This window comes from Miscanthus floridulus, chromosome 10 (genome assembly GCF_019320115.1).
Source record: "Miscanthus floridulus cultivar M001 chromosome 10, ASM1932011v1, whole genome shotgun sequence".
NCBI lineage: Eukaryota > Viridiplantae > Streptophyta > Magnoliopsida > Poales > Poaceae > Miscanthus > Miscanthus floridulus.
The window spans coordinates 115056710-115128798 of NC_089589.1; the positions used below are offsets into that span (position 1 = coordinate 115056710).

At 43.3% G+C, this 72089-nt stretch overlaps 3 protein-coding genes, 1 long non-coding RNA gene and 2 pseudogenes across 4 annotated transcripts; 1 reads left to right on the top strand and 5 right to left on the bottom strand.

The window, feature by feature from the left end:
• Positions 1-9121: 9121 nt before the first annotated feature.
• On the bottom strand, positions 9122-9828 carry LOC136485403 (kafirin PSKR2-like; annotated as a pseudogene).
• Positions 9829-21341: 11513 nt separating this feature from the next.
• Positions 21342-22049, bottom strand: LOC136485404 (kafirin PSKR2-like). Its single transcript, XM_066482296.1, has one exon. It carries the CDS (start codon positions 22047-22049, stop codon positions 21342-21344), a length of 708 nt encoding a protein of 235 aa, XP_066338393.1.
• A 4875-nt stretch (positions 22050-26924) lies between these two features.
• On the bottom strand, positions 26925-37534 carry LOC136485406 (kafirin PSKR2-like). The gene is made up of 3 exons (XM_066482297.1): positions 37073-37534; positions 31394-31479; positions 26925-27336 (listed from the first exon to the last, which is right to left on the bottom strand). Exons 1-3 carry the CDS (start codon positions 37532-37534, stop codon positions 26925-26927), a joined length of 960 nt encoding a protein of 319 aa, XP_066338394.1.
• Positions 37535-51938: 14404 nt separating this feature from the next.
• On the bottom strand, positions 51939-52646 carry LOC136485407 (kafirin PSKR2-like). The gene has a single exon (XM_066482298.1). The coding sequence runs from the start codon at positions 52644-52646 to the stop codon at positions 51939-51941; it is 708 nt and encodes a 235-aa protein (XP_066338395.1).
• A 2812-nt stretch (positions 52647-55458) lies between these two features.
• Positions 55459-56459, top strand: LOC136485408 (uncharacterized). Its single transcript, XR_010766441.1, has 2 exons — positions 55459-56092; positions 56230-56459. It is a non-coding gene; the product is annotated as an uncharacterized lncRNA (long non-coding RNA).
• Positions 56460-70681: 14222 nt separating this feature from the next.
• LOC136485409 (kafirin PSKR2-like) lies at positions 70682-71391 on the bottom strand (annotated as a pseudogene).
• Between the last annotated feature and the right edge of the window lie 698 nt (positions 71392-72089).

Consider the following 72089-nt stretch of genomic DNA (forward strand, 5'->3'; position numbering starts at 1 on the left):
AGCTGTCCAAGGGTCCAGCTCATGCATGGAGCGGGCAAGCTGCAAGGTGCCAAAGCCTGCAGCAATCTCTGTACCAGCAATCTTCACCAACCCAAAGGCCCAGCACTCATACACGTGAAGGCCGCACTACATAAAAGCGCAGGCTGCCAGCGACCGCAACGACCAGGCACAAGTGTGAAAGTCCACTCGAAACGAAGGAAAAAGCCTCCGCCCATGAAGCCACTCTGCACCTGGACCACCCAGGCTGCGGAGGCCTACACAACAACAAAAAAAGAAGGCCTAAGATAAGTAATCCATATAGCATCATGTTATTTTTTTTAGCAAAGCTTTTATCTGCTCAGATTCAAAAAATCATTTAGCTTCATTTCTTTTGTGTGGCATGTTAATTAGTTGAGAAAGCTAAAGCCACTAAGTTTGACTCACAGAATTCTACAAGTTAAATAATTTCACACTTGAGCTTAGAACCTCCGCTGAGAGCACCTTCTTTACACACTGCATGCTAACCAAGAAGACCATGTAGTTTCTTGTACGTAATGTGTGCAGGTCATAAATTAATCCTGGAAAAGGCACTATCATATCTTTAGTTTCTCACATCTTCCGAAGGCTAGAGCTTCGGACTTGGATATTTGGATTCAATTTGGGTTTTTGGATTTCTGAACCTTGGGCAGCAGTGAAATGTCTATCTTCGCAAGAAAAGCTATGCAGCTAACTTATTCTCCTACTGCTCCCTCCGGTGTTTTGCCCAGGCGAAGGCTATAACCACGTGTTATTAACAAACGCACTAAGAAGCCCAGGTAACAAAGCTTTCTGTAGCTCCTACAACGGAAGTACATATATACAACTATAATCCAGCATGCATGCAAATTTAAATTAAATGATCATTCCATTTTTTATATTTGTTATAACCTCGTGGCGAAGGCCACAGAGTTTTTCAAATGCTCCACCTTCGTCCAAAGTGAATATTTCATCTATTTATAAGCTAACCTCCGACCATGGTTTAGGTTGCTTGACCTTTTGCAGTTTTCAATTCTTGATCTACCACACCAAAGGTATCAAACTAGCATAAGAGAATACTTTTCATCAGCTTATAATCCTAACAAAATTCGCCCTTGACATTTATTTTTACACATTCTTGGTCTAACATTTGCCCCTCGAGGCAAATTTCGTAAACCAACCTTCATTACAACTTGTCACCAATGTGACCAAAAAACTTGTTGTGGCCTTCACCGCATCGAAAGCATGGCCTGAGTGGCTATACATGCTTGGTCCTGACCCGGCTAAACTTAAAACAATTTTCAACTCTTGTCGAATCTCTTTTTCAATAACATGCAGGTCACTAGTACTGTAAGTATCTCTTATCCTCCCTTAGAATATATTTTCATTCGTTATATGCGTGTTTTCACCTCCTCAAGCCAAATCAGTCAATACTCTACAGCAGGCAATTCTTCTCGTTAAGTGATCAGCCTTCATCACATATCTGCCCAACAATTATATGAATCAGTCAATAACCTCCGCTAGTCAGTGGTTCTCATGGAATATTCAACACTTATCAGATAACTCAGTGATCCTCTATGAGTCAGTGAATATTCATCTACAAATGGCCTTCTCCAGTAAGTGGTATTCAACAGCCGACAACCTCCGCCCGTCTTAGGCGGAGGCCGGCCTCCGCCCATCTTAGGCGGAGACTAGTCTTCATTATATGTCAGTGCAGCCTCCGTCATCAGTCAGTGGGCAGCCTTCGATCAGTCAACAGCCTCCGTCATCAGTCAGTGGCTTTCATCAATCAAGGTTCTCTACAACTTTCAGCAGGGCATGTGTCAGTAAGGACCTTCGTCGATTATTCATCTGTCAACGGTCTTCGCCGGTCAGTGCCTTTGACACGTATTGGCATTCACCAGTCAATAACCTTTGTCAGTCTTTGGCCTTCGTCTTTTTGAGCTTTCGTCAGTCATGGTCTTCGTTCATCAATCAGTGGATTTCATCTATCATTGGTTTTCAGCAGCCTTCGTCACTGATTGGTCTTCGTCACTCATTGAACTTCATCAGTTGGTAGCTTTCGTCACTCTACAGCCTTCGCCTGTTAACAGCCTTCTAGTCGGAGACCTCCATCAAAAATTGACTTTCGACATCCAACCAACCTTCGAACCCACAAACACTAACATGTTTTCCACTTTTTTTTGCAGGCTATACTGACTAAATTCTTTGAAGATCTTCATAATATCTATATCAATCAAATATTTGAGCTAACCTTCACAGGGAACTAATCCTTACTATAGTCACTGCTATGAATCTTACCTGTGCTCATGCAGGCTATCAAGTGGCAGCCTTCGCTAGCCATCTAAAACTATTACCCTCTCATTTGAGGACATTATTTCTTATATGCATAGCTTGTCTTTCATTCAAACTTAACCAACATTCTTGCAGCATGCATAATAAGTTTACACCTTTTAAATATTTTTGCGCAAATGCTATCATTCTCATCATCGCATACATATATTGCGTAAATACATTGCAATGCATGGCCCGGGCCACCCGGAAGAAGTCCCGAGAATACACGGGCGCCATGACTCTATGCATCAAAATCCTGGAAGAAGTCCTGAAACAACACGGGCACCAGGTCACGAAGCTAAGGCTGTCGTGCTGAGACATCAAATCCTGGAAGAAGTCCTGAACCAACACGGGCACCAGGTCACGGAGCTAAGGCTCTCGTGCTACCTTCATGTATCATATAAATGACTAACCATCTTTTGCAGCTAGTGGGAAAGCTAGTGCCTTTCTGGGTGTCGAAAGACTTGCAAAGCAAGTCGATATTCGACGAAGCTATAATGCCCAACCTAAGTCCCTAAAAATGCAGGAGATCAGCTCAATTGCATTTTTACGACTTCTCCGGCCTTCGACACGCGGCGTCGGCGTCTATGTAGGCATCGCCTTCGCCAAGCTCTTCGGCATGAGGGGCTCCGCAACCATCTTCGGTAACTTCACCAACATCGCCTCCCCCAAAAACACCTTTTGGCCTTCGCCAAGTAGCTTTGCAGGAGGACCTTCGGCAAAACCATGACAACTAGCCTCCGCCAACACGATGGCATGAGGGGCTTCATCGACACCTTCATCGTGTACAACAACATCGCCTCTGTCAAACAACTTTTGCAATATGGCTCAAGAACCTCCGTCGACACCTTCGACACCAAGTTCTACAACACCTTCGTCGACGTCTACATCGGCAAACTTGGTTCTGAACACCTACTTCCACTACTACGACTACGTCGACTACACCAATCGTGGCTAAAAACTCGGCCACAAACACCAACCAAGAGGGGCTAGGGGAGTGCACCGGAGGACCAACCACTCAGGAGCGTGAGGCTTTTTGTCTGGCGCTCGTGAACGAAGATTTATTTGAAGACCTCCGCCTAAAGAAGGATCGGAGATGCAGACCTCCGCCCGAAGAAGGATCGGAGATGAAGACCTCCGCCCGAAGAAAAGTCGGAGACCTCCGCCTAAAGAAGGATCAGAGATGAAGACCTCCGCCTAAAGAAGGATCGGAGATGAAGACCTGGGAAGGCCTCGGAGGCGGAGACCCACACGCCGAGGTGATACCAGAGGCGGAAGACCCGAAGGCGGTTGAAGACCCCTGCACCGAGAAGACATGGAGACGAAGGCCCACACATCGGGCCTTGGAGACACACCTGCGCGCCAAAAAGACATCAGAAGCAAAAGCCTCAAGGATACAGGCCTACGCATCGTGAAGGTCCCAGAAATGAAGATCAGAGCACCGAGCGAAGCCGATGAACCATGCCATAGAAGCAGCAGAAGGAGCCGAAGGCCATAGATGATGAAATCTAGAAGATAAAGGCACCCAGAGCTGAAAGCCTAAGGAATTAGTGCATGTATAGGTTAGAGTCATGCGCGTGCTCTTTTCTCCATGCCCTTTTTTCCCACAGGGTTTTTGGGATGGAGTTTTTAGCGAGGTGTGCATGAACGGGTTGCGGAGGGCAATCCTCGCAACCAAGATCTGGGTTGTATGGTGCCTCTTCTTGTATGAACATCTACCAGGTCATGTAGTACCGTCCATAACCTAGTAGCTGAGGGGCTACTGTTGGGGAGCCCATACGGAGTATGGGTCAACTCCCCCTCAAAGAGGCCTGATGAAGGAATAATGGCGGAGGCCTAGCAGGCAGAGGCTCTCCCCAAGACGGCGGAGGCCCGGCCGGTGGAGGCTCTCCCCAAGACGGCGGAGGCTCGGCCGGCGGAGGCTCTCCCCAAGACGGCGGAGGCCTAGCAGGCGGAGGCTCTCCCCAAGATGGCGGAGGCCCGGCCGACGGAGGCTCTCCCCAAGACGGCGGAGGCCCGGTCGGCGGAGGCTCTCCCCAAGACGGCAGAGGCCCTGCCGGTGGAGGCTCTCCCCAAGACGGCGGAGGCCTAGCCGGTGGAGGCTCTCCCCAAGACGGCGGAGGCCCAGCCGACGGAGGCTCTCCCCAAGACGGCGGAGACTCTCCCCAAGATGGTGGAGGCCTAGCCGGCGGAGGCTCTCCCTAAGACGGCGGAGGCCTAGCCGGCGGAGGCTTCCCCCCAAGACGGCGGAGGCCTAGTACAAGAATGACGGTGGAGTTTCTCCCCGGGACGGTGGAGGCTCTCCCCGGGACAGCGGAGGCCAAGCGCAGTAATCATGGCGAAGGTGTTCCCTAGGGCGGCGGAGGCCCATCAAGGAACGATCAGGTCAGCAAGGCATACGTGAGGACAGTTGACGGGCCTCTAGTGGGCGTCAGCTTAGGCCCAAGATGAAGACATCGCGAGATGGTGTGATGAGAACACCCCTGAGGTTAGAAACTAGGGCTGGAATATTCCTGGAATGTACCGTAGTAGTTGAGGGGCACTGTTGTAAACTCTGTAAAGTGGTAGTTGAGCCCTATAAATAGGGAACACTTGTAACTGTGAGAGAGAGTTTGGTGAAGCAATTATGAAACTCTAGTTCTTGTGAGTCGGTAGTTGATCCTCACTCTCTCCTTCAGGCAGAGCCTGAGCCAAAGCCCGAGTCCGAAGCATCGGCCAAAGCCGAGGGCCTCCGCCCCTTTCTCTTACTCCTACTTGGCCAAAGCCTACTGAATCCCTCGTTTAGCGACCTTCTGTCTGGAGCCTCCGACAGGAGCGCGCTGCGTTCAGGGACCTCCGCCCGTCTTAGGCGGAGGCCGGCCTCCGCCCATCTCGGGCGGAGACCCCGACCTGAGACGAAGGCCTCCGCCCACTTCTCAACCTTGTTAGAAACCGATGTTTCAACACGCAGGAACCTGAACAGAATTGAATGTAAAAGAAATCATGAAGCTTGAACTTGAATATAAAAAACAAATTGCACATCCGGATCCACCGAAGCAGGAATTGAATTTAAAAGAACACTTGGAACTTGAATCATATAGCACACGAAACAACTGAATCAATTGAAAACTCAAACAAGAGGCATAAGCCCATACATAGGTTCGTCACGCACTTGCCTTAAGTTTGGCGAGAATCCGGCATGCGTGCCACCCTCGGCAACGGCGCTTCCCAAACCCGAGGAGCAAACTACCATAGGAACTAATCCACATCGATCATGAAGCTATTTTATAAAAAGCTCAATTAAACCTCTCAGTCGAACCCTAATATGTGGATTCTCATATTTTTAGAAGATCCAGTAAAATTTGAGTTCCTTGCTGTTTAGACCATAACTCTCAATTCTATTATCCAAATGCAGCAAATAAATACATCTCGGATATCTACAGAAAATTTCCTATAATTTGGTTTAGAAATCCAGGACCAATTCTGACTCTAAATACCTCTAAAATAGATAAAAGATTTATGCGCAGAGAATATGTCTAGCTAGAAAGCAGCACTGTTTTGGGCGATTTGAATGAAGTCAGCACCGTTGGGAAGATAAAAACGAGAGCTGTGACTTTTGTTTAACTCACCTGTTGAGATAATTTACAGATTATTCCCAGAAATTCGCCGATTCAATCTGCCTAATTAGAGCCTACTCCAAATTGATCTACCAGTTACAAATTGACTTGTACACGTACGTAACTGCTGCCTCTACGTCCTTCTTAAGACAGCTGCCACAACAGAAACCTTAATTTCGCAAAGAACTAAATAGATCCCCATAAGTCTAACCTTTTCTTTCCTCCTCTTTCTTGCCCCAATTCTCTTCCTGCTATTTCCCTTTGCCTTCACGACAGTGGCCTCGCAGGATCTATGCCCCAGCAGTAGCTAGCCTTGCTACTTCCCAGCAGATTCACGTAGGAGCACCAAGATTAGATGAAAGCAACTCATGGGAAAACAATAACTAGAGTAGTAACTGAGGTACAGAAGCGAGGATGCATGCAAGATGCGTGCTACTTCCAGCGAGGGAAGACGACCTGGCAAGGGGACCTCCTCAAACGTTGGCAGCTGGAACGAGACAGAGAGACAGGAGCGGTGCGAACAAAGGAAGAGCTCAGGCGAGAGGTGGAGGCGGAAACAGGACGATGCGTCTCTGAACAAAGCAGCGTGAGGAAGAGCCGGTGGCATAATGGGGCCTTTTTTTTCTTCTTATTAACTGGTCAGGAAACCAAACCCTAAATCAGATCCAATGGTCTAAATTTAACGGTTCCTCCTAAATTCATCCAACCTCCAAGCGAAACATGTTAGTACTCAAATGAATTCGTTTCGACGAGATCTGCACAACCACGGTGTCCGATCGCCCATATGACTCCCGGTTCAAATAGTCAAAATTTGCTCGTCTCATTAGTCCGTTCGGTCAACTTATTAATTTTGTTTTAAAAAAATTCGGGATATTACACAAAGCCTTTATCAACGGACTTTGTTGTAGCATCGTACTCATCATGGTTGAAGTATATACAGTAGTTATGTGAGAAGCTATCAAGCAGCGAATGAACAAATGCTGCTAGACCGTGACTAATTGAAGTCCCTGTATGTATAAAATGCATGCACACACATAGAATATACAAAACTGGAATGCTTATTACTATCTTGGCCACTGCCACACACTCCCTTTGTTCTGGATTACAATTCACTTTATTTTTGTGTAAAAGCAAGCTTGTCTAACTTTGAAAAAGTTTTAAATAAATTTTGACAAGAAAAATGCACTATCAAGACATACGCAACGAAGAATTCAATGAAACAAACTTGATGTTCAAGATTTTTGGTAATTTTTGTAAGAAATATGTCAAAGTTTGGTAAGATTACCTTAGGGTAAAGCTAGAGCAAGTAATAAACTGGAGCGGAGGGGCTATATTTTGAACTCTACCTCTTGATTCAAATAGAAGTACATCTAATTTTCACTAAACTCATGCTTAAATTATTTCCATATAGTAAGGAGAATGATAAGTTTGATGCCACTTTTGTTCCTTCCACCATCTATGATATGAATCTGCCCTTCGATATACAGATGAAGAGGATCATGGCCAACCTCCTAGCTGTTCGAAACAAAAGTCATTTGGGCTCAAAGGCATAGATCCATTCAAGAAAAAAAACAACATGATCATTAACATAAACCTTGCTCGGCTGTGCTGCAAAAACTCAAGATAAAGAAGACTAAGATGGGGCTTGCGTTGATTTTTAAGGCGAAAAACTACAACATCCAGACTTGAAGTTCCAATACAACACACTCCATCATATTCGTTTTCACTAGAATAGTGAGCGCATAGGTACACATATATTAATTCCATGGATTCGAATCAAAGATATTTCGGATTTCCCTACACACGATCCGAATCTCGTCCAAAAGAATCTCGGGAACATTCGGATAATAACCTTAATCTCTGGGACTAGACATTAATTTTATACTAAGGAAATCCAATATGGCTAAAAACATTTAAAAATAATAACTTCTGTTGACACATAATCAGAGCGAGACCAACAAAATCTTCATGGCTTCATTTACTATTCCTTGTTCATTTACAAAGGAATGTATTTCATGTTTCTATAATAATTTGCTTTATGGGTGCTCAAATAGATATGATGATATATCTTTTCTAGTTTTATATAAAATGTGAGTTAAGGTTACATTGGTTCTAGTGCTATGAGCTACCCCTAGTAAACCGTCGTGTCCGTAATAAACTTCTGGATTTGTTTAGTATTAAGATTTTAGAACATGAACTTTTTCACATTCTACACAGATGAAAACTACAATCCATTGGACTAGGCTAGGTGTTAGAATGGCACTCCAGGTGGGTTCTCTCTCTACAGAACAGTAGGATGGCGGTGGACGTTTAGTACTTTAATCTGGGGACGTTACTTTCGGGTTTTGATAGCCCCGCTCTAAATCATATTATAGTCGGTGCGGTGCCCATCGGCAAAGATCCCATCTTTGGTAATGCTAACTAGCAGAAAAGTGAGCTACCGTGTTGCGCAGCCAATTTGACGCAAGTTTGGTGTCCCTCTTTAAAATTTGGTCTAACATATTCGTGGGTAATTAAACTTCACGTTCATCATAAATTTTTTTGGCGGCCAGTTTTATACTTTGTTGTTATGTACTTCAAAATTGTTACTGATAGGGTCTAGTTGATTTAATGCCCTTGGCCTTGTCATGTTCATGGGCTTCAATTATTTCCTTATTTGTCTACAATATTATGGTGTCTTGCACAATTTTGCTCCAAGACAAAAACACACACACCAAATATTTACAAGAAAAAATAATTAAGAGGTGTGACTTTGCATACCAACTTTGCATGCACATATACGTTTACTCATGAACTTCTATTATGTTTTCCTTTGTATACGTGCACCTGTCTTGAAAGACAATGGTCAAAGCATATGTGCCCATGACTTTCTTAAAACAACATACCACATAGATGCAAGTACTCAACTACACGCACGTACAGTCGCATCTATTTTACAAAACACCCACGCACACAGCCAAATGAGAACATTCAAGAGGTCAGGCTGGCACATCTTGATATTGATGATGTAATGTGGTATTATCTACGTATTAATCAAGCACGTGGCTGGAGTTATGATTTGATATTTTTCAATTGATTATACAGAGAAAAAAATAAGGAATAGACTCAGATAAATCTCAATCAATGTATTGATTATTTCTGGGAAGTTGCACACGCCGACACAAGAACATTGTTATCAAGTACAACTCATTTGTGTTCTAGAAGATGGCACCTCCAACGTTGGGTTGCTGCCACGACAAGGCAGGGTTAATCAAAGACATCTGGTTGAATGGCAGCAATTGTTGCTGCTGCAGGAAGGCAGCAGCCAACGGGTTAGCTAGTGCCAATGGGTTAACTGGGAGCAGCTGCTGTTGCTGGTGGTAGGCAGCGGCGGTTGCAACAGCCGACTGGGTAATCGGAAGCGGCTGCTGCTGTTGCAGGTATGCAGCGGCGTTCGCCACAGCTAGTTGGTTGAATGGAAGCAGCTGTTGCTGTTGCAAGTAGGCGGCAGGGTTCGCCACGGCCAGTTGCCGGAGCGCTGGCAGGAATTGTTGTAACTGTTGTTGTTGCAGGTATTCAATGGCATTCACCGCAGCCAGTGGGTTTGTAGGAAGCAGCTGTTGCAGCTGCATGTAGGCGGCAGGGTTTGCCACAGCTAGTTGACTGAGCGTTGGCAGAACTGCTGCTGTTGCAGTTGCGCTACGATGGTCTGTACTAGTAGGTGAGCCGAGGATTGCTGTTGCAATTGGGCAATTGGTTGTTGTAAGATGCTCGCCGCGAGCACCTGTTGTAGCCTATAGGCCCGCAGAACTGGGTGTTCATAGCCCGCAGCAGCAACTGGTGAGCACTGCGGAATGATGAACGCAGTTGTAGCGCTGACCGAAAGAGCAAGGAGTGCAAGGAGGGCAAATATCTTGGCAGCCATTGTTGCTAAGATGTTGCTAGTGCGTTTCACTTGGGAAGTTTTTGATTGCTATCAATGATATGGGTGGTGGATTAGCTATTGATTTGGGGCCTATTTATACAAGTGAGAGCTCATGTATATCTGTTCAGATCTCGGATTTCGCCAAAAAATGGATGAGCTAGAGATGATATGGCACCTAGTCAACTTCGACGCTTAGTTATCAGTTTTGTTGGATTATATGGTATGTGTTGGCAAGATAGTGTCCACTACGTGCTATAAAAAGTGTCCTTTTCTATAGGAGTTCTCTAGATACATGAGGAATGACATACGTGACAACTTCACCTTTACACATGACAAAGCCTTCGCCACATCATATTTGTTCCACTTTATAAACATGATGGGTATGTAATGTTATGACTTGCTCATGTGAATCAAAGTGTAACGCCCCGGATAGGAACACCACCGGAGGCTACCAAACAACATCTAAATTTTATTATGTCTACGAATCATTAAAATTTTTGGCAGAGTTTCCCTAGTATTCTTGGCATCTAAAACAGGTAAATCACATTACAAAGGCGATATAATCACCAACAATAGTATCGAAGGAACCATCCCAATAGCAAACATCGTCTCATCCAAACCAACCATTAAGCAACCTCTAGTTAAGCAAAGCATATGTAAACTAGGTGTTCGTATCATGAAGGTGCTACTCCCGGTTCCCATGCATGCTGCTGTCATTTAGTACGTAAAAACCAAATAAACACAAGGGTGAGTAAAAACACTCAGCAAGTACAATTAGAACCGAAAGAAGAAAGTCAACGTTGTCCGTGAACGAAAAATCAGAACATCCATGAACAGTAGTTTTCGTCTGATACGGACAACACTTGAATCCTGGAAATAGTAGTTTCCATCTGAAATGGACGAACTTGCATCCTTAGCATTTACCGGTAAAGCCAAGCAAGTGGGGCTAGCACTTATTCGCAGGAACCTGAACAGAAGAACCAAATTGCACCTCCGGATAAACCAGCACTAGAATTGAATGTAAAAGAAATCATGAAGCTTGAACTTGAATATAAAAAACAAATTGCACATCCGGATCCACCGAAGCAGGAATTGAATTTAAAAGAACACTTGGAACTTGAATCATATAGCACACGAAACAATTGAATCAATTGAAAACTCAAACAAGAGGCATAAGCCCATACATAGGTTCGTCACGCACTTGCCTTAAGTTTGGCGAGAATCCGGCATGCGTGCCACCCTCGGCAACGGCGCTTCCCAAACCCGAGGAGCAAACTACCATAGGAACTAATCCACATCGATCATGAAGCTATTTTATAAAAAGCTCAATTAAACCTCTCAGTCGAACCCTAATATGTGGATTCTCATATTTTTAGAAGATCCAGTAAAATTTGAGTTCCTTGCTGTTTAGACCATAACTCTCAATTCTATTATCCAAATGCAGCAAATAAATACATCTCGGATATCTACAGAAAATTTCCTATAATTTGGTCTGGAAATCCAGGACCAATTCTGACTCTAAATACCTCTAAAATAGATAAAAGATTTATGCGCAGAGAATATGTCTAGCTAGAAAGCAGCACTGTTTTGGGCGATTTGAATGAAGTCAGCACCGTTGGGAAGATAAAAACGAGAGCTGTGACTTTTGTTTAACTCACCTGTTGAGATAATTTACAGATTATTCCCAGAAATGGTCTAAATTTAACGGTTCCTCCTAAATTCATCCAACCTCCAAGCGAAACATATTAGAACTCAAATGAATTCGTTTTGACGAGATCTGCACAACCACAGTGTCCGATCGCCCATATGACTCCCAGTTCAAATATTCAAAATTTGCTCGTCTCATTAGTCCGTTCGGTCGACTTATTAATTTTGTTTTAAAAAAATTCGGGATAATACACAAAGCCTTTATCAACGGACTTTGTTGTAGCATCGTACTCATCATGGTTGAAGTATATACAGTAGTTACGTGAGAAGCTATCAAGCAGCGAATGAACAAATGCTGCTAGACCGTGACTAATTGAAGTCCCAGTATGTATAAAATGCATGCACACGCATAGAATATACAAAACTAGAATGCTTATTACTATCTTGGCCACTGCCACACACACCCTTTGTTCTGGATTACAATTCACTTTATTTTTGTGTAAAAGCAAGCTTGTCTAACTTTGAAAAAGTTTTAAATAAATTTTGACAACAAAAATGCACTATCAAGACATACGCAACGAAGAATTCAATGAAACAAACTTGTTGTTCAAGATTTTTGGTAATTTTTCTAAGAAATATGTCAAAGTTAGGTAAGATTACCTTAGGGCGGTAAAGCTAGAGCAAGTAATAAACTGGAGCGGAGGGGCTATATTTTGAACTCTACGTCTTGATTCAAATAGAAGTACATCTAATTTTCACTAAACTCATGCTTAAATTATTTCCATATAGTAAGGAGAATGATAAGTTTGATGCCACTTTTGTTCCTTCCACCATCTATGATATGAATCTGCCCTTCAATATACAGATGAAGAGGATCATGGCCAACCTCCTAGCTGTTCGAAACAAAAGTCATTTGGGCTCAAAGGCATAGATCCATTCAAGAAAAAAACAACATGATCATTAACATAAACCTTGCTCAGCTATGCTGCAAAAACTCAAGATAAAGAAGACTAAGATGGGGCTTGCGTTGATTTTTTAGGCGAAAAACTACAACATCCAGACTTGAAGTTCCATGACAACACACTCCATCATATTCGTTTTCACTAGAATAGTGAGCACATAGGTACACATATATTAATTCCGTGGATTCGAATCAAAGATATTTCGGATTTCCCTACACACGGCCTGAATCTTGTCCAAAAGAATCTCGGGAACATTCGGATAATAACCTTAATCTCTAGGATTGGACATTAATTTTTGGCTTAGGAAATCCAATATGGCTAAGAACATTTAAAAATAATAACTTCTGTTGACACATAATCAGAGCGAGACCAACAAAATCTTCATGGCTTCATTTACTATTCCTTGTTCATTTACAAAGGAATGTATTTCATGATTCTATAATAATTTGCTTTATGGGTGCTCAAATAGATATGATAATATATCTGTTCTAGTTTTATATAACATGTGAGTTAAGGTTACATTGGTTCTAGTGCTATGAGCTACCCCAAGTAAACCGTCGTGTCAGAAATAAACTTCTGGATTTGTTTAGTTTTAAGATTTTAGAACATGAACTTTTTCACATTCTACACATAGATGAAAACTACAATCCATTGGACTAGGCTAGGTGTCAGAATGGCACTCTAGGTGGGTTCTCTCTCTACAGAACAGTAGGATGGCGGTGGACGTTTAGTACTTTAATCTGGGGATGTTACTTTTGGGTTTTGATAGCCCCACTCTAAATCATATTATAGTTGGTGCGGTGCCCATCAGCAAAGATCCCATCTTTGGTAATGCTACCTAGCAGAAAAGTGAGCTACCGTGTTGACCAGCCAATTTGACGCAAGTTTGGTGTCCCTCTTTGGGGGCGCGGTCATCCACACCCACTCTACCACAGAAGGAGGATGGGGGCTCCGAGATCATCCCGGTCAGCGAATTGCCCGCGGGAGGAGGGTGCTTGGCGCTGAAAGGGGCAGGGCCTACGCCCTCCCCCGGGTAGTCCACATCGACGACCCCAATCATCAACACCCTAAGCAGCTTCTCCAAGATGGGATAAGGGAACTCCATCATCGGGTTGGTGATCCCTTGGTGCTGCCATAGCGGATGCGCCCTCTCCATTAATGGGAGGATCTGGCGATTGATGAACATGCGCATGACCATCGGCCCAGTCAGCCCCTGCACCTTTAGGGCCTCAATGGCCCCAATGAGAGTAGGAACCTCTGTGGTCTCCTCCGCCAAGGGGAACAACCACCCAGCCTCTCCTCCTAGAAGGGAGGGAGCACCGGGACCATGTTGGGGAGGTAGAACTAGCACCTCCTCCACTACATCTCACCATTGGAGCCCAGCGGGCGAGCGAGGGCAAGGTAACGGCCAGCAACATGCAGACGCACCTGGATCCGGGCACCCCATCACCGGAAAGGCACTGCCGAGAAACGACAGGACCACCCAGAATAGACACCTCCATAACACAAAGTGGGGCTCGATCCCTAGGAAAGCCTCACATAGCGTGATGAAGGTGGCATTGTGGAGGATCCCCTCCGATGTTAGGTCATGGAAATGGAGGTTGTAGAAGTATAGGAGGCCGCGCGTGAAGCGGTGCAGGGGGAGGTCAAGCCCCAGACGGTGGAAGTCAGCGAACGAGATGACCTCCTGATCCCCAGGCACCAACGCTAACTCTTCGATGGTGGGGGAACGCCAACCGACCACCAGGACCTCCTCCAACGCCAGCTCATCCTCCTCCATCTTCCTGATGTCCACCTCAGTGACCTCCGACGGCCCCCATTCCACCATGGGGACGAAGGGAGAAGCAGCGGCAGCGAGCGAACGCACAAGAGCAGGGCGAAGCGACGGTTTCTTGGAAAGGGAAAGGTCTCGCTAGGAATAAGAAGGTAACTACCCCTCCCCACCTCCTTGACTTCGCTTTAGTAGTTCACGGGCGATGGCCGCCACGTTCCCATGATCCCACACGTGATCGTGTGATGCATCGGCTGTTGCCAGACCAAAGGGGAAGACAAGCCGCCGCCTCCCTATTGGCCCGACCCCTCGAAGCCAACCTAAGCCCACCACCCACTTCGCCCGTGCCCCCTCACAAGACTTGAGGGGATCCGAATCCCTCGGGCCCACCGACAGCCATCAATGTCCTAGATCCGCGTGCACCAAGTGCCATGGTTTCTCCTTCGCTGGGTGTAGCAGTACAAGCGCCATCAACCGCCTGCCTAGAGCGTCAGCGGAAGTGACATGCTAGGAGCCACCATGGCCTCTAACAAGGAGGCACCATGATGGCCTCGGGGGCTGCGCCGGCTCCCCAGACGAAGTAACCTGACCCCCCGATCGACGGGCGCTTGGGCATTCCAAAAGTCAAATTTACTAGAAAACGAAGAGAGGGCATGTGTCAGACTCTATACATCGTGTTACCACTTAGCAGAGTCCTAGCGAGGGATTCTTTCTCTTCTGTATCAATGTAAGGTGGACCCCAAAACCAACCAACTCCCTAGAGTTGGGTAGGGAGCCGCTGAGTAGTGGGCCCAGCGTGGGTCCCCTACCCAAGCTCAGTGCGCTCCCCGTGCGCTGACCTATGGCCGCAGAAGGTTGGCCTAAGAAGGCTAGCCCAAGAGCATTGGGGCCTGCTACCGAAGCCCCTAGAAGGGAGTGGCATGCCGGGTGATCAGGTGGCCCCAAGCCAGAGCCCAGATGCTCTTGATCACCTAACGCACGGCAGGCTCCGACCAAAAGGAAGGGTGCCCCCGGGCCCAAAGTCGGTAACTCCCAGACAAGTTCTTCGAACCCTCATTCGGGCCACGAACCTACATGACATAGGACCAGAGAAGGGGTTAGCACCACAACCGCTCAACCACGATAGCCAAGCACCCCCTTCACACTTGGGGAGAGAGCCCCACGCAGGGCATCGTACTCTCATCAGCAGAAGCCGTCCCTGCCATGGCAAGCTCGGTCACTAGAAGATCAATTTCAATCCTTCGTCGCCATCATGAACTAGTCCAAGTGAGGACACGAAGGGCTCTGGGGCTACAGACGAGATCCTAACATATGGGTATGTTAAACCGCAGGATCAATGTTTCCCGACTAAGGAGACCCCCCGGCCGACCCCTCTAGAGTCGCCCAGGGCTCAGGGGCTATACCCACCGGGTATGCTCACATGCACCCTTAGACCCAGAAACCTAGCCAAGCCTAAGCATGCCGCCATGTCTGCTCAGAGCTCGGGGGTTCATCCGAGCCTTAGGCTCTCGATCGATGGGAAACCTCAGCCCGGCCCTTGGCTCCTGCCTGGCCTACGACGCTAGCCAAGGCCTGGGCACTAGAAGATGTGCCCCGAGCCATCGAGTCTCGGGGGGGCCTCACGACTCAGCACTCTAGGCATGGCCCTACCGGCCGCTCCCCCGATAGGGTCACGCACGGGGCGTGACACAAGAGGACAAGCTCTCCTCGGCCTCCAGGTGCTTGGGGGCTTCTAGGCCCACACGTCAGCCTATCAAGCCAACCTCCCTCACCACCAAGAAGACTCTATAAGGTGTGCCTGGGGGAGGCCGGTCCCTGCCTACATAGCCTGACATTCAGTGTATCAGAACAGGCCAGTCAGACAATGCTCAGGGCTTCTTTGGCTCCACGATATCGCCATGGTCCATAGAGCACTGCTACAAGATCCTCCTGGACTCCAGCGCATGTAGACCATAGGCTCATCCCCCCTAAACCGCCATGTTCCTGACCTATCTTGGTATATAAGGGATAAGGTCAAACCCCTTACCAAATCTCAGGATTAGCACCGAGCTAACCCCTTACCAAATCTCTCTCTACCTCCAGTACACTCTGTTGTAACCCCTTGATTTTGGGTTCTCTTGAGTATAAGGATCATCTGTTGCTGGACGTAGAGCATCGATTGGCCCGAACCAAGATAAACCATTGCGTCCTCTCTATGATTCTTGTGTTGTTGAGTCCACCCGACCCACCAGAGAGACTACTCTGACACCGACTCAAATAACAATGCTTGCCGCGGTTCCGACCCCGGGACAGTGCCCATCAGCAAAGATCCCATCTTTGGTAATGCTACCTAGCAGAAAAGTGAGCTACCGCGTTGAGCAGCCAATTTGACGCAAGTTTGGTGTCCCTCTTTAAAATTTGCTCTAACATATTCATGGGATATTAAACTTCATGTTCCACAACAACACACTCCATCATATTCGTTTTCACTAGAATAGTGAGCACATAGGTACACATATTTAATTCCGTGGATTCGACTCAAAAATATTTCAGATTTCCCTACACACGACCTAAATCTCGTCCAAAAGAATCTCGGGAACATTTTGATAATATCCTTAATCTCTAGGATTGGACATTAATTTTAGGCTAAGGAAATCAAATATGGCTAAAAACATTTAAAAGCAATAACTTCTGTTGACACATAATCAGAGCGAGGCCAACAACATCTTATGCCTTCATTTACTATTCGTTGTTCATTTACAAAGGAATGTATTTCATGATTCTATAATAATTTGATTTATGGATGCTCAAATGGATATGTGCCCATGACTTTCCTAAAACAACATACCATAGATGCAAATACTCAACTACATGCACGTACAATCGAATCTATCTTACGAACACCCACGCACACAGCCAAATGAGAACATTCAAGAGGTCAGGCTGGCACATCTTGATATTGATGATGTAATGTGGTATTGTCTACGTATTAATCAAGCATGTGGCTGTACTTATGATTTGATATTTTTCAATTGATTATACAGAGAAAAAATTGAGGAATAGACTCAGATAAATCTCAATCAATGTATTGATTATTTCTGGGAAGTTGCACACGCCGACACAAGAACATTGTTATCAACTACAACTCATTTGTATTCTAGAAGATGGCACCTCTAACGATGGGTTGCTCCCATGACAAGGCAGGGTTCATCAAAGACATTTGGTTGAATGGCAGCAATTGCTGTTGCTGTTGCAAATAGGCGGCAGGGTTCACCACAGCTAGTTGCCTGAGCGCTGGCAGGAACTGTTGTTGTTGCAGGTATTCAACGGCATTCGCCGCAGCCAGTGGGTTTGTAGGAAGCAGCTATTGCAGCTGCAAGTAGATGGCAGGGTTTGCCACAGCTAGTTGACTGAGCACTGGCAGGAACTGCTGCTGTTGCAGTTGCGCTACGATGGTCTGTACTAGTAGGTGAGCCGAGGATTGCTGTTGCAATTGGGCAATTGGTTGTTGTAAGATGCTCGCCGCGAGCACCTGTTGTAGCCTATAGGCCCGTAGAACTGGGTGTTCGTACCCCGTAGCAGTAACTGGTGAGCACTGCAGAATGATGAACACAGTTGTAGCACTCACCAAAAGAGCAAGGAGTGCAAGGAGGGCAAATATCTTAGCAGCCACTGTTGCTAAGATGTTGCAGGTGCGTTTCACTTGGCAAGTTTTTGATTGCTGTCAATGATATGGGTGGTGGATTAGCTATTGATTTGGGGCCTATTTATACAAGTGAGAGCTCATGTATATCTGTTCAAATCTCGGATTTTGCAAAAAAAAAAACAGATGAGCTAGAGATGACATGGCACCTAGTTAACTTCCACGCTTAATTATCAGTTTTGTTGGATTATGTGGTATGTGTTGGCAAGATAGTGTCCACTACATGCTATAAAAAAGTGCCCTTTTCTGTAGGAGTTCTCCAGATACATGATGAATGCCATACATGATAACTTCACCTTTACACATTACAAAGCCTTAGCCACATCATATTTGTTCCACTTTATAGACATGATGAGTATGTGAAGTTATGACTTCCTCATGTGAATCAAAGCCTTTATCAACAGAAATTGTTGTAGCATTGTACTCAAGGTTGAAATATACACAATAGTTATGTGAGAAGTTATCAAGCAGCGAGTGAACAAATGCTACAGATCATGGCTAATTGAAGTCCCCGTATGTCTAAAATGCATGCACATGCATCTCTACACCTAAAAGATACCTAGGTGTATCGTCAGCGCAAATACTCTTCCCGCTCGACTCTTCTCTCCGTTCCTACATGACTCCATTTCCTACAGTAGTGGCCATGGGCCGTTTGTTGTGCCTGGCGAGGCACACGGGTGTTGCGCGCTCCATCGCTACACAGGGCCACAAGCACCGCGAAGAACACCAGTCGAGATGGTTCATCCTTTGCACCGCCGCCAGGTGCCATGCCACTGGTAGCACCGGTGACCTCCCACAGGGTGCCATTCCGCTAGGAGCTCCTGTGACCAAGACGTCGAGAGTCTGGCCAGGCACGTTGCGCAAGTCCTTACACACCACATTCGCGCACGCATGCGCGCAACGGTGAACACCGACCCAGTGGTGCCCGTGCTCTGCTCTACTCTTTCATTACCAAAAGTTGATTTTACATCAAAGTTATACATGCATGAAGATGAATATGTCAGCTAAACAAGCATGCTTGGTGTCCCAGGGAATTATAATTAGAGAAGAATTTTTGCGTGCACTATGATTTTGCCGTGTGTCTATATGCTACGACCACTACTCTGCCTGGCGATGCTGTTGTCTAACGTCTTATAGAGGATTAATGTGTTGGGGCTAAGGGTTAATTAGAGAAGTGAAAAAGGCCTCAGATTTAGAAATAATTTAGGGTTCCTATAATAAAAAATATTTAACAGCTGTGTGGGCAAAAATTCGTGGCCTCCATGCAACGCATGGGCATATATATAGTAGAATATAAAAAATTGGCATGCTTATTACTATCTTGGCCACTGCCACACACTCCCTTTGTTCTGGATCACAATTCACTTTATCTTTTTGTAAAAGCATGCTTGTCTAACTTTGAAAAAGTTTTAAATAAATTTTGACAACAAAAATACACCATCAAGACATAGGCAATGAAGAATTCAATGAAACAAACTTGATGTTCAAGATTTTTGGTAATTTTTCTAAGAAATATGTCAAAGTTAGGTAAGATTACCTTAGGGAAAAGCTAGAGCAAGTAATAAACCGGAGCGGAGGGGCTATATGTTGAACTCTACCTCTTGATTGAAATAGAAGTACATCTAATTTTCACTAAACTCATGCTTAAATTATTTCCATATAGTAAGGAGAATGATAAGTTTGATGCCACTTTTGTTCCTTCCACCATCTATGATATGAATCTGCCCTTCAATATACAGATGAAGAGGATCATGGCCAACCTCCTAGCTGTTCGAAACAAAAGTCGTTTGGGCTCAAAGGCATAGATCCATTCAAGAAAAAAAACAAAATGACCATTAACATAAACTTTGCTCTGCTGTGCTACAAAAACTCAACGTAAAGAAGACTAAGATGGGGCTTGCGTTGATTTTTAGGCGAAAAACTACAACATCCGGACTTGAAGTTCCATGACAACACACTCCATCATATTCATTTTCACTAGAATATTGAGCACATAGGTACACATATATTAATTCCATGGATTCGAATCAAAGATATTTCGGATTTCCCTACACTCGACCTGAATCTTGTCCAAAAGAATCTCTAGAACATTCGGATAATAACCTTAATCTCTAGGACTGGACATTAATTTTAGGCTAAGGAAATCCAATATGGCTAAAAACATTTAAAAATAATAACTTCTGTTGACACATAATCAGAGCGAGACCAACAAAATCTTCATGGCTTCATTTACTATTCCTTGTTCATTTACAAAGGAATGTATTTCATGATTCTATAATAATTCGCTTTATGGGTGCTCAAATAGATATGATAATATATCTGTTCTAGTTTTATATAATATGTGAGTTATGGTTACATTGGTTCCAGTGCTATGAGCTACCCCAAGTAAACCGTCGTGTCAGAAATAAACTTCTGGATTTGTTTAGATTTATGATTTTAGAACATGAACTTTTTCACATTCTACACATAGATGAAAACTACAATCCATTGGACTAGGCTAGGTGTCAGAATGGCACTCCAGGTGGGTTCTCTCTCTACAGAACAGTAGGATGGCGGTGGACGTTTATTACTTTAATATGGGAACGTTACTTTTGGGTTTTGATAGCCCCACTCTAAATCATATTATAGTCGGTGCGGTGCCCATCAACAAAGATCCCATCTTTGTTAATGCTACCTAGCAGAAAAGTGAGCTACCGTGTTGCGTAGCCAATTTGACGCAAGTTTGGTGTCCCTCTTTAAAATTTGCTCTAACATATTTGTGGGTAATTAAACTTCACGTTCATCATAATTTTTTTTGGCGACCAGTTTTATACTTTGTTGTTATGTACTTCAAAATTGTTACTGATAGGGTCTAGTTGATTTAATGCCCTTGGCCTTGTCATGTTCATGGGCTCCAATTATTTCCTTATTTTTCTACAATATTATGGTGTCTTGCACAATTTTGCTCCAAGACAAAAACACACACACCAAATATTTACAAGAAAAAATAATTAAGAGGTGTGACTTTGCATACCAACTTTGCATGCACACATACGTTTACTCATGAACTTCTATTATGTTTTCCTTTGTATACGTGCACCTGTCTTGAAAGACAATGGTCAAAGCATATGTGCCCGTGACTTTCTTAAAACAACATACCATATAGATGCAAGTACTCAACTACACGCACGTACAGTCATATCTATTTTACAAAACACCCATGCACACAGCCAAATGAGAACATTCAAGAGGTCAGGCTGGCACATCTTGATATTGATGATGTAATGTGGTATTGTCTACGTATTAATCAAGCACGTGGCTGGAGTTATGATTTGATATTTTTCAATTGATTATACAGAGAAAAAAAATAAGGAATAGACTCAGATAAATCTCAATCAATGTACTGATTATTTCTGGGAAGTTGCACACGCCGACACAAGAACATTGTTATCAAGTACAACTCATTTGTGTTCTAGAAGATGGCACCTCCAACGTTGGGTTGCTGCCACGACAAGGCAGGGTTAATCAAAGACATCTGGTTGAATGGCAGCAATTGTTGCTGCTGCAGGATGGCAGCAGCCAACAGGTTAGCCAGTGCCAATGGGTTAACTGGGAGCAGCTGCTGTTGCTGGTGGTAGGCAGCGGCGGTTGCAACAGCCGACTGGGTAATCGGAAGCGGCTGCTGCTGTTGCAGGTATGCAGCGGCGTTCGCCACAGCTAGTTGGTTGAATGGAAGCAGCTGTTGCTGTTGCAAGTAGGCGGCAGGGTTCGCCACGGCCAGTTGCCGGAGTGCTGGCAGGAATTGTTGTAACTGTTGTTGTTGCAGGTATTCAATGGCATTCGCCGCAGCCAGTGGGTTTGTAGGAAGCAGCTGTTGCAGCTGCAAGTAGGCGGCAGGGTTTGCCACAGCTAGTTGACTGAGCGCTGGCAGGAACTGCTGCTGTTGCAGTTGCGCTACGATGGTCTGTACTAGTAGGTGGGCCGAGGATTGCTGTTGCAATTGGGCAATTGGTTGTTGTAAGATGCTCGCCGCGAGCACCTGTTGTAGCCTATAGGCCTGCAGAACTGGGTGTTCATAGCCCGCAGCAGCAACTGGTGAGCACTGCGGAATGATGAACGCAGTTGTAGCGCTGACCGAAAGAGCAAGGAGTGCAAGGAGGGCAAATATCTTGGCAGCCATTGTTGCTAAGATGTTGCTAGTGCGTTTCACTTGGGAAGTTTTTGATTGCTATCAATGATATGGGTGGTGGATTAGCTATTGATTTGGGGCCTATTTATACAAGTGAGAGCTCATGTATATCTGTTCAGATCTCAGATTTCGCCAAAAAATGGATGAGCTAGAGATGATATGGCACCTAGTCAACTTCGACGCTTAGTTATTAGTTTTGTTGGATTATATGGTATGTGTTGGCAAGATAGTGTCCACTACGTGCTATAAAAAGTGTCCTTTTCTATAGGAGTTCTCTAGATACATGAGGAATGACATACGTGACAACTTCACCTTTACACATGACAAAGCCTTAGCCACATCATATTTGTTCCACTTTATAAACATGATGGGTATGTAATGTTATGACTTGCTCATGTGAATCAAAGTGTAACGCCCCGAATAGGAACACCACCGGAGGCTACCAAACGACATCTAAATTTTATTATGTCTACGAATCATTAAAATTTTTGGCCGAGTTTCCCTAGTATTCTTGGCATCTAAAACAGGTAAATCACATTACAAAGGCGATATAATCACCAACAATAGTATCGAAGGAACCATCCCAATAGCAAACATCGTCTCATCCAAACCAACCAATAAGCAACCTCTAGTTAAGCAAAGCATATGTAAACTAGGTGTTCGTATCATGAAGGTGCTACTCCCGGTTCCCATGCATGCTGCTGTCATTTAGTACGTAAAAACCAAATAAACACAAGGGTGAGTAAAAACACTCGGCAAGTACAATTAGAACCGAAAGAAGAAAGTCAACGTTGTCCGCAAACGAAAAATCAGAACATCCATGAACAGTAGTTTTCGTCTGATACGGACAACACTTGAATCCTGGAAATAGTAGTTTCCATCTGAAATGGACGAACTTGAATCCTTAGCATTTACCAGTAAAGCCAAGCAAGTGGGGCCAGCACTTATTCGCAGGAACCTGAACAGAAGAACCAAATTGCACCTCCGGATAAACCAGCACTAGAATTGAATGTAAAAGAAATCATGAAGCTTGAACTTGAATATAAAAAACAAATTGCACATCCGGATCCACCGAAGCAGGAATTGAATTTAAAAGAACACTTGGAACTTGAATCATATAGCACACGAAACAATTGAATCAATTGAAAACTCAAACAAGAGGCATAAGCCCATACATAGGTTCGTCACGCACTTGCCTTAAGTTTGGCCAGAATCCGGCATGCGTGCCACCCTCGGCAACGGCGCTTCCCAAACCCGAGGAGCAAACTACCATAGGAACTAATCCACATCGATCATGAAGCTATTTTATAAAAAGCTCAATTAAACCTCTCAGTCGAACCCTAATATGTGGATTCTCATATTTTTAGAAGATCCAGTAAAATTTGAGTTCCTTGCTGTTTAGACCATAACTCTCAATTCTATTATCCAAATGCAGCAAATAAATACATCTCGGATATCTACAGAAAATTTCCTATAATTTGGTTTAGAAATCCAGGACCAATTCTGACTCTAAATACCTCTAAAATAGATAAAAGATTGATGCGCAGAGAATATGTCTAGCTAGAAAGCAGCACTATTTTGGGCGATTTGAATGAAGTCAGCACCGTTGGGAAGACAAAAACGAGAGCTGTGACTTTTGTTTAACTCACCTGTTGAGATAATTTACAGATTATTCCCAGAAATTCGCCGATTCAATCTGCCTAATTAGAGCCTACTCCAAATTGATCTACCAGTTACAAATTGACTTGTACACGTACGTAACTGCTGCCTCTACGTCCTTCTTAAGACAGCTGCCACAACAGAAACCTTAATTTCGCAAGGAACTAAATAGATCCCCATAAGTCTAACCTTTACTTTCCTCCTCTTTCTTGCCCCAATTCTGTTTCTGCTATTTCCCTTTGCCTTCACGACAGTGGCCTCGCAGGATCTATGCGCCAGCAGTAGCTAGCCTTGCTACTTCCCAGTAGATTCACGTAGGAGCACCAAGATTAGATGAAAGCAACTCACGGGAAAACAATAACTAGAGTAGTAACTGAGGTACAGAAGCGAGGATGCATGCAAGATGCGTGCTACTTCCAGCGAGGGAAGACGACCTGGCAAGGGGACCTCCTCAAACGTTGGCAGCTTGAACGAGACAGAGAGACAGGAGCAGTGCGAACAAAGGAAGAGCTTAGGCGAGAGGTGGAGGCGGGAACAGGACGATGCGGCTCTGAACAAAGCAGCGTGAGGAAGAGCCGGTGGCATAATGGGGCCTTTTTTTCTTCTTATTAACCGGTCAGGAAACCAAACCCTAAATCAGATTCAATGGTCTAAATTTAACGGTTCCTCCTAAATTCATCCAACCTCCAAGCGAAACATGTTAGTACTCAAATGAATTCGTTTCGACGAGATCTGCACAACCACGGTGTCCGATCGCCCATATGACTCCCGGTTCAAATAGGCAAAATTTGCTCGTCTCATTAGTCCATTCGGTCAACTTATTAATTTTGTTTTAAAAAATTCGGGATATTACACAAAGCCTTTATCAACGGACTTTGTTGTAGCATCGTACTCATCATGGTTGAAGTATATACAGTAGTTATGTGAGAAGCTATCAAGCAGCGAATGAACAAATGCTGCTAGACCGTGACTAATTGAAGTCCCTGTATGTATAAAATGCATGCACACGCATAGAATATACAAAACTGGAATGCTTATTACTATCTTGGCCACTGCCACACACTCCCTTTGTTCTGGATTACAATTCACTTTATTTTTGTGTAAAAGCAAGCTTGTCTAACTTTGAAAAAGTTTTAAATAAATTTTGACAAGAAAAATGCACTATCAAGACATACGCAATGTAGAATTCAATGAAACAAACTTGATGTTCAAGATTTTTGGTAATTTTTCTAAGAAATATGTCAAAGGTTGGTAAGATTACCTTAGGGTAAAGCTAGAGCAAGTAATAAACTGGAGCGGAGGGGCTATATTTTGAACTCTACCTCTTGATTCAAATAGAAGTACATCTAATTTTCACTAAACTCATGCTTAAATTATTTCCATATAGTAAGGAGAATGATAAGTTTGATGCCACTTTTGTTCCTTCCACCATCTATGATATGAATCTGCCCTTCGATATACAGATGAAGAGGATCATGGCCAACCTCCTAGCTGTTCGAAACAAAAGTCATTTGGGCTCAAAGGCATAGATCCATTCAAGAAAAAAACAACATGATCATTAACATAAACCTTGCTCGGCTGTGCTGCAAAAACTCAAGATAAAGAAGACTAAGATGGGGCTTGCGTTGATTTTTAAGGCGAAAAACTACAACATCCAGCCTTGAAGTTCCAATACAACACACTCCATCATATTCGTTTTCACTAGAATAGTGAGCGCATAGGTACACATATATTAATTCCATGGATTCGAATCAAAGATATTTCGGATTTCCCTACACATGATCTGAATCTCGTCCAAAAGAATCTCGGGAACATTCGGATAATAACCTTAATCTCTGGGACTAGACATTAATTTTAGACTAAGGAAATCCAATATGGCTAAAAACATTTAAAAATAATAACTTCTGTTGACACATAATCAGAGCGAGACCAACAAAATCTTCATGGCTTCATTTACTATTCCTTGTTCATTTACAAAGGAATGTATTTCATGATTCTATAATAATTCGCTTTATGGGTGCTCAAATAGATATGATAATATATCTGTTCTAGTTTTATATAACATGTGAGTAAAGGTTACATTGGTTCTAGTGCTATGAGCTACCCCAAGTAAACCGTCGTGTCAGTAATAAAGTTCTGGATTTGTTTAGTTTTAAGATTTTACAACATGAACTTTATCACATTCTACACATAGATGAAATCTACAATCCATTGGACTAGGCTAGGTGTCAGAATGGCACTCCAGGTGGGTTCTCTCTCTACAGAACAGTAGGATGGCGTTGGACGTTTAGTACTTTAATCTGGGACGTTACTTTTGGGTTTTGATAGCCCCACTCTAAATCATATTATAGTCGGTGCGGTGCCCATCAACAAAGATCCCATCTTTGGTAATGCTACCTAGCAGAAAAGTGAGCTACCGTGTTGCGCAGCCAATTTGATGCAAGTTTGGTGTCCCTCTTTAAAATTTGCTCTAACATATTCGTGGGTAATTAAACTTCACGTTCATCATAATTTTTTTTGGCGACCAGTTTTATACTTTGTTGTTATGTACTTCAAAATTGTTACTGATAGGGTCTAGTTGATTTAATGCCCTTGGCCTTGTCATGTTCATGGGCTCCAATTATTTCCTTATTTTTCTACAATATTATGGTGTCTTGCACAATTTTGCTCCAAGACAAAAACACACACACCAAATATTTTCAAGAAAAAATAATTAAGAGGTGTGACTTTGCATACCAACTTTGCATGCACATATACGTTTACTCATGAACTTCTATTATGTTTTCCTTTGTATACGTGCACCTGTCTTGAAAGACAATGGTCAAAGCATATGTGCCCGTGACTTTCTTAAAACAACATACCACATAGATGCAAGTACTCAACTACACGCACGTACAGTCGCATCTATTTTACAAAACACCCACGCACACAGCCAAATGAGAACATTCAAGAGGTCAGGCTGGCACATCTTGATATTGATGATGTAATGTGGTATTGTCTACGTATTAATCAAGCACGTGGCTGGAGTTATGATTTGATATTTTTCAATTGATTATACAGAGAAAAAAAATAAGGAATAGACTCAGATAAATCTCAATCAATGTATTGATTATTTATGGGATGTTGCACACGCCGACACAAGAACATTGTTATCAAGTACAACTCATTTGTGTTCTAGAAGATGGCACCTCCAACGTTGGGTTGCTGCTACGACAAGGCAGGGTTAATCAAAGACATCTGGTTGAATGGCAGCAATTGTTGCTGCTGCAGGAAGGTAGCAGCCAACGAGTTAGCCAGTGCCAATGGGTTAACTGGGAGCAGCTGCTGTTGCTGGTGGTAGGCAGCGGCGGTTGCAACAGCCGACTGGGTAATCGGAAGCGGCTGCTGCTGTTGCAGGTATGCAGCGGCGTTCGCCACAGCTAGTTGGTTGAATGGAAGCAGCTGTTGCTGTTGCAAGTAGGCGGCAGGGTTCGCCACGGCCAGTTGCCGGAGTGCTGGTAGGAATTGTTGTAACTGTTGTTGTTGCAGGTATTCAATGGCATTCGCCGCAGCCAGTGGGTTTGTAGGAAGCAGCTGTTGCAGCTGCAAGTAGGCGGCAGGGTTTGCCACAGCTAGTTGACTGAGCGCTGGCAGGAATTGCTGCTGTTGCAGTTGCGCTACGATGGTCTGTACTAGTAGGTGAGCCGAGGATTGCTGTTGCAATTGGGCAATTGGTTGTTGTAAGATGCTCGCCGCGAGCACCTGTTGTAGCCTATAGGCCTGCAGAACTGGGTGTTCATAGCCCGCAGCAGTAACTAGTGAGCACTGCGAAATGATGAACGCAGTTGTAGCGCTGACCGAAAGAGCAAGGAGTGCAAGGAGGGCAAATATCTTGGCAGCCATTGTTGCTAAGATGTTGCTAGTGCGTTTCACTTGGGAAGTTTTTGATTGCTATCAATGATATGGGTGGTGGATTAGCTATTGATTTGGGGCCTATTTATACAAGTGAGAGCTCATGTATATCTGTTCAAATCTAGGATTTTGCAAAAAAAAAAAACAGATGAGCCAGAGATGACATGGCACCTAGTTAACTTCCACGCTTAGTTATCGGTTTTGTTGGATTATGTGGTATGTGTTGGCAAGATAGTGTCCACTACATGCTATAAAAAAGTGCCCTTTTCTGTAGGAGTTCTCTAGATACATGAGGAATGCCATACATGATAACTTCACCTTTACACATGACAAAGCCTTAGCCACATCATATTTGTTCCACTTTATAGACATGATGAGTATGTGAAGTTATGACTTCCTCATGTGAATCAAAGCCTTTATCAACAGAAATTGTTGTAGCATTGTACTCAAGGTTGAAATATACACAATAGTTATGTGAGAAGTTATCAAGCAGCCAGTGAACAAATGCTGCAGATCGTGGCCAATTGAAGTCCCCGTATGTCTAAAATGCATGCACATGCATCTCTACACCTAAAAGATACCTAGGTGTATCGTCAGCGCAAATACTTGCCCCGCTCGACTCTTCTCTCCGTTCCTACATGACTCCATTTCCTATAGCAGTGGCCATGGGCGGTTTGTTGTGCCTGGCGAGGCACACGGGTGTTGCGTGCTCCATCGCTACACAGGGCCACAAGCACCACGAAGAACACCGGTCGAGACAGTCCATCCTTTGCGCCGCCGCCAGGTGCCATGCCACTGGTAGCACCGGTGACCTCCCGCAGGGTGCCATTCCGCTAGGAGCTCCTGTGACCAAGACGTCGAGAGTCTGGCCAGGCACGTTGCGCAAGTCCTTACACACCACATTCGCGCACGCATGCGCGCAACGGTGAACACCAACCCAGTGGTGCCCGTGCTCTGCTCTACTCTTTCATTACCAAAAGTTGATTTTACATCAAAGTTATACATGCATGAAGATGAATATGTCAGCTAAACAAGCATGCTTGGTCTCCCAGGGAATTATAATTAGAGAAGAATTTTTGCGTGCACTATGATTTTGCCGTGTGTCTATATGCTACGACCACTGCTCTGCCTGGCGATGCTGTTGTCTAACGTCTTATAGAGGATTAATGTGTTGGGGCTAAGGGTTAATTAGAGAAGTGAAAAAGGCCTCAGATTTAGAAATAATTTAGGGTTCCTATAATAAAAAATATTTAACAGCTGCGTGGGCAAAAATTCGTGGCCTCCATGCAACGCACGGGCATATATCTAGTAGAATATAAAAAATTGGCATGCTTATTACTATCTTGGCCACTGCCACACACTCCCTTTGTTCTGGATTACAATTCACTTTATCTTTTTGTAAAAGCATGCTTGTCTAACTTTAAAAAAGTTTTAAATAAATTTTGACAACAAAAATACACCATCAAGACATAGGCAATGAAGAATTCAATGAAACAAAGTTGATGTTCAAGATTTTTGGTAATTTTTCTAAGAAATATGTCAAAGTTAGGTAAGATTACCTTAGGGAAAAGCTAGAGCAAGTAATAAACCAGAGCGGAGGGGCTATATGTTGAACTCTACCTCTTGATTGAAATAGAAGTACATCTAATTTTCACTAAACTCATGCTCAAATTATTTCCATATAGTAAGGAGAATGATAAGTTTGATGCCACTTTTGTTCCTTCCACCATCTATGATATGAATCTGCCCTTCAATATACAGATGAAGAGGATCATGGCCAACCTCCTAGCTGTTCGAAACAAAAGTTGTTTGGGCTCAAAGGCATAGATCCATTGAAGAAAAAAAAACAAAATGACCATTAACATAAACTTTGCTCAGCTGTGCTACAAAAACTCAAGATAAAGAAGACTAAGATGGGGCTTGCGTTGATTTTTAGGCGAAAAACTACAACATCCGGACTTGAAGTTCCACGACAACACACTCCATCATATTCATTTCACTAGAATATTGAGCACATAGGTACACATATATTAATTACATGGATTCGAATCAAAGATATTTCGGATTTCCCTACACACGACCTGAATCTTGTCCAAAAGAATCTCTGGAACTTTCGGATAATAACCTTAATCTCTAGGACTAGACATTAATTTTAGGCTAAGGAAATCCAATATGGCTAAAAACATTTAAAAATAATAACTTCTGTTGACACAAAATCAGAGCGAGACCAACAAAATCTTCATGGCTTCATTTACTATTCCTTGTTCATTTACAAAGGAATGTATTTCATGATTCTATAATAATTCGCTTTATGGGTGCTCAAATAGATATGATAATATATCTGTTCTAGTTTTATATAACATGTGAGTTATGGTAACATTGATTCTAGTGCTATGAGCTACCCCAAGTAAACCGTCGTGTCAGAAATAAACTTCTGGATTTGTTTAGATTTATGATTTTAGAACATGAACTTTTTCACATTCTACACATAGATGAAAACTACAATCCATTGGACTAGGCTAGGTGTCAGAATGGCACTCCAGGTGGGTTCTCTCTCTACAGAACAGTAGGATGGCGGTGGACGTTTATTACTTTAATACGGGAACGTTACTTTTGGGTTTTGATAGCCCCACTCTAAATCATATTATAGTCGGTGCGATGCCCATCAACAAAGATCCCATCTTTGGTAATGCTACCTAGCAGAAAAGTGAGCTACCGTGTTGCGCAGCCAATTTGACGCAAGTTTGGTGTCCCTCTTTAAAATTTGCTCTAACATATTCGTGGGTAATTAAACTTCACGTTCATCATAATTTTTTTGGCGACCAGTTTTATACTTTGTTGTTATGTACTTCAAAATTGTTACTGATAGGGTCTAGTTGATTTAATGCCCTTGGCCTTGTCATGTTCATGGGCTCCAATTATTTCCTTATTTTTCTACAATATTATGGTGTCTTGCACAATTTTGCTCCAAGACAAAAACACACACACCAAATATTTACAAGAAAAAATAATTAAGAGGTGTGACTTTGCATACCAACTTTGCATGCACATATACGTTTACTCATGAACTTCTATTATGTTTTCTTTTGTATACGTGCACCTGTCTTGAAAGACAATGGTCAAAGCATATGTGCCCATGACTTTCTTAAAACAACATACCATATAGATGCAAGTACTCAACTACACGCACGTACAGTCGCATCTATTTTACAAAACACCCACGCACACAGCCAAATGAGAACATTCAAGAGGTCAGGCTGGCACATCTTGATATTGATGATGTAATGTGGTATTGTCTACGTATTAATCAAGCACGTGGCTGGAGTTATGATTTGATATTTTTCAATTGATTATACAGAGAAAAAAAATAAGGAATAGACTCAGATAAATCTCAATCAATGTATTGATTATTTCTGGGAAGTTGCACACGCCGACACAAGAACATTGTTATCAAGTACAACTCATTTGTGTTCTAGAAGATGGCACCTCCAACGTTGGGTTGCTGCCACGACAAGGCAGGGTTAATCAAAGACATCTGGTTGAATGACAGCAATTGTTGCTGCTGCAGGAAGGCAGCAGCCAACGGGTTAGCCAGTGCCAATGGGTTAACTGGGAGCAGCTGCTGTTGCTGGTGGTAGGCAGCGGCTGTTGCAACAGCCGACTAGGTAATCGGAAGCGGCTGCTGCTGTTGCAGGTATGCAGCGGCGTTCGCCACAGCTAGTTGGTTGAATGGAAGCAGCTGTTGCTGTTGCAAGTAGGCGGCAGGGTTCGCCACGGCCAGTTGCCGGAGCGCTGGCAGGAATTGTTGTAACTGTTGTTGTTGCAGGTATTCAATGGCATTCGCCGCAGCCAGTGGGTTTGTAGGAAGCAGCTGTCGCAGCTGCAAGTAGGCGGTAGGGTTTGCCACAGCTAGTGGACTGAGCGCTGGCAGGAACTGCTGCTGTTGCAGTTGCGCTACGATGGTCTGTACTAGTAGGTGAGCCGAGGATTGCTGTTGCAATTGGGCAATTGGTTGTTGTAAGATGCTCGCCGCGAGCACCTGTTGTAGCCTATAGGCCCGCAGAACTGTGTGTTTATACCCCGCAGCAGTAACTGGTGAGCACTACGGAATGATGAACGCAGTTGTAGCGCTCACCGAAAGAGCAAGGAGTGCAAGGAGGGCAAATATCTTGGCAGCCATTGTTGCTAAGATGTTGGCTCACCGAAAGTTTATTAGTTTTGTTGGATTATATGGTATGTGTTGGCAAGATAGTGTCCACTACGTGCTATAAAAAGTGTCCTTTTCTATAGGAGTTCTCTAGATACATGAGGAATGACATACGTGACAACTTCACCTTTACACATGACAAAGCCTTCGCCACATCATATTTGTTCCACTTTATAAACATGATGGGTATGTAATGTTATGACTTGCTCATGTGAATCAAAGTGTAACGCCCCGGATAGGAACACCACCGGAGGCTACCAAACAACATCTAAATTTTATTATGTCTACGAATCATTAAAATTTTTGGCAGAGTTTCCCTAGTATTCTTGGCATCTAAAACAGGTAAATCACATTACAAAGGCGATATAATCACCAACAATAGTATCGAAGGAACCATACCAATAGCAAACATCGTCTCATCCAAACCAACCATTAAGCAACCTCTAGTTAAGCAAAGCATATGTAAACTAGGTGTTCGTATCATGAAGGTGCTACTCCCGGTTCCCATGCATGCTGCTGCCATTTAGTACGTAAAAACCAAATAAACACAAGGGTGAGTAAAAACACTCGGCAAGTACAATTAGAACCGAAAGAAGAAAGTCAACGTTGTCCGCGAACGAAAAATCAGAACATCCATGAACAGTAGTTTTTGTCTGATACGGACAACACTTGAATCCTGGAAATAGTAGTTTCCATCTGAAATGGACGAATTTGAATCCTTAGCATTTACCGGTAAAGCCAAGCAAGTGGGGCCAGCACTTATTCGCAGGAACCTGAACAGAAGAACCAAATTGCACCTCCGGATAAACCAGCACTAGAATTGAATGTAAAAAATCATGAAGCTTGAACTTGAATATAAAAAACAAATTGCACATCCGGATCCACCGAAGCAGGAATTGAATTTAAAAGAACACTTGGAACTTGAGTCATATAGCACACGAAACAATTGAATCAATTGAAAACACAAACAAGAGGCATAAGCCCATACATAGGTTCGTCACGCACTTGCCTTAAGTTTGGCGAGAATCCGGCATGCGTGCCACCCTCGGCAACGGCGCTTCCCAAACCCGAGGAGCAAACTACCATAGGAACTAATTCACATCGATCATGAAGCTATTTTATAAAAATCTCAATTAAACCTCTCAGTCGAACCCTAATATGTGGATTCTCATATTTTTAGAAGATCCAGTAAAATTTGAGTTCCTTGCTGTTTAGACCATAACTCTCAATTCTATTATCCAAATGCAGCAAATAAATACATCTCGGATATCTACAGAAAATTTCCTATAATTTGGTTTAGAAATCCAGGACCAATTCTGACTCTAAACAGCTCTAAAATAGATAAAAGATTTATGCGCAGAGAATATGTCTAGCTAGAAAGCAGCACTGTTTTGGGCATAACTTATCAGATTTGAATGAAGTCAGCACCGTTGGGAAGATAAAAACGAGAGCTGTGACTTTTGTTTAACTCACATGTTGAGATAATTTACAGATTATTCCCAGAAATTCGCCGATTCAATCTGCCTAATTAGAGCTTACTACAAATTGATCTACCAGTTACAAATTGACTTGTACACGTACGTAACTGCTGCCTCTACGTCCTTCTTAAGACAGCTGCCACAACAGAAACCTTAATTTCGCAAAGAACTAAATAGATCCCCATAAGTCTAACCTTTTCTTTCCTCCTCTTTCTTGCCCCAATTCTCTTTCTGCTATTTCCCTTTGCCTTCACGACAGTGGCCTCGCAGGATCTATGCGCCAGCAGTAGCTAGCCTTGCTACTTCCCAGCAGATTCACGTAGGAGCACCAAGATTAGATGAAAGCAACTCACGGGAAAACAATAACTAGAGTAGTAACTGAGGTACAGAAGCGAGGATGCATGCAACATGCGTGCTACTTCCAGCGAGGGAAGACGACCTGGCAAGGGGACCTCCTCAAACGTTGGCAGCTTGAACGAGACAGAGAGACAGGAGCAGTGCGAACAAAGGAAGAGCTCAGGCGAGAGGTGGAGGCGGGAACAGGACGATGCGGCTCTGAACAAAGCAGCGTGAGGAAGAGCCGGTGGCATAATGGGGCCTTTTTTTTCTTCTTATTAACCGGTCAGGAAACCAAACCCTAAATCAGATCCAATGGTCTAAATTTAACGGTTTCTCCTAAATTCATCCAACCTCCAAGCGAAACATGTTAGTACTCAAATGAATTCGTTTCGACGAGATCTGCACAACCACGGTGTCCGATCGCCCATATGACTCCCGGTTCAAATAGGCAAAATTTGCTCGTCTCATTAGTCTGTTCGGTCAACTTATTAATTTTGTTTTAAAAAAATTCGGGATATTGCACAAAGCCTTTATCAACGGACTTTGTTGTAGCATCGTACTCATCATGGTTGAAGTATATACAGTAGTTATGTGAGAAGCTATCAAGCAGCGAATGAACAAATGCTGCTAGACCGTGACTAATTGAAGTCCCTGTATGTATAAAATGCATGCACACGCATAGAATATACAAAACTGGAATGCTTATTACTATCTTGGCCACTGCCACACACTCCCTTTGTTCTGGATTACAATTCACTTTATTTTTGTGTAAAAGCAAGCTTGTCTAACTTTGAAAAAGTTTTAAATAAATTTTGACAAGAAAAATGCACTATCAAGACATACGCAATGAAGAATTCAATGAAACAAACTTGATGTTCAAGATTTTTGGTAATTTTTCTAAGAAATATGTCAAAGTTTGGTAAGATTACCTTGGGGTAAAGCTAGAGCAAGTAATAAACTAGAGCGGAGGGGCTATATTTTGAACTCTACCTCTTGATTCAAATAGAAGTACATCTAATTTTCACTAAACTCATGCTTAACTTATTTCCATATAGTAAGGAGAATGATACGTTTGATGCCACTTTTGTTCCTTCCACCATCTATGATATGAATCTGCCCTTCGATATACAGATGAAGAGGATCATGGCCAACCTCCTAGCTGTTCGAAACAAAAGTCATTTGGGCTCAAAGGCATAGATCCATTCAAGAAAAAAACAACATGATCATTAACATAAACCTTGCTCGGCTGTGCTGCAAAAACTCAAGATAAAGAAGACTAAGATGGGGTTTGCGTTGATTTTTTAGGCGAAAAACTACAACATCCAGACTTGAAGTTCCATGACAACACACTCCATCATATTCGTTTTCTCTAGAATAGTGAGCACATAGGTACACATATATTAACTCCGTGGATTCGAATCAAAGATACTTCGGATTTCCCTACACATGGCCTGAATCTTGTCCAAAAGAATCTCGGGAACATTCGGATAATAACCTTAATCTCTAGGACTGGACATTAATTCTAGGCTAAGGAAATCCAATATGGCTAAAAACATTTAAAAATAATAACTTCTGTTGACACATAATCAGAGCGAGACCAACAAAATCTTCATGGCTTCATTTACTATTCCTTGTTCATTTACAAAGGAATGTATTTCATGATTCCATAATAATTCGCTTTATGGGTGCTCAAATAGATATGATAATATATCTGTTCTAGTTTTATATAACATGTGAGTTAAGGTTACATTGGTTCTAGTGCTATGAGCTACCCCTAGTAAACCATCGTGTCAGTAATAAAGTTTTGGATTTGTTTAGTTTTAAGATTTTAGAACATGAACTTTTTCACATTCTACACATAGATGAAAACTACAATCCATTGGACTAGGCTAGGTGTCAGAATGGCACTGCAGGTGGGTTCTCTCTCTACAGAACAGTAGGATGGCGTTGGACGTTTAGTACTTTAATCTGGGACGTTACTTTTGGGTTTTGATAGCCCCACTCTAAATCATATTATAGTCGGTGTGGTGCCCATCAGCAAAGATCCCATCTTTGGAAATGCTACCTAGCAGAAAAGTGAGCTACCGTGTTGAGCAGCCAATTTGACGCAAGTTTGGTGTCCCTCTTTAAAATTTGCTCTAACATATTCGTGGGTAATTAAACTTCACGTTCATCATAATTTTTTTTGGCGACGAGTTTTATACTTTGTTGTTATGTACTTCAAAATTGTTACTGAGAGGGTCTAGTTGATTTAATGCCCTTGGCCTTGTCAAGTTCATGGGCTCCAAATATTTCCTTATTTTTCTACAATATTATGGTGTCTTGCACAATTTTGCTTCAAGATAAAAACACACGCACCAAATAATTACTATAAAAATAATTAAGAGGTGTGACTTTGCATACCAACTTTGCATGCACATATACGTTTACTCATGAACTTCTATTATGTTTTCCTTTGTATACGTGCACCTGACTTGAAAGACAATGGTCAAAGCATATGTGCCCATGACTTTCTTAAGACAACATACCATAGATGCAAGTACTCAACTGCACGCATGTACAGTCGCATCTATTTTACAAAACACCCACGCACACAGCCAAATGAGAACATTCAGGCATTGTTTGGTTGAGCTGTGGCTGTGGGAAAAAGCTGCTGTGGGCTGTGAGCTGTGGAAAAGCTGCTGTGGGATGTGAGCTGTAGAAAAGCTGAAAGCTATTTGATTAAACAAGTATAAAATATACCTTTTATCTTTATCTCTCTTTAAAACAACTATGGAAGAGCTTTTTATTCCACCAATTTCGAAAAGCAGAAAGCCAAAAGCCAAAAGCAGGGTCAAACCAGCTTTCAAAAATGAACTACGGAAAAGCAGCTGCTTCTGAAAAAGCACCCTCCAAAAGCAGCCCCTTTGGTTGGGCTTTTGGCTTTTAGGGCCAAAAGCCAAAGCCAAAAGCCCAACCAAACAGGGTCTCAAGAGGTCAGGCTGGCACATCTTGATATTGATGATGTAATGTGGTATTGTCTACGTATTAATCAAGCACGTGGCTGTAGTTATGATTTGATATTTTTCAATTGATTATATAGAGGAAAAAAATTAAGCAATAGACTCAGATAAATCTCAATCAATGTATTGATTATTTCTAGGAAGTTGCACACGCCGACACAAGAACATTGTTATCAAGTACAACTCATTTGAATTCTAGAAGATGGCACCTCCAACGTTGGGTTGCTGCCACAACAAGGCAGGGTTAATCAAAGACATCTGGTTGAATGGCAGCAATTGTTGCTGCTGCGGGAAGGCGGCAGCCAACGGGTTAGCCAGTGCCAATGGGTTAACTGGGAGCAGCTGCTGTTGCTGGTGGTAGGCAGCGGCGGTTGCAACAGCCAACTGGGTAATCGGAAGCGGCTGCTGCTGTTGCAGGTCTGCAGCGGCGTTCGCCACAGCTAGTTGGTTGAATGGAAGCAGCTGTTGCTGTTGCAAGTAGGCGGCAGGGTTCGCCACGGCCAGTTGCCTGAGCGCTGGCAGGAACTGTTGTAACTGTTGTTGCAGGTATTCAATGGCATTCGCCGCAGCCAGTGGGTTTGTAGGAAGCAGCTGTTGCAGCTGTAAGTAGGTGGTTGGGTTTGCCACAGCTAGTTGACTGAGCGCTGGCAGGAACTGCTGCTGTTGCAGTTGCGCTACGATGGTCTGTACTAGTAGGTGAGCCGAGGATTGCTGTTGCAATTGGGCAATTGGTTGTTGTAAGATGCTCGCCGCGAGCACCTGTTGTAGCCTATAGGCCCGCAGAACTGTGTGTTTATACCCCGCAGCAGTAACTGGTGAGCACTGCGGAATGATGAACGCAGTTGTAGCGCTCACCGAAAGAGCAAGGAGTGCAAGGAGGGCAAATATCTTGGCAGCCATTGTTGCTAAGATGTTGCTAGCGCATTTCACTTGTCAAGTTTTTGATTGCTACCAATGATATGGGTGGTGGATTAGCTATTGATTTGGGGCCTATTTATACAAGTGAGAGCTCATGTATATCTGTTCAGATCTCGGATTTCGCCAAAAAATGGAATGCGTTAGAGATGATATGGCACCTAGTCAACTTCGACGCTTAGTTATAAATTTTGTTGGATTATATGGTATATGTTGGCAATATAGTGTCCACTACGTGCTATTAAAAGTGTCCTTTTCTATAGGAGTTCTCTTGATAACGAGGAATGACATACGTGACAACTTCATCTTTACACATGACAAAGCCTTCGCCACATCATATTTGTTCCACTTTATAGACATGATGAGTATGTAATGTTATGACTTGCTCATGTGAATCAAAGTGTAACGCCCCGGATAGGAACACCACCGGAGGCTACCAAACAACATCTAAATCTTATTATGTCTGCAAATCATTTAAAATTTTGGCAGAGATTCCCTAGTATTCTCGGCATCTAAAACAGGTAAATCACATTACAAAGGCGATATAATCACCAACAATAGTATCAAAGGATCCATCCCAATAGCAAACATCGTCTCATCCAAACCAACCATTAAGCAACCTCTAGTTAAGCAAAGCATATGTAAACTAGGTGTTCGTATCATGAAGGTGCTACTCCCGGTTCCCATGCATGCTGCTGTCATTTAGTACGTAAAAACCAAATAAACACAAGGGTGAGTAAAAACACTCGGCAAATACAATTAGAACTGAAAGAAGAAAGTCAACGTTGTCCGTGAACGAAAAATCAGAACATCCATGAACAGTAGTTTCCGTCTGAAACAGACAACACTTGAATCCTCGAAATAGTGGTTTCCATCTAAAATGGACGAACTTGAATCCTTAGCATTTACCGGTAAAGCCAAGCAAGTGGGGCTAGCACTTACCCACAGGAACCTGAACACAAGAACCAAATTGCACCTCCGGATAAACCAGCACTAGAATTGAGTGTAAAAGAAATCATGAAACTTGAACTTGAATATAAAAACCAAATTGCACATCCGGATCCACCGAAATAGGAAGTGAATTTAAAAGAACACTTGGAACTTGAATCATATAGCACTTGAAACAATTGAATCAACTGAAAACTCAAACAAGAGGCATAAGCCCATAAATAGGTTCGTCGTGCACTTGCCTTAAGTTTGGCGAGAATCCGGCATGCGTGCCACCCTCGGCAATGGCGCTTCCCAAACCCAAGGAGCAAACTACCATAGGAACTAATCCACATCGATCACGAAGCTATTTTATAAAAAGCTCAATTAAACCTCTCAGTCGAATCCTAATATGTGGATTCTCATATTTTTAGAAGATCCAGTAAAATTTGAGTTCTTTGCTGTTTAGACCATAACTCTCAATTCTATTATCCAAATGCAGCAAATAAATACATCTCGGATATCTACAGAAAATTTCCTATAATTTGGTTTAGAAATCCAGGACCAATTCTGACTTAAATACCTCTAAAATAGATAAAAGATTTATGCACAGAGAATATGTCTAGCTACAAAGCAGCACTATTTTGGGCATAACTTATCGGATTTGAATGAAATCAGCACCGTTGGGAAGATAAAAACAAGAGCTGTGACTTTTGTTTAACTCACCTGTTGAGATAATTTACAAATTATTCCCAGAAATGGTCTAAATTTAACGGTTCCTCCTAAATTCATCCAACCTCCAAGCGAAACATATTAGAACTCAAATGAATTCGTTTCGACAAGATCTGCACAACCACGGTGTCCGATCGCCCATATGATTCCCGGTTCAAATATTCAAAATTTGCTCGTCTCATTAGTCCATTCGGTCAACTTATTAATTTTGTTTTAAAAAAATTCGGGATAATACACAAAGTCTTTATCAACGGACTTTGTTGTAGCATCGTACTCATCATGGTTGAAGTATATACAGTAGTTACGTGAGAAGCTATCAAGCAGCGAATGAACAAATGCTGCTAGACCATGACTAATTGAAGTCCCATTATGTATAAAATGCATGCACACGCATAGAATATACAAAACTGGAATGCTTATTACTATCTTGGCCACTGCCACACACACCCTTTGTTCTGGATTACAATTCACTTTATTTTTGTGTAAAAGCAAGCTTGTCTAACTTTGAAAAAGTTTTAAATAAATTTTGACAACAAAAATGCACTATCAAGACATATACAACGAAGAATTCAATGAAACAAACTTGTTGTTCAAGATTTTTGGTAATTTTTCTAAGAAATATGTCAAAGTTAGGTAAGATTACCTTAGGGCGGTAAAGCTAGAGCAAGTAATAAACTGGAGCGGAGGGGCTATATTTTGAACTCTACCTCTTGATTCAAATAGAAGTACATCTAATTTTCACTAAACTCATGCTTAAATTATTTCCATATAGTAAGGAGAATGATAAGTTTGATGCCACTTTTGTTCCTTCCACCATCTATGATATGAATCTGCCCTTCAATATACAGATGAAGAGGATCATGGCCAACCTCCTAGCTGTTCAAAACAAAAGTCATTTGGGCTCAAAGGCATAGATCCATTCAAGAAAAAAACAACATCATCATTAACATAAACCTTGCTCAGCTATGCTGCAAAAACTCAAGATAAAGAAGACTAAGATGGGGCTTGCATTGATTTTTTAGGCGAAAAACTACAACATCCAGACTTGAAGTTCCATGACAACACACTCCGTCATATTCGTTTTCACTAGAATAGTGAGCACATAGGTACACATATATTAGTTCCGTGGATTCGAATCAAAGATATTTCGGATTTCCCTACACACGGCCTGAATCTTGTCCAAAAGAATCTCGGGAACATTTGGATAGTAAACTTAATCTCTAGGACTGGACATTAATTTTAGGCTAAGGAAATCCAATATGGCTAAGAGCATTTAAAAATAATAACTTATGTTGACACATAATCAGAGCGAGACCAACAAAATCTTCATGGCTTCATTTACTATTCCTTGTTCATTTACAAAGGAATGTATTTCATGATTCTATAATAATTTGCTTTATGGGTGCTCAAATAGATATGATAATATATCTGTTCTAGTTTTATATAACATGTGAGTTAAGGTTACATTGGTTCTAGTGCTATGAGCTACCCCTAGTAAACTGTCGTGTCAGTAATAAAGTTCTGGATTTGTTTAGTTTTAAGATTTTAGAACATGAACTTTTTCACATTCTACACATAGATGAAAACTACAATCCATTAGACTAGGCTAGGTGTCAGAATGGCACTCCAGGTGGGTTCTCTCTCTACAGAACAGTAGGATGGCGGTGGACGTTTAGTACTTTAATCTAGGGACGTTACTTTTGGGTTTTGATAGCCCCACTCTAAATCATATTATAGTCGGTGCGGTGCCCATCAGCAAAGATCCCATCTTTGGTAATGCTACCTAGCAGAAAAGTGAGCTACCGTGTTGACCAGCCAATTTGACGCAAGTTTGGTGTCCCTCTTTGGGGGCGCGGTCATCCACACCCACTCTACCACAGAAGGAGGATGGGGGCTCCGAGATCATCCCGGTCAGCGAATTGCCAGCGGGAGGAGGGTGCTTGGCGCTGAAAGGGGCAGGGCCTACGCCCTCCCCCGGGTAGTCCACATCGACGACCCCAATCATCAACACCCTAAGCAGCTCCTCCGAGATGGGATAAGGGAACTCCATCATCGGGTTGGCGATCCCTTGGTGCTGCCACAACGGATGCGCCCTCTCCATTAATGGGAGGATCTGGCGATTGATGAACGTGCGCATGACCATCGGCCCAGTCAGCCCCTGCACCTTTAGGGCCTCAATGGCCCCAATGAGAGCAGGAACCTCCGTGGTCTCCTCCGCCAAGGGGAACAACCACCCAGCCTCTCCTCCAAGAAGGGAGGGAGCACCGGGACCATGTTGGGGAGGTAGAACTAGCACCTCCTCCACCGCATCTCACCATTGGAGCCCAGCGGGCGAGTGAGGGCAAGGTAACGGCTAGCAACATGCAGACGCACCTGGATCCGGGCACCCCATCACTGGAAAGGCGCTGCCGAGAAATGATAGGACCACCCAGAATAGACACCTCCATAACACAAAGTGGGGCTCGATCCCTAGGAAAGCCTCACACAGCGTGATGAAGGTGGCATTGTGGAGGATCCCCTCCGATGTTAGGTCATGGAAATGGAGGCTGTAGAAGTATAGGAGGCCGCGCGCGAAGCGGTGCAGGGGGAGGTCAAGCCCCAGACGGTGGAAGTCAGCGAACGAGATGACCTCCTGATCCCCAGGCACCAACGCTAACTCCTCAATGGTGGGGGAACACCAACCGACCACCAGGACCTCCTCCAACGCCAGCTCATCCTCCTCCATCTTCCTGATGTCCACCTCAGTGACCTCCGATGGCCCCCATTCCACCATGGGGACGAAGGGAGAAGCAGCGGTAGCGAGCGAACGCACAAGAGCAGGGCGAAGCGATGGTTTCTCGGAAAGGGAAAGGTCTCGCTAGGAATAAGAAGGTAACTACCCCTCCCCACCTCCTTGACTTCGCTTTAGTAGTTCACGGGCGATGGCCGCCACGTTCCCATGATCCCACACGTGATCGTGTGATGCATCGGCTGTTGCCAGACCAGAGGGGAAGACAAGCCGCCACCTCCCTCGGGCCCACCGACAGCCATCAATGTCCCAGATCCGCGTGCACCAAGTGCCATGGTTTCTCCTTCGCCAGGTGTAGCAGTACAAGCGCCATCAACCGCCTGCCTAGAGCCTCAGCGGAAGTGACATGCTAGGAGCCACCATGGCCGCTAACAAGGAGGCCCCATGATGGCCTCGGGGGCTGCACCGGCTCCCCAGACGAAGTGACCCAACCCCCCGATCGACAGGCACTTGGGCAGTCCAAAAGTCAAATTTACTAGAAAACGAAGAGAGGGCATGTGTCAGACTCTATACATCGTGTTACCACTTAGCAGAGTCCTAGCGAGGGATTCTTTCTCTTCTGTATCAACGTAAGGTGGACCCCAAAACCAACCAACTCCCTGGAGTTGGGTAGGGAGCCGCTGAGCAATGGGCCCAGCATGGGTCCCCTGCCCAAGCTCAGTGCGCTCCCCGTGCCCTGAACTATGGCCGCAGAAGGTCGGCCTAAGAAGGCTAGCCCAAGAGGATTGGGGCCTGCTACCGAAGCCCCTAGAAGGGAGTGGCATGCCGGGTGATCAGGTGGCCCCAAGCCAGAGCCCAGACTCTCTCGATCACCTAACGCACGGCAGGCTCCGACCAAAAGGAAGGGTGCCCCCGAGCCCAAAGTCGGTAACTCCCAGACAAGTTCTCCGAACCCTCATTCGGGCCACGAACCTACATGACATAGGACCAGAGAAGGGGTTAGCACCACAACCGCTCGACCTCGATAGCCAAGCACCCCCTTCACACTTGGGGAGAGAGCCCCACGTAGGGCATCGTACTCTCATCAGCGGAAGCCGTCCCTGCCATGGCAAGCTCGGTCACTAGAAGATCAATTTCAATCCTTCGTCGCCATCATGAACTAGTCCAAGTGAGGACACGAAGGGCTCTGGGGCTACAGACGAGATCCTAACATATGGGTATGTTAAACCGCAGGATCAATGTTTCCCGACTAAGGAGACCCCCCGGCCGACCCCTCTAGGGTCGCCCAGGGCTCAGGGGCTATACCCATCGGGTATGCTCACATGCACCCTTAGACCCAGAAACCTAGCCAAGCCTAAGCATGCCGCCATGTCTGCTCAGAGCTCGGGGGTTCATCCGAGCCTTAGGCTCTCGATCGATGGGAAACCTCAGCCCGGCCCTTGGCTCCTGCCCGGCCTATGACGCTAGCCAAGGCCTGGGCAGTAGAAGATGTGCCCCGAGCCATCGAGTCTCGGGGGGCCTCACGACTTAGCAATCTAGGCATGGCCCTACCGGCCGCTCCCCCAATAGGGTCACGCACGGGGCGTGACACAAGAGGACAAGCTCTCCTCGGCCTCCGGGTGCTTGGGGGCTTCTAGGCCCACACGTCAGCCTATCAAGCCAACCTCCCTCACCACCAAGAAGACTCTATAAGGTGTGCCTGGGGGAGGCCGGTCCCTGCCTACATAGCCTGACATTCAGTGTATCAGAACAGGCAGTCGGACAATGCTCAGGGCTTCTTTGGCTCCACGATATCGCCATGGTCCATAGAGCACCGCTACAAGATCCTCCTGGACTCCAACGCATGTAGACCATAGGCTCATCCCCCCTAAAACGCCATGTTCCTGACCTATCTTGGTATATAAGGGATAAGGTCAAACCCCTTACCAAATCTCAAGATTAGCACCGAGCTAACCCCTTACCAAATCTCTCTCTACCTCCTGTACACTCTGTTGTAACCCCTCGATTTTGGGTTCTCTTGAGTATAAGGATCATATGTTGCTGGACGTAGAGCATCGATTGGCCCAAACCAGGATAAACCATTGCGTCCTCTCTATGATTCTTGTGTTGTTGAGTCCACCCGACCCACCGGGGAGACTACTCTGACACCGACTCGAATAACAATGCTTGCCGTGGTTCCGACCCCGGGACAGTTCCCATCAGCAAAGATCCCATCTTTGGTAATGCTACCTAGCAGAAAAGTGAGCTACCGCGTTGAGCAGCCAATTTGACGTAAGTTTGGTGTCCCTCTTTAAAATTTGCTCTAACATATTCATGGGATATTAAACTTCATGTTCCACAACAACACACTCCATCATATTCGTTTTCACTAGAATAGTGAGCACATAGGTACACATATTTAATTCCGTGGATTCGACTCAAAAATATTTCAGATTTCCCTACACACGACCTAAATCTCGTCCAAAAGAATCTTGGGAACATTTCGATAATATCCTTAATCTCTAGGACTGGACATTAATTTTAGGCTAAGGAAATCAAATATGGCTAAAAACATTTAAAAGTAATAACTTCTGTTGACACATAATCAGAGCGAGGCCAACAACATCTTATGCCTTCATTTACTATTCGTTGTTCATTTACAAAGGAATGTATTTCATGATTCTATAATAATTTGCTTTATGGGTGCTCAAATGGATATGTGCCCATGACTTTCCTAAAACAACATACCATAGATGCAAATACTCAACTACATGCACGTACAGTCGAATCTATCTTACGAACACCCACGCACACAGCCAAATGAGAACATTCAAGAGGTCAGGCTGGCACATCTTGATATTGATGATGTAATGTGGTAATGTCTACGTATTAATCAAGCATGTGGCTGTACTTATGATTTGATATTTTTCAATTGATTATACAGAGAAAAAATTGAGGAATAGACTCAGATAAATCTCAATCAATGTATTGATTATTTCTGGGAAGTTGCACACGTCGACACAAGAACATTGTTATCAAGTACAACTCATTTGTATTCTAGAAGATGGCACCTCCAACGATGGGTTGCTCCCATGACAAGGCAGGGTTCATCAAAGACATTTGGTTGAATGGCAGCAATTGCTGTTGCTGTTGCAAATAGGCGGCAGGGTTCACCACAGCTAGTTGCCTGAGCGCTGGCAGGAACTGTTGTTGTTGCAGGTATTCAACGGCATTCGCCGCAGCCAGTGGGTTTGTAGGAAGCAGCTATTGCAGCTGCAAGTAGATGGCAGGGTTTGACATAGCTAGTTGACTGAGCACTGGCAGGAACTGCTGCTGTTGCAGTTGCGCTACGATGGTCTATACTAGTAGGTGAGCCGAGGATTGCTGTTGCAATTGGGCAATTGGTTGTTGTAAGATGCTCGCCGCGAGCACCTGTTGTAGCCTATAGGCCCGTAGAACTGGGTGTTTGTACCCCGCAGCAGTAACTGGTGAGCACTGCGGAATGATGAACACAGTTGTAGCACTCACCGAAAGAGCAAGGAGTGCAAGGAGGGCAAATATCTTGGCAGCCATTGTTGCTAAGATGTTGCAGGTGCGTTTCACTTGGCAAGTTTTTGATTGTTGTCAATGATGTGGGTGGTGGATTAGCTATTGATTTGGGGCCTATTTATACAAGTGAGAGCTCATGTATATCTGTTCAAATCTCGGATTTTGCAAAAAAAAAAAACAGATGAGCTAGAGATGACATGGCACCTAGTTAACTTCCACGCTTAGTTATCGGTTTTGTTGGATTATGTGGTATGTGTTGGCAAGATAGTGTCCACTACATGCTATAAAAAAGTGCCCTTTTCTGTAGGAGTTCTCTAGATACATGAGGAATGCCATACATGATAACTTCACCTTTACACATGACAAAGCCTTAGCCACATCATATTTGTTCCACTTTATAGACATGATGAGTATGTGAAGTTATGACTTCCTCATGTGAATCAAAGCCTTTATCAACAGAAATTGTTGTAGCATTGTACTCAAGGTTGAAATATACACAATAGTTATGTGAGAAGTTATCAAGCAGCCAGTGAACAAATGCTGCAGATCGTGGCTAATTGAAGTCCCCGTATGTCTAAAATGCATGCACATGCATCTCTACACCTAAAAGATACCTAGGTGTATCGTCAGCGCAAATACTCGCCCCACTCGACTCTTCTCTCCGTTCCTACATGACTCCATTTCCTACAGCAGTGGCCATGGGCGGTTTGTTGTGCCTGGCGAGGCACACGGGTGTTGCGCGCTCCATCGCTGCACAGGGCCACAAGCACCGCGAAGAACACCGGTCGAGACGGTCCATCCTTTTGCGCCGCCGCCAGGTGCCATGCCACTAGTAGCACCGGTGACCTCCCGCAGGGTGCCATTCCGCTAGGAGCTCCTGTGACCAAGACATCGAGAGTCTGGCCAGGCACGTTGCGCAAGTCCTTACACACCACATTCGCGCACGCATGCGCGCAACAGTGAACACCGACCCAGTGGTGCCCGTGCTCTGCTCTACTCTTTCATTACCAAAAGTTGATTTTACATCAAAGTTATACATGCATGAAGATGAATATGTCAGCTAAACAAGCATGCTTGGTGTCCCAGGGAATTATAATTGGAGAAGAATTTTTGCGTGCACTATGATTTTGCCGTGTGTCTATATGCTACGACCACTGCTCTGCCTGGCGATGCTGTTGTCTAACGTCTTATAGAGGATTAATGTGTTGGGGCTAAGGGTTAATTAGAGAAGTGAAAAAGGCCTCAGATTTAGAAATAATTTAGGGTTCCTATAATAAAAATATTTAACAGCTACGTGGGCAAAAATTCGTGACCTCCATGCAACGCACGGGCATATATCTAGTAGAATATAAAAAATTGGCATGCTTATTACTATCTTGGCCACTGCCACACACTCCCTTTGTTCTGGATTACAATTCACTTTATCTTTTTGTAAAAGCATGCTTGTCTAACTTTGAAAAAGTTTTAAATAAATTTTGACAAAAAAAATACACCATCAAGACATAGGCAATGAAGAATTCAATGAAACAAACTTGATGTTCAAGATTTTTGGTAATTTTTCTAAGAAATATGTCAAAGTTAGGTAAGATTACCTTAGGGAAAAGCTAGAGCAAGTAATAAACCGGAGCGGAGGGGCTATATGTTGAACTCTACCTCTTGATTCAAATAGAAGTACATCTAATTTTCACTAAACTCATGCTTAAATTATTTCCCTATAGTAAGGAGAATGATAAGTTTGATGCCACTTTTGTTCCTTCCACCATCTATGATATGAATCTGCCCTTCAATACACAGATGAAGAGGATCATGGCCAACCTCCTAGCTGTTCGAAACAAAAGTCGTTTGGGCTCAAAGGCATAGATCCATTCAAGAAAAAAAACAAAATGACCATTAACATAAACTTTGCTCAGCTGTGCTACAAAAACTCAAGATAAAGAAGACTAAGATGGGGCTTGCGTTGATTTTTTAGGCGAAAAACTACAACATCCGGACTTGAAGTTCCATGACAACACAGTCCATCATATTCATTTTCACTAGAGTTCCGATTGTTGATGTTTTATTCGAAAGGCTCAGACTCATATATAAAGAAAGTAATCCAATTTTGATTCTTGAGCACATAGGTACACAAATATTAATTCCGTGGATTCGAATCAAAGATATTTCGGATTTCCCTACACACGACCTGAATCTTGTCCAAAAGAATCTTGGGAACATTCGGATAATAACCTTAATCTCTAGGATTGGACATTAATTTTAGGCTAAGGAAATCCAATATGGCAAAAAACATTTAAAAATAATAACTTCTGTTGACACATAATCAGAGCGAGACCAACAAAATCTTCATGGCTTCATTTACTATTCCTTGTTCATTTACAAAGGAATGTATTTCATGATTCTATAATAATTTGCTTTATGGGTGCTCAAATAGATATGATGATATATCTGTTCTAGTTTTATATAACATGTGAGTTAAGGTTACATTGGTTCTAGTTCTATGAGCTACCCCTAGTAAACCGTCGTGTCAGTAATAAAGTTCTAAATTTGTTTAGTTTTAAGATTTTAGAACATTAACTTTTTCACATTCTACACATAGATGAAAACTACAATCCATTGGACTAGGCCAGGTGTCAGAATGGCACTCCCGATGGGTTCTCTCTCTACAGAACAGTAGGATGGTGGTGGACGTTTAGTACTTTTGTCACACCCAATTTTAAGGATAAAATTGACTGCATAAATCTCATGTGTGCCCATGGATCAGTCACACACATAAGTTGACAAATTACAAAAAGTATCATCACGGTGTATCTTACATCACGATTAATACCATCACATAGTCTTACACCACACAGCGGAAAATAAAAAGGTAGCTCTCTCGTGGTAGCTCCAACACAGGGACGGTCAACTGGTTGACCACAAGCCTAAAAGTCCTCTGGAAACTCCTCATATCCATTGACATCTGTTACCCATCTGGGATTTTTATCCAATATTGAAAGTAAACAAGCGTAAATACTTCCCGTACTTAACAAGATGACATGGGGTTATGAAAGCTCAAAAAGGGTGACTCTGGTTTACTGTGGTTAGCATTTTTAGTAAGTCAAGATTTTATCATCAACTATTATCAAGTTATGCTTAAGCTCCAATTAAACCCACATGATCAGATATCAGAATCAATTGAATCATATTATCATCGTAGAACATCATAAATGAACAACAATAAGTAACCATTTATTATGTGAGTTTTCCGGGGCGCTGGTGACCGTGAGCACGACTGTTATAACAGTTTGTAACACTCTGCAGAGGTTGTGCACTTTCACCGTGAGTCGTGATTCCCATCTGCCTGGGTTAATTACTCCCATAACACTGCTAAGGTGAGAGGGCGGGGTACACTATGAAGCCATTTCATAGGTTTCTCTAACAAGTTAGGGCTGCTAGGTTTCCTCGGCAGGCAGATGTAGGGACCCCCCTTTCCTATGGCACATCTCCATTGCGGCTATACACATAGGAACAGAGGCAGCCCTATACCCAACGTGGCAAGCCCCTTTTACGCCATAAAGGTGACCTCTAACAAGCTAGAAAAGGGCCTATTACTGAGCTAAAGTCAGAGCCATGTGACCCTCACGGGTGCACTATCAGTCCTAGCTTTTACCGACAGACAAGTCCTTATGGAGGGCCAAGAGCATCATGATCAAAAGTTATTTGCTCCTTCGCCCTATAATTCAGTTGTTTAAAAGCAAATTTTACCTTTTCGTTCTATAGAACCATTAGTCATTATGTAGATCATGTACAGTTACATTGAGCGCTAGCAAACTACCCATATGCATATAACCCGTAGGAGACAAGGAAACAGGATACTCAACCACTAGGATGTCATTACGGGTATCAAAATTAGACACATGCAAATGAGAAATGAATAAATGGTGAATAGGACATCAAGGTAGATCCCATGCTATACTTGCCTTGCTCAACGAACTCAGGCTGCTCCTACTAGTCATCAAAGAACTCTTGGTCTCCAACGTTCTCCTCACCGTCTAAACTCGACCAACAAAGCAACATACAAGCATTCCAAAGGCATTCATGCAAGGCAAACAATTATGGGATTACAATAGTACACCAGGGCATAAAAACAAGATAAAAAGGTTCTTAAAAAGAATCTATGTCTCTCTACAATCACATAGACGCGATGTTCACGAAAAACGGAGCTAAAGCACGAAAGTTATGAATTAAATGGGGTTACCTATAGCAATTTATTTAATTAAATCTAACCTCAAAATTTAAATGTTGCAAACATGTTTGACAATGCTATTAACATGTAGAGAACTTAATTACGAACCTAACGAAATTTGAACGGGTCGATTCGGAACTAAAACGACGATTTATAAGCAAAACAATGCAGTGACATTTCTGTAAATAGAATGAACTATTTTTGAATTTAAATAAATCAGAAAAATCAGGATTTTCATCTGGCCGAGGACTGCGGGTGTAAAAAGAATAAAGCTGAGGGGCTCTTAAATAATTCTGCCACGCGAAGAGGTATCGGGCATCCTGGGCCATTGGATCAAGGATGGACGCTCAGATTAGGAGAAAGGGGGAGAGGGGAAAACCGGTGGCCGGAACAGTGCTCCGGCAGGGTGGGCACCATGGCTTGCGGCAAGGAGGTCGTCGGCGAGCGGGAAACAAGGCCTTCGGGCCATGATTCGATGAACCGAGGGCGCCGGGAGAGAGAGAGAGAGAGGAGGTGAAGGCGATCTTGCCTGGGCCGAGAACGCGACCGGAGGACACGGCCGACGCGGTGGTGGCCATGGCCGATGGTGAGAATCCCATGATTCACGAAGTTAAAGGCACGGAGAGAATGAGGGGAACGAGGGGGTCTCACCGCGGATGAAAAACAAAGTCGGAGATGAACGGAGACGGTGTGTGGCGAGAAATGGCGGACGGCACGGCGGTTTCCGAGCTCGGCGGATCCCGACGCGTCTCTATGCTGCGGTTGCGGCTCTGCAAGTTCTAGCGAGGGGGAACTGTAGCAGGGAGGGCGACGACGGGGTCTGCGCTCCCCTTTATAGAGGCTGGGGTGCGGGGACGCTCCCACGACGTTAGGGGTGGGCGTGGCAGCGGAGGTTCCTCCTTGACTGTGCGCGACGCGGGAGGTGGGCGACTGCACTGACAAGCTGGCCCAGGCGGTCAGCGGAAGAGAGAGTGAGGAGGGCAGCAACAGTTGCCCTGTTCGAGTTGGGCCGGCCCAGGAAGAGAAAGGGGAGAAGGGGAAGGAAGGGAAGATGGGCGAGCGGGCCGGCTGGGGAAAGATGGTCCAGCAGGCCGAATGAGAGGGAGGGAGGGACAAAGAATTGGCTTTTCTTTTTCCAAAACAATTTTCCAACTTCATTTTCAAATAGTTTTTGGAATCATTTTGAGTTTTGGATCAAACAACTCAACTAAATAAAATGCTACAGCATGAGTGCATCAACATGTATCTATCCTTAAGATTGATTTTAATTACACAAAAATTATTATTTTTCCTATATTTGAATGCACACATAATTACATAAACAAATCAAATTTAACTATTTTAAAAGAATGCAAATTTTAGGGTGTTATAACTTTAGTCTGGGGACGTTACTTTTGGGTTTTGATAGCCCCACTCTAAATCATATTATAGTCGGTGCGGTGCCCATCAACAAAGTTCCCATCTTTGGTAATGCTACATAGCAGAAAAGTGAGCTACCGTGTTGAGCAGCCAATTTGACGCAAGTTTGGTGTCCCTCTTTAAAATTTGCTCTAACATATTCGTGGGTAATTAAACTTCACGTTCATCATAAAATTTTTTGGCGACGAGTTTTATACTTTGTTGTTATGTACTTCAAAATTGTTACTGATAGGGTCTAGTTGATTCAATGCCCTTGGCCTTGTCAAGTTCATGGGCTCCAATTATTTCCTTATTTTTCTACAATATTATGGTGTCTTGCACAATTTTGCTCCAAGATAAAAACACACGCACCAAATATTTGCTAGAAAAAATAATTAAGAGGTGTGACTTTGCATACCAACTTTGCATGCACATATACATTTACTCATGAACTTCTATTTTGTTTTCCTTTGTATACGTGCACCTGACTTGAAAGACAATGGTCAAAGCATATGTGCCCATGACTTTCTTAAAACAACATACCATAGATGCAAGTACTCAACTACACGCACGTACAGTCGCATCTATTTTACAAAACACCCACGCACACAGCCAAATGAGAACACTCAAGAGGTCAGGCTGGCACATCTTGATATCGATGATGTAATGTGGTATTGTCTATGTATTAATCGAGCACGTGTCTGTAGTTATGATTTGATATTTTTCAATTGATTATACAGAGAAAAAAATTAAGGAATAGACTCAGATAAATCTCAATCAATGTATTGATTATTTCTGGGAAGTTGCACACGCCGACACAAGAACATTATTATCAAGTACAACTCATTTGTATTCTAGAAGATGGCACCTCCAACGTTTGGTTGCTGCCACGACAACGCAGGGTTAATCAAAGACATCTGGTTGAATGGCAGCAATTGTTGCTGCTGCAGGAAGGCGGCAGCCAACGGGTTATCCAGTGCCAATGGGTTAACTGGGAGCAGCTGCTGTTGCTGGTGGTAGGCAGCGGCGGTTGCAACAGCCGACTGGGTAATCGGAAGCGGCTGCTGCTGTTGCAGGTATGCAGCGGCGTTCGCCACAGCTAGTTGGTTGAATGGAAGCAGTTGTTGCTGTTGCAAGTACGCGGCAGGGTTCGCCACGGCCAGTTGCCTAAGCGCTGGCAGGAACTGTTGTAACCGTTGTTGTTGTAGGTATTCAATGGCATTCGCCGCAGCCAGTGGGTTTGTTGGAAGCAGCTGTTGCAGTTGCAAATAGGCGGCAGGGTTTGCCAGAGCTAGTTGACTGAGCGCTGGCAGGAATTGCTGCTGTTGCAGTTGCGCTACGATGGTCTGTACTAGTAGGTGAGCCGAGGATTGCTGTTGCAATTGGGCAATTGGTTGTTGTAAGATGCTCGCCGCGAGCACCTGTTGTAGCCTATAGGCCCGCAGAACTGGGTGTTCATACCCCGTAGCAGTAACTGGTGAGCACTGTGGAATGATGAACGCAGTTGTAGCGCTCACTGAAAGAGCAAGGAGTGCAAGGAGGGCAAATATCTTGGCAGCCATTGTTGCTAAGATGTTGCTAGTGCGTTTCACTTGTCAAGTTTTTGATTGATATCAATGATATGGGTGGTGGATTGGCTATTGATTTGAGGCCTATTTATACAAGTGAGAGCTCATGTATATCTGTTCAGATCTCGAATTTCGCCAACAAATGGATGAGCTAGAGATGATATGGCACCTAGTCAACTTCGACACTTAGTTATCAATTTTGTTGGATTATATGGTATGTGTTGGCAAGATAGTGTCCACTACGTGCTATAAAAAGTGTCCTTTTCTATAGGAGTTGTCTAGATACATGAGGAATGACATACATGACAACTTCATCTTTACACATGACAAAGCCTTCGCCACATCATATTTGTTCCACTTTATAAACATGATGAGTATGTAATGCTATGACTTGCTCATGTGAATCAAAGTGTAACGCCCCGGATAGGAACACCACCGGAGGGTACCAAACAACATCTAAATTTTATTGTCTGCAAATCATTCAAAATTTTGGCAGAGTTTCCCTAGTATTCTGGGCATCTAAAAAGGTAAATCACATTACAAAGGCGATATAATAACCAACATTAGTATCAAAGGATCCATCCCAATAGCAGACATCGTCTCATCCAAACCAACCATTAAGCAACCTCTAGTTAAGCAAAGCATATGTAAACTAGGTGCTTGTATCATGAAGGTGCTACTCCCGGTTCCCATGCATGCTGCTGTCATTTGGTTCCTAAAAACCAAATAAACACAAGGGTGAGTAAAAACACTCGGCAAGTACAATTAGAACCGAAAGAAGTAAGTCAACGTTGTCCGTGAACGAAAAATCAGAACATCCATGAACAGTAGTTCCCGTCTCAAACAGACAACACTTGAATCCTCGAAATAGTAGTTTCCATCTGAAACGGACGAACTTGAATCCTTAGCATTTACCGGTAAAGCCAAGCAAGTGGGGCCAGCACTTACTCACAGGAACCTGAACACAAGAACCAAATTGCACCTCCGGATAAACCAGCACTAGAATTGAGTGTAAAACAAATCATGAAACTTGAACTTGAATATAAAAACCAAATTGCACATCCGGATCCACCGAAATAGGAAGTGAATTTTAAAGAACACTTGGAACTTGAATCATATAGCACATGAAACGATTGAATCAATTGAAAACTCAAACAAGAGGCATAAGCCCATACATATAGGTTCGTCATGCACTTGCCTTAAGTTGCGAGAGAATCCGGCATGCGTGCCACCCTCGGCAACGGCGCTTCCCAAACCCGTGGAGCAAACTACCATAGGTACTAATCCACATCGATCACGAAGCTATTTTATAAAAAGCTCAATGAAACCACTCAGTCGAACCCTAATATGTCAATTCTCATATTTTTAGAAGATCCAGTAAAATTTGAGTTCCTTGCTGTTTAGGAAGAGCGGCGGCGGGAACAGGAGGATGCGGCTCTGAACAAAGCAGCGTGAGGAAGAGCCGGTGGCATAATGGGGCCTTTTTTTTCTTCTTATTGACGGGTCAGGAAACCAAACCCTAAATCAGATCCAATGGTCTAAATTTAACGGTTCCTCCTAAATTCATCCAACCTCCAAGCAAAATATGTCAGTACTCAAATGAATTCGTTTCGACGAGATCTGCACAACCACGGTGTCCGATCGACCATATGACTCCCGGTTCAAATAGTCAAAATTTGCTCGTCTCATTAGTCCGTTCGGTCAACTTATTAGTTTTGTTTTAAAAAAATTCGGGATATTACACAAGGCCTTTATCAACGGACTTTGTTGTAGCATCGTACTCATCATGGTTGAAGTATATACAGTAGTTATGTGAGAAGCTATCAAGCAGCGAATGAACAAATGCTGCTAGACCGTGACTAATTGAAGTCCCAGTATGTATAAAATGCATGCACACGCATAGAATATACAAAACTGGAATGCTTATTACTATCTTGGCCACTGCCGCACACTCCCTTTGTTCTGGATTACAATTCACTTTATTTTTGTGTAAAAGCAAGCTTGTCTAACTTTGAAAAAGTTTTAAATAAATATTGACAACAAAATTGCACTATGAAGAGCACAGCGTTCAATGGCATATCGACGAACCTGGTGGTCTACATGGAGACCGTCCTCCATGGCAGCTACCTGGACAGTGCCTCCTCACCACGTGGTACGGCACCAGCTACCTCACGCCCATCTTCCACTACCGGAAACCTCAAATTTACCGAGTGTTTTTATGTTTGCCGAGTATATTCTTTCGAACACTCGGCAAACAAGTTCTTTACCGAGTGCTGCACTAAAAACACTCGGAAAAGAGGAGGTTTGCCGAGTGTAAAAAAACACTCGGCAAAGAGGGGGTTTGCCGAGTGTTTTTTTTTACACTCGGCAAAGAAATAAAATCTTTTTTCTGGGAAAAAGGAGAAGAAAAATATTGAAAAAAAATTTTGCCGAGGGCTCAAATCTAGGACACTCGGCAAAGCAAAAAATATCTTTTTTCTGGGAACGAAGGAGAAGAAAAAAATAAAAATAAAACTTTGTCGAGTGCCCAGATATAGGACACTCGACAAAGAAACAAAGAAGAAGAAAAAAAATAAAAAAAACTTTGCGAGTGCTCAGGTATAGGACACTTGGCAAAGAAAAAAAAATTCTAAAAAAAAAGGACAAAAAAAAATTAAAAAAAACTTTACCGAGTGTCCAGATCTAAGACACTCAACAAAGGAAAAAAAGAAAAAAAAATAGACACTCGGCAAACAAATAAAATATCGTACTTAACCAGCGCCCAGCGCCCCCTCTCCTCCGGTCCCCACCCCTTCTTCTTCCCCTCTCCTCCCGGCCCCCAGCGCCCCCTCTCCTCCCGCCGGCGCCGCCTCCCTCCCCTCCTCTCCCGGTCGCCCTCTGCCCCTCCGGCCGCCGCAGAAATCTTCGAATGCTCTTGTCGTCCTCCGGGATTCATCACATGTGTCCGTATGTGATTTTCGTGCTACTGTGTTCTAGTTTTCTCCCTTTTTCGTTCTTGCTTCGATCTGTTTGATTCGAGGTTTTGGTGGTGTTTTGGTCGGCTAAATTCGTGCAATGATATGTGCTGATGTTGCTCTATAAATGAATTCGATTGAATCAAGACGAGAGCTGATTTTTGGTTTTGGGAAAAGTTTTCGTTCTTTGGCTTCGATCTGAATTTTCCGGAGGCAGAGTTCAAATTGGGCAATGATTTCTTGAGAATAGCTTGCCTCCTCCGCTGTGATTGCCTGTACAAAATTTGGGAGCGATTCGTTTTGATTTGATCTAGTTTTCATTGAATTTTTTGGTCGCGTCCCTTTTCTGCTTAAGTCCGTCGGCTCTGTTCGGCGTCCGCAGGAGCGCACCCAGCGCCCGAGTCCGTGCTCGCTAGCGCACAGAGCACACCGGTGTGGTATACCGTTGTTGGGCCACCGGATTCAAGGTCCAAAGACCCTGCGCTGGTACGCTCCCTCCTCTCTCTGTGTTTCTTCTCTTTCTCTGGTTGATTCGTGAAAAGGAGTCGAACTCCAGGAAGCAGTCCGCCGCTCCCAGGCTGCTCGGTCTAACTCCCTCCGTTCGTTGCTTGTTCCTGCTCCAGGCACATGAGCGTAGGATCCAGTAGCAGCAGGTGCATCTCGCTGTTAGCTTTTGAGCGGCAAGTGCAGCAGTCCGTGCTTATTTTTTGATTGGTCAAAAGTTTACTAGCATCTCTTTCTCTCTGTTCGGTGCCTGATCCTGTGTGGTGCTCAGCTGCAAGAGAAATTAATCCAACAGTTTTTCATGCACTTGCGTGTGATCAGCTGTATAAATTCTATATTTCTTCTCCTGGACTTTATATCTGCTAGAGTCAGTGAAGTGGATCTCCTGGCAGACCTTCAGTTTTTTGTTTGGTTTGTTGCTTGCAAATTATTCTCTAATTAGCATGAAACGGTCTGTGCATTGGAAATTGTCATGTATGATAGCGAATTGAGAAATGATAGCAGCTTGTTTTGAAGAGCTAATTCTTGCGCTACTGCAAGCAGCACACAGATGGTAGCTAGCGAGTGTAATTCCTAATTATTTTTTTTCTTTGGAAAATATGTTTGCCGAGTGTAATTCCGAAAAACACTCGGCAAACAACAATGGTATGCCTGAGAAAAAAATTATTTTTTTTCTTTGGAAAATAGGTTTGCCGAATGTAATTCCAAAAAACACTTGGCAAACAATAATCCTTTGCCGGGTGTTTTTCCAAAAACACTCGGCAAACCACTTTTTTTGCCGAGTGTCAAATTTGAAACTCGACAAACCATTTGCCGAGTGCGCGATAAAAAATACTCGGCAAATAGTTGTTTGCCGACACACAGATGTCATGTGTTGTATGCCGAGTGTTACACTCGGCAAAAGCAATTGCCGAGTGTTTTTGGGACTTTGCCGAGTGCCCCTGGCACTCGGCAAAACTACTGTATCCCATAGTGTTCCGCGCCATCATCGCCGACACCTTCTTGGGCAACTAAAACACCATCTTCATCTCCCTCGCCGTCTACCTCCTTGTACGCATTACTCATCCATCATCATGGTTTAGACATGGCCATTCACATTGATCAGAGTATCACACACATTACGATGGATGCTAAGAGACAGGTCTGCCTCACGCGCATGCCATGTGCAGGGAATGATGTTTGTCACCTTCTCTGCGTTCCTGCCCACGGCGACAGAGCTCGGTGGCTCTTCGGTGTTCGGTGCGCGGAGCGTCGCCTTCATCGGGCTATACCTCCTACCTCATGGCCATGGGAAGCAGCGGTGTGCGGTCATTCTCTGCTGCCATTTGGTGCGGAGCAGTTCGACCATGACAACTCGGTGGATCGGGAGAGCAAGGCGTCTTTCTTCAGCTGGCTCTACCTCTGCGTCGACTTCGGCCCCATCGTCTCGGGCCTTCTTATCGCGTGGATCCAGGACAACGTTAGCTGGGGCCTCAGCTTCGGCATCGCCACCGCCTGCATCTCGCTCTCCTTCGTCGCCTTCATGCTCGCCACGCCCATGTATAGGCGCTGCATGCCCACCCACTACGCCACCCAGGATTTTTAGGGGCGGCTCAAGACCATTTGTAGCAACGGTTTGGCCAGCCGCCCCTACCAAACCATTGCTACAGATGACCGATTTCAAATTTGAGAAATTGAAACGTAGTTTTCCTTAACAAAATGAATTCAAATGAAAAAGTTGTCAACTATAAAGTTCTATAACTTTTCAAGATCGACAGCTTTTACTTTGGTCATTTGTTCATCGGACATAGTGTTATTAACATTGTTCACAAATCTTACATACCCCTCTTGTAGTTTATGAAACTATAGGAGAGAGATATAAGATTTGTGAACAATGTTACTACAACTTTGTCGGATGAACAAATGACCAAAATAAAAGTGGTAGATCTTGATCAGTTCTACAACTTTTATGTTATGATTTTTTCAGCTGAAATCATTTAATATTTTAAAATGGAGTTTGAAGTTGTCATTTTAAAATTCAAATTTCAAATTCATAAAACACAGTCACATGAAAAGATGACCAAAATAATAGATGTAAGAACACAATATATTGATAGAGCATGATTTTAGAAAATTTTAGGAAAAAATAATCAAATTTGAAGTTAGTACGAGGGAGAAAGACTAGTTACAAGTTTTAGCCAGAGATTAAAAAGAGAAATCAGAGTTCTTCAACAATTTAAAAATTAAATTTCTAAAAGTATTTTGAAACAGTAAATGGTTTCAAATGGAAAAGTTGTAAACAGCAAAGTTCAATAACTTTTCAAGATCTACAGCTTTTATTTTGGTCATTTCTCCATCCGAGGCCATTTGAAAAATTCAAATTTTAATACTTAATTTTTAATATTCAGCGTCTATTTATAGGGCCACCCCTAGAAATCGGATTTGTAGGAGTGGCTGAATGTAGAGCCACCCCTATAAATATGGTCATTTGTAGGGTGGCTGATAACACTAGCCGCCCCTATAAATCCATTTGTAGGGGTGGCCCATTTGGGAACCATTGGCCCCTAAAAAAGGAAGCGTTGATACAAATCCTTTTTTGTAGTAGTGTCCGGCACGCCGCTCAAAGCCACAACCAGGCCGTCGCCGCCGCATGCAGAAAGTGAGGCATCACCACAAGTCATCATCGGGCTCTTCGCACATACACTAGTAGAGAAACGACTTTTGATCCACTTCGAAATTTGGCTTTAGTCCCGGTATTTTTCGCGCCCGGGACTAGAGAAACCTTTAGTCCCGGTTGGTAGCTCCAACCGAGACTAAAGGTCCCTGCCCAACGGCTACTGCGGCAGGCTTTTGTTGCAGGGGACCTTTAGTCCCGGTTGGAGCTACCAACCGGGACTAAAGGTTAACTTTCACTAGTAGAGAACAGACCTTTGATCCTCGGCCAAAATGGGCTCTAGTCCCGGAATTTTTTACGCCCGGGACTAGAGATACCTTTAGTCCCGGTTGGTGGCTCCAACCAGGACTAAAGGTCCCTGCCTAACGGCTACTGCGCCAGACAGAGGTGGCAGGGACCATTAGTCCTGGTTGGAGCCACCAACCGGGACTAAAGGTATACTTTTACTCCTGGTTGGTGGCTCCAACCGGGAATAAAGGTCTACTCCCGGGCCACGGCTGCGCCCGCGGTTGGGAAGTTACCTTTAGTCCCGGTTGGAGCCACCAACCGGGACTAAAGGTCCCTCCTTTATATCCCGGCCGTCTCCTTCCTCCCCGAGCCTGAGCTCAGCATATTTTGAAGCTCACTGCAGTAGTGTTCTTGCTTCCTCCCTCCCTCCATTGTTCCTCCATCCATTCTTCGATTCCTCCGTCGATTTCTTCGATTTCTCCGTCGATTCTTCAGTTGTAAAGGTTACCAATCTCATACTCTCATTTTTCACCATTGTCTTATCTCATTTTGTTCACTATATATATATGGTTCTTTATTGTGGTTTTTTTCATTTGTAAGCAATTTGAGCTCAAAATCACTTCAAGCTTGCATATTTACATGAAAGAAGGTTAAAGTAGCTAGTTGAACTTGTGGACCATGTTCATCTCGGCGACCATGTTCTCTGTCGAGCAGTAACGGACGTCAAAGAGGAGCTTTGATTCTACGAGGGAGAGCGGCAACAGTCGTGGAAGACCGTGTTCCCTTCCTCGTAGAATCGGAGCTATTCCGTGGCAAGTACGGTGCCGTCCGGTGGAGAAATGCTCGCCGAGATGATCACGTAAGCAAGTTCAACTAGTACGGATGGTTATTTATTCACATGACCCAATATCGTCGCAGTAGTCTGTCAATCACCGTACTTTTTATTTTAACTTTTTATGAAATGAAAAACTTAGAAAATAGTTAGAAATTATAGAAAATCCGTACTATTTGAACTTGCGGACCGTGTTCAGCTCGGCGAGCATGTTCTCTGTCGAGCGGTAATGGACATCAAGGAGGAGCTTTGATTCTACGAGGGAGAGCGACAACGGTCGTGCAAGACCGTGTTCCCTTCCTCGTAGAATCGGAGCTCTTCCTTGACCAAGTATGGTGCCGTCTGGTGGAGAAATGCTCACCGAGATGATCACGTAAGCTTCTTCAACTAGTACGGATGGTTATTTATTCACATGTCCCGATATCGTCGCAGTAGTCTGTCAATCACTGTACTTTTTATTTTAACTTTTTATGAAATGAAAAACTTAGAAAATAGTTAGAAAATTATAGAAAATCCGTACTAGTTGAACTTGCGGACCGTGTTCAGCTCGGCGAGCATGTTCTCTATCGAGCGGTAACAGACATCAAGGAGGAGCTTTGATTCTACGAGGGAGAGCGACAATAGTCGTGGAAGACCGTGTTCCCTTCCTCGTAGAATCGGAGCTCTTCCTTGACCAAGTACGGTGCCGTCCGGTGGAGAAATGCTCGCCGAGATGATCACGTAAGCAAGTTCAACTAGTACGGATGGTTATTTATTCACATGTTTTTGAGCTATAGTGTATTAAAAAATGAGTATAGAGATATAGATGATTTTATAGTTTCTTAATTTTATTTGTTTATAAAATAAGAAATTTATAGTGTATTAAAAATGAGTATAGAGAGAAGATGGCAACTGCTTCATTGTTTAGAGATATAGATAATTTTATAGTTTCTTAATTTTATTTGTTTATAAAATGAGAAATTTATAGTGTATTAAAAAATGAGTTTAGAGAGTAGATGGCAACTGTTTCTGGGTCCTCAGCCTCTCATGGGTTTCCAAAGCGACTCAGGCCGGGCCTCCCTCTCATTCTATGCGGCAAGTGTCGTGATGAGACGAAGATTGTGATGGAGTACCGAGTGAAGAAGGAGGGTCCCAACAAGGATCGTATCTTCTACAAGTGTCCAGATCGCAATGTGAGTTATTTTATCGTATTTAATGATTATGGTTAGTTTATACCTATTTTCATGATGGTTGTGATTAAAGTTCTAATTTTTTGTTTTAATTTCAGTGGGATGGCAGTGGACGATGTTCAGGCTTCTACTGGGAGGAAGACTATGTTGAACTCGTGCAAAAATATCTTGCACAACAGGCAGATACGGCGGCTAATGATGCAGTGATCCAGCCGAAGAAGCCCAAAGATGCTTTCATAAATTTGTACCTTTTGTGGTGGCACGCATGTTGTATAAATAATTAATTATGATCTAGGTTTTAATATGGTATTTATGTCATGTAATGCAGATGAGCCGGCATTGGATGTATAATGCTGATCGCCGCTCCCAAGAGTTCATTGACGGCGTACATTCTTTGTTACGTGCAGCCGAGGCAAACAAACGCGATGGTTTTATGTGCTGCCCATGTGCCATATATAAGAATACGGTGGAATATCCTTACTCAAAGACTCTTCATTCACACTTGTTCAAGTCAGGTTTCATGTCAAACTATATTTGTTGGACGAAGCACGGAGAAACCGGTGTTATAATGGAAGAAGGTGAAGAAGAACAATGGGACGACAATGATATTATTCCCGATGGTGCGTGCTTCAATGATACTGCAATGGGAGAAGCTGAAGAAGAGGTAGCCGCAGAAGATGATCCGGCTGATGATCTTTGTCAGGTCATTCGTGACGCACAAAGAGAATGTGAAAGTGAAAAGGAGAAGATCAAGTTTGAGCGGATGCTTGAAGATCATAAGAAATTGTTGTACCCAACTTGTGATGCAGGGCAGAAAAAGTTGGGAACCACACTAGAATTTACTATTCCTTGTTCATTTACAAAGGAATGCATTTCATGATTCTATAATAATTTGCTTTACGGGTGCTCAAATGGATATGTGCCCATGACTTTCTTAAAACAACATACTATAGATGCAAGTACTCAACTACACGCATGTACAGTTATCTATCTTACGAACACCCACGCACATAGCCAAATGAGAATATTCAAGAGGTCAGGCTGGCAAATCTTGATATTGATGATGTAATGTGGTATTGTCTACGTATTAATCAAGCATGTGGCAGTACTTATGATTCGATATTTTTCAATTGATTATACAGAGAAAAAAATTAAGGAATAGACTCAGATAAATCTCAATCAATGTATTGATTATTTCTAGGAAGTCGCACCACAATCAATTTTCATGATCCTACTTTGACCAAAGTTGAATTATAGAATAGAATGTTTGCATGGCAGTGCACCCTTAAGCAAAGTTGTAGTACTTGACTAGAGTAACAACTTTCATTTTTTGGCCAAGACCAAACTCAGTGCATAGCATGCTAAAAAATAGCTCGCAAATAGCAATGAAATGTTGTTTTCAAACTTATAAATTTTTTTGTCTAAGAACTGATTTACAGTTTCATGCACCATACTTTGAAGCTTTGCATTTTGAAAACCATGGCGAATTAGATGTTACTCCTAAAAGCAAAGTTGGAGTTTACGTGTAGCTCTACAACTTTTGTTAATAAAGTTTTTGCAAAGAATGAACGGATTAGGAGATAGAGGTGGAGGAAATCGCGCTGTCAGTCATTTCGTCAGGGCCTGATGGCCGCGGACGCCGCGCCATCAGTGGCTGACCGCGGCAGGCCGTAGCCACCACGTGGTGGCCGTACACCAGCATTGGCCCAGCTAGTTGGGCCAAAGTCGAGTGAAGAGTGAGGCGACATCGATGCTCCCTCCATTTCTCGCCCTCGCTCGCCTTGTCTCCCACCGCGCTCACAGAGCAAGCAGTAGCTCGACCGTCGCCATCGCCACTTGCCTGCGCCGTGCTCACTCACCATGCACGCAGCACCGCCACCCAATCCACCTCGCCCATAGCTTTGCCACCACCTCCTCTATCTCCTCAACCCACTAGCTTCGCGACTTGAGCAAGGGTAAGGCCACATTGCGCCGTCACCGCCATTGTCGTGGTCGCGGTGCACCGCCGAGCTTAAGCTCACCATGGCCAGCCGCAATTGGTGCTCCCCTGACCTCCCTTACCCTTAGTTGCTTGTTGCCATAGGGTCTAGATGCTAAGGCCAAAGTCGGTTTAACCGCTACCGCCGCCGCCACGTGGGAATGCATCGCCGCTCCCGCCGTGCCTGTGAGATCGAGCTCACCGTGGCCAGCAGCCCCTAGGTCTCGCCATCCCCTGCTCGAAGGTGTTTTTGCATAGCCACAAACACTAGGTCCTACCATGAAGATGGAGACCCACCTCTCGCCGTCGGTTCACCGGAATGGCAAGCACCACCGCCGTGCACTGGGCGCCGCCATGTCGCCATGCACGTGGTCGGGCTTCCCCATTGCTTCATCGTGGCTGGATCTTGCCCTAGAGCTGTGCTAGGTCACTATAGAGGTAGGACCATCCTCGCCGGAGCCTGCCATGGTCAGAGACGGCCGGCGCACCATGGCACGACCACCGTTGTCCGCCATGCTCGCCGGTGAGCTTGCTCCAGTGAGCCACTGACCCAACCTAGGGTACCCCTAGGTGCAGGTTGACGTGAGGAACACGACGGAGGTAACCTCATCACCGGAGACCTCGCCGACAGTGAGCTATCATCGATCGACCTCCGTCCTCTATTTTTGTTTCGCTGACGAGCGAGCCCCGTTGACCGTGGGCCCCATCTGTCAGTCTGAGTATTATTTGTTTTTTCTTAATTATTTTCATAGATTTGAATACATGTTTCAAAAATTCATATATAGAGCTAGGAGTGTCTAAATTGAGTGAACCAAATTTGTTGGATTCATCATTAAGTGTACTATTTGATAAAAATATGAAACCTACTGTTTGGGATATTTTTCTAGGAGATTTAAATTGAGCTAGATAAGTGCTTTTAAATTGTTTTCAATCTTGTAAAATGCATAACTTGAGCTACGAAAGTGATAAAATTGTGATTCCAATTTTTCTAATCTTGTGTTGACATGCTCTAGCTAAGAAAAATACTAAACCTATAGTAAGAATAATTGCAATATGGTCTTCCTATTTAATCTTAAATAATTGCTAGCTTCTAGTGAAAATAAATGGGGTAAAAATACATAACTAATGATCATGCAAATTTTGACAGAGTGTTATGGTGCTGGAATGAATTGAAGAAAAATATGAAATCTGTTGTTTGACACTCTTCACTAGGCTAAACTATTTTTTGCTAAAATAAGCCTATGCAACTTGTCATTTTTTCAGAGATGGTTATACTTATCTAAATGGCATGAAATTTGTACAGTAGACTTTTGGGGTCATATGTAGGCTACTGTAATTTTCTAAGAATTTATTGTGCACTTTTGATATATTTTCCTTATTTCACCTTAGTGTCCAAATAAATTAATAAACACATTTAAATAATTTATTTGGGCTTGACCATTATGTTTTCTAAAGTGCATATGATGTCTATGAACTGTTGGTACCATTGTTTGTGCCCAAATTTGATTGCTTGTATGCAGTGAAATATTAATTGCTCTATAATTCAATTTTAGTGACTGTTTTGGATAGTTTCTGTTGTTAAGTAAATTGCTCAGGTAAAATAATGTTTGCTATGAATCTTGTCAATAACAAAGTTGTAGATAACTTACTTATCTTACTTGTGTCAAATTTTCATGGCAAAAGGATAAATGGTTTGAGAGTTATAGCTGTTGGAAGTTGGTCTCGAGAAATACTTATTCTCTGTAATTTCTGGACAGATTTGGGAAATTGCTTTGTTTGACCTTGATAGTCATTGAATCATCTTGATATGACTATAACAAAGTTGTAGTAAGTTTTATAAGCTTTCCATAAAGTCCAAGATCAAAGTATTTGGTTGAGTAGAACTCCAGATATGGCCAAAATAAGTAGCTGTTGTTTACAGCAGGAAAGGACTAAGTCAATTATAATTATTTGTCTTATGTGATGCTTGTGCAGATGCTTAGGCTAATTGAGATTAATTGTTAGATGCAGGTTCTAAGCTTCTTAGTGATGATGAACAACTTTACCTTAGGTTACTAGAACTTGGTGAGTGTATATTTCTTGTACTATAGAAGAAATATGCATCTACTCAGTAAAGATCAACTAGAACAAAGTTATACATCTACTTGGTCAACAAATGTTAAACTTATCATACATCTTGTGGATAACCATGCTCATGCATATATAATTTATCATATCATCTCATCTCTTATGCATTCATGATACTCATTTGTGCATACGCATGCAATAGGTTCCCCGAAAGGAGTGACGCTCCTCGAGTTTGAAACCGAGCGTCAGGAGGAGCAACAGGCAACCCGGGAGCAGGAGGTTCAGGCGAAAGGAGGAGTCAACGTGGAAGATCTTCCTGAGTGTCCTGACCACCAACCTTCCTCGTTCTTGAAAGGTAAGCCCTAGAGCAATATAAGCCTCCTATGTTTTTACAAATATCACTTGCGTCCTTTATGTTTGATGCATTAGGTTATATGAGTTCATTGGAAACACTTCCTGCATATATTTTCCTTGTCCAGACAAATATATCTTGAATCCTTGGTAGGTCCAGGATTGAATATATGCTTAGCCTTGCTTAGTCCGATAGAAGTCGAATGATTTCCTGTCACCTACAAGATATAGGTAGATACCTGATTACGGTTGGCTACAATTGCTATCGTGGAAATAACCATGTGATGATGAATAAAAAGGAGACCAGGCGAGATTGTGATAGAGAAGCAACAAGTCATGGAGGTCTTGGTGCCTATTTATCCTCGTCTGTGTCGGTTAATGACTGATTCGCTGTACGTCCTCATGTCATGTTGAATGCATGCCTAACACTTAGTTGGCTAGATAAGTCGTTCCGACCGCGAAGCCGAGTAGCTCAACTCGGGCCGAGACCAGGTAAGTGAAAGTGCGCACACTAGAGGTAGTAAGGATGTGTGGGGAGCCAGTGACGTGAGTCCAAGGGTAGACCGGGTATGAACTTCCTGGCAGACTGATAGAATCTCTGAGGGTGCAGCGCTGATCAGACCCATGATTGTACCTAAATTGTACCAAAGGTGAGCCGACGTGACCCCAACAGAGGAAGTATGGGTTTGTGTTAGGAATAACTCCCCAGCTGGTTGGAATCGATTCGAGTCGTCGCCTCTATTGGATAGTAAGAACTTGACTAAGTAGCAGCAACATAGCATTAATTGATGGAACTTGATGGTTATGATGATGCTCAATTTAATACATCGGATATGGTTACTAATGCTTGATTAGCTTAATCATGTGATTGCTCTAGTACAGGTGCAAATCTAGAGATGCTTAATTGAAAAGGTATTCAAATTGCTGCTATAGGTATTAAATCTCCAAGTTATGTTACTTAAGCTTTTATGCAAAATGTTGTCAAGCTAACTCCATTGATAAAGCCTTGCATACTCCTTGGCGTCATATTATTTCTGGTTTATGACGGGTAAGCCTAGCTGAGTACATTCTTGTACTCAGGGTTTATTCCCTCTTGTTGCAGATGACATGATGTATCATGGGTACTGTAAGAACTGCCTTCATCCTGCCATGGATGAGGACTAAACCATGGGGCATGGTACTCCTAAGATATTCTCTCTGTTCTGCTTTTGCTAGAAATGACCGTGGTACTGGCATGTATTTGAACTAAGTGTGATGTTAATGTCAAACTACTTTGCTTCCGCTATTTAAACTTGGTTTGTAATAACTATGTGAACTCCGATGGATGTGAGATATTTGTGAACTGTGATGTAACATGTGACTGGTTGTGTTGAATCAAGTACGATCTTGGTTTGTATGTTATTTAATTTGAGATCCTTCATGATTTCATCGGACTACTAGGTTTACATGGAGTCAAGTATGATAGTTTGATCGCTTAGGTGATTGCTATTGTACTTGTGCTCTTATAAATGGGACGGTTCTGTTACATTCGTACCCCGCAGCAGCAACTGGTGAGCACAGCGGAATGATGAACGTAGTTGTAGTGCTCACCGAAAGAGCAAGGAGTGCAAGGAGGGCAAATATCTTGGCAGCCATTGTTGCTAAGATGTTGCAAGTGCGTTTCATTTGGGAAGTTTTTCATTGCTGTCAATGATATGGGTGGTGGATTAGCTATTGATTTGGGGCCTATTTATACAAGTGAGAGCTCATGTATATCTGTTCAGATCTTGGATTTTACCAAAAAATTGATGAGCTAGAGATGACATGGCACCAAGTCAACTTCGACGCTTAGTTTTCAGTTTTGTAGGATTATATCGTATGTGTTGGCAAGATAGTGTCCACTACATGCTATAAAAAAGTGCCCTTTTCTATAGGAGTTCTCTAGATACATGAGGAATGACATACCTGATAACTTCACCTTTACACATGACAAAGCCTTAGCCACATCATATTTGTTCCACTTTATAGACATGATGAGTATGTGAAGTTATGACTTGCTCTTGTGAATCAAAGCCTTTATCAATGGAATTTATTGTAGCATTGTACTCAGGGTTGAAATATACACAATAGTTATGTGAGAAGTTATCAAGCAGCGAGTGAAAAAATGCTGCAAGATCGTGGCTAATTGAAGTCCCTGTATGTCTAAAATGCATGCACATGCATCTCTACACCTAAAAGATACCTAGGTGTATCGTCAGCGCAAATACTCGCCCTGCCCGACTCTTCTCTCTGTAACTACATGACTTCATTTCCTAAGTATATCTGTTACCTATGTTACCTATGTGACTCAACCTGGATTGAATAAGGGAGTCCAATATACAAATTGGTTAGCTACGTATGTCCTTTTCCTATGTATGTCCGTTCATCATGGATAGGGGCATCAATCTCCAAGTCGTGGTGGTCACGCTTATGGTGCCGAAGTCACCCGTGTTGATGTACAACAGCGGCCATGGGCGGTTTGTTGTGCCTGGCGAGGCACACGGGTGTTGCGCGCTCCATCGCTGCACAGGGCCACAAGCACCGCGAAGAACACCGGTTGAGACGGTCCATCCTTTGCGCCGCCGCCAGGTGCCATGCCACTGGTAGCACCGGTGACCTCCCGCAGGGTTCCATTCCTAGGAGCTCCTGTGACCAAGACGTCGAGAGTCTGGCCAGGCACGTTGCGCAAGTCCTTACACACCACATTCGCGCACGCATGCGCGCAACGGTGAACATCGACCCAGTGGTGCCCGTGCTCTGCTCTACTCTTTCATTACCAAAAGTTGATTTTACATCAAAGTTATACATGCATGAAGATGAATATGTCAGCTTAATAAGCATCATTGGTGTCCCAGAGAATTATAATTAGAGAAGAATTTTTGCATGCACTATGATTTTGCAGTGTGTGTATATACTACGACCACTGCTCTGCCTGGCGATGTTGTTGTCTTACGTCTTATAGAGGATTCATGTGTTGGGGCTAAGGGTTAATTAGAGAAGTGAAAAAGGCCTCAGATTTAGAAATAATTTAGGGTTCCTATAATAAAAAAATATTTAACAGCTGCGTGGGCAAAAATTCTTGGCCTCCATGCAACACACAGGCATATATCTAGTAGAATATAAAAAATTGGCATGCTTATTACTATCTTGGCCACTGCCACACACTCCCTTTGTTCTGGATTACAATTCACTTTATCTTTTTGTAAAAGCATGCTTGTCTAACTTTGAAAAAGTTTTAAATAAATTTTGACAACAAAAATGCACCATCAAGACATACGCAATGAAGAATTCAATGAAACAAACTTGATGTTCAAGATTTTTGGTAATTTTTCTAAGAAATATGTCAAAGTGAGGTAAGATTACCTTAGGGAAAAGCTAGAGCAAGTAATAAACTGGAGCGGAGGGGCTATATGTTGAACTCTACCTCTTGATTCAAATAGAAGTACATCTAATTTTCACTAAACTCATGCTTAAATTATTTCCATATAGTAAGGAGAATGATAAGTTTGATGCCACTTTTGTTCCTTCCACCATCTATGATATGAATCTGCCCTTCAATATACAGATGAAGAGGATCATGGCCAACCTCCTAGCTGTTCGAAACAAAAGTCATTTGGGCTCAAAGGCATAGATCCATTCAAGAAAAAAACAACATGATCATTAACATAAACCTTGCTCAGCTGTGCTGCAAAAACTCAAGATAAAGAAGACTAAGATGGGGCTTGCGTTGATTTTTTATGCGAAAAACTACAACATCCAGACTTGAAGTTCCATGACAACCCACTCCATCATATTCAGTCTTCACTAGAATAGTGAGCACATAGGTACACATATATTAATTCCGTGGATTCGAATCAAAGATATTTCGGATTTCCCTACACACGACCTGAATCTTGTCCAAAAGAATCTCTGGAACATTCGGATAATAACCTTAATCTCTAGGACTGGACATTAATTTTAGGCTAAGCAAATCCAATAAGGCTAAAAACATTTAAAAATAGTAACTTCTGTTGACACATAATCAGAGCGAGACCAACAAAATCTTCATGGCTTCATTTACTATTCCTTGTTCATTTACAAAGCAATGCATTTCATGATTCTATAATAATTTGCTTTATGGGTGCTCAAATAGATATGATAATATATCTGTTCTAGTTTTATATAACATGTGAGTTAAGGTTACATTGGTTCTAGTGCTATGAGCTACCCCTAGTAAACCGTCGTGTCAGTAATAAACTTCTGGATTTGTTTAGATTTAAGATTTTAGAACATGAACTTTTTCACATTCTACACATAGATGAAAACTACAATCCATTGGACTAGGCTAGGTGTCAGAATGGCACTCCAGGTGGGTTCTCTCTCTACAGAACAGTAGGATGGCGGTGGACGTTTAGTACTTTAATCTGGGGACGTTACTTTTGGGTTTTGATAGCCCCACTCTAAATCATATTATAGTCGGTGCGGTGCCCATCAACAAAGATCCCATCTTTGGTAATGCTACCTAGCAGAAAAGTGAGCTACCGTGTTGCGCAGCCAATTTGATGCAAGTTTGGTGTCGCTCTTTAAAATTTGCTCTAACATATTCGTGGGTAATTAAACTTCACGTTCATCATAAATTTTTTTGGCGACGAGTTTTATACTTTGTTGTTATGTACTTCCAAATTGTTACTGATAGGGTCTAGTTGATTTAATGCCCTTGGCCTTGTCAAGTTCATGGGCTCCAATTATTTCCTTATTTTTCTACAATATTATGGTGTCTTGCACAATTTTGCTCCAAGATAAAAACACACGCACCAAATATTTACTAGAAAAAATAATTAAGAGGTGTGACTTTGCATACCAACTTTGCATGCACATATACGTTTACTCATGAACTTCTATTATGTTTTCCTTTGTATACGTGCACCTGACTTGAAAGACAATGGTCAAAGCATATGTGCCCATGACTTTCTTAAAACAACATACCATAGATGCAAGTACTCAACTACACGCACGTACAGTCGCATCTATTTCACAAACACCCACGCACACAGCCAAATGAGAACATTCAAGAGGTCAGGCTGGCACATCTTGATATTGATGATGTAATGTGGTATTCTCTACGTATTAATCAAGCACGTGGCTGTAGTTATGATTTGATATTTTTCAATTGATTATACAGAGAAAAAAATTAAGGAATAGACTCAGATAAATCTCAATCAATGTATTGATTATTTCTGGGAAGTTGCACACGCCGACACAAGAACATTGTTATCAAGTACAACTCATTTGTATTCTAGAAGATGGCACCTCCAACGTTGGGTTGCTGCCACGACAAGGCAGGGTTAATCAAAGACATCTGGTTGAATGGCAGCAATTGTTGCTGCTGCAGGAAGGCGGCAGCCAACGGGTTAGCCAGTGCCAATGGGTTAACTGGGAGCAGCTGTTGTTGCTGGTGGTAGGCAGCGGCGGTTGCAACAGCCGACTGGGTAATCGGAAGCGGCTGCTGCTGTTGCAGGTATGCAGCGGCGTTCGCCACAGCTAGTTGGTTGAATGGAAGCAGCTGTTGCCGTTGCAAGTAGGCGGCAGGGTTCGCCACGGCTAGTTGCCTGAGCGCTGGCAGGAAACTGTTGTAACTGTTGTTGTTGCAGGTATTCAATGGCATTCGCCGCAGCCAGTGGGTTTGCAGGAAGCAGCTGTTGCTAGCTGCAAGTAGGCAGCAGGGTTTGCCACAGCTAGTTGACTAAGCGCTGGCAGGAACTGCTGCTGTTGCAGTTGCGCTACGATGGTCTGTACTAGTAGGTGAGCCGAGGATTGCTGTTGCAATTGGGCAATTGGTTGTTGTAAGATGCTCGCCGCGAGCACCTGTTGTAGCCTATAGGCCCGCAGAACTGGGTGTTCATAGCCCGCAGCAGTAACTGGTGAGCACTGCGGAATGATGAACGCAGTTGTAGCGCTGACCGAAAGAGCAAGGAGTGCAAGGAGGGCAAATATCTTGGCAGCCATTGTTGCTAAGATGTTGCTAGTGCGTTTCACTTGGCAAGTTTTTGATTGCTATCAATGATATGGGTGGTGGATTAGCTATTGATTTGGGGCCTATTTATACAAGTGAGAGCTCATGTATATCTGTTCAGATCTCGGATTTCGCCAAAAAATGGATGAGCTAGAGATGATATGGCACCTAGTCAACTTCGACGCTTAGTTATCAGTTTTGTTGGATTATATGGTATGTGCTTGGCAAGATAGTGTCCACTACGTGCTATAAAAAGTGTCCTTTTCTATAGGAGTTCTCTAGATACATGAGGAATGACATACGTGACAACTTCACCTTTACACATGACAAAGCCTTCGCCACATCATATTTGTTCCACTTTATAAACATGATGGGTATGTAATGTTATGACTTGCTCATGTGAATCAAAGTGTAACGCCCCGGATAGGAACACCACCGGAGGCTACCAAACAACATCTAAATTTTATTATGTCTGCAAATCATTAAAAATTTTGGCAGAGTTTCCCTAGTATTCTGGGCATCTAAAACAGGTAAATCACATTACAAAGGCGATATAATCACCAACAATAGTATCAAAGGAACCATCCCAATAGCAAACATCGTCTCATCCAAACCAACCATTAAGCAACCTCTAGTTAAGCAAAGCATATGTAAACTAGGTGTTCGTATCATGAAGGTGCTACTCCCGGTT

What these genes read in the sequence shown, in the direction of transcription:
- LOC136485404 (XM_066482296.1), bottom strand. Translation starts at nt 22,049, where the DNA reads ATGGCTGCCAAGATATTTGCCCTCCTTGCACTCCTTGCTCTTTCGGTC.
- LOC136485406 (XM_066482297.1), bottom strand. Translation starts at nt 37,534, where the DNA reads ATGGCTGCCAAGATATTTGCCCTCCTTGCACTCCTTGCTCTTTCGGTG. An exon ending in TTCCATTCAACCAACTAGCT is followed by an intron (nt 31,480 to 37,072) that starts GTGGCGAACGCC and finishes CAGCTGCGACAG; the next exon opens with CTGCTTCCTACAAACCCACT. An exon ending in CAATTCCTGCCAGCGCTCCG is followed by an intron (nt 27,337 to 31,393) that starts GCAACTGGCCGT and finishes GCCAGCGCTCAG; the next exon opens with TCAACTAGCTGTGGCAAACC.
- LOC136485407 (XM_066482298.1), bottom strand. Translation starts at nt 52,646, where the DNA reads ATGGCTGCCAAGATATTTGCCCTCCTTGCACTCCTTGCTCTTTCAGTG.